Here is a 69,969-nt window from a genome sequence, read left to right as displayed (position 1 = left end):
AAATGGCCCCACAGTTAATAATTAAGCCGTGACATTTGGGAGAGACACCGAAAAATCCATATGGTGAAATTTACTAACCTTTTGAAAAGCTAGGAAGAGGAGGCTGTTCATCTGCAGATTTATTTGGGTTGTTTTAGTCCTCATAATAAAACTGTCAAAAACACACCAAAAGGCTGGGATGGTGGACAAAGGATGATTGTGTGCTGCTTACTGGAGGATGAGGGTTAATCAATGCACTCCAAATCAAAGCTGTATTAGAGGAGCTCTGTCTCTGGAGGGTTTGGATTGGACAGAAAGACACGACTGACAAATGATATTCATATGTAACATTATGGATTATAATTGCTGTGATGAACTGATAATCATGTTGGTTCCTGCTACAATGAAAAAGGTCACAGCAGGGCAGAGTAGCAGCGACCCATGTCTTCTGAAAATGCTGATTATCAAGTTAGAACGGGGCGTGCAGGAGGTCAAATGTGGCCCAGTGGTCGTTAGATGATCTCTGTGCAATAGTGTGTAGTACTCACTAGATACTGATTTACAGTTTTATAAATAGTCCTATAGGAATCACGAATTTGGATCTAATAAACAAACAAAAAGTATATAACTAGTGGTGAATGAAGTATTCAGATCCTTTACTTACATTACTTAATGTTGCAATACAGTAAACGTTTGTTGCATCGATGATTGGGGAAGGTGTCTTCATTGATCACACTTCTGATCATGGGCTAGGAATTATGGAAATAGTTTGTTGTTGAATTTGATGGGGAATGCACATGCAATATGCAATGCAATGTTACATTTGTCCCTACTGTAATGTGAAAATAGTGAAGCAAACAGATCATCTTTAGCACTTCAAAGGGTCATTTTGAAACATGTATCTTACATTGTTTGGTCTTGGACTAAGTGATTGTTACACTAACTTAACTGAAATAATTGCAATAGGATATGTTTATGTGACTTAACATATTGTAGTGTATATCACCCGAAACTTAGAGGTTGAAACATTGGTCTTGTAGTGAAAGATGTTTACAAGCCAAATGTATGATCAGTTGGGAGTTGTTGTACTTAGAGTTTTGAAACACTGCACCATACTATTGATAATAGCGCCATACCAAGTACAACTACTAATACCTTCAAAAAAAGTATGTAAGTATCATCAGGAAAATGTACATAAAGTATTAAAAGTACAAGTACTCAATGCAGACAAAATCCTCACATTTTAGGCTGTAGGCCTATATATTGTTGAGTAGTTTAATTTATAATAAAACATTGCTTTTTATAAACTATGTGTGTTTTGTGTGCAGAAATCTTAATTTGTAAAGTAACTAGTAACTAAAGCTGTCAGATTAATGTAGTGGAGTAGAAAGTACATCATTTCCCTCTGAGATGTAGTGGAGTAGAAGTAGAAAGTGGCATGAACAATGACAAGTACCTCAAATTTGTACTTAAGTACCTAGGTACATTTACTTGAGTAAATGTACCTAGGTACAGTACATCCCACCCCTGTATATAACAAAGTTGCAACATGAAGGGCAGAGGTCAACTTTATTTTCAGAGCAAATGTGTGTCTTATAAGTCGACGATGGCCTCCAGAAAGCCTCTCATTGGAGTCATTAGGGGTATATAATAAATAGGGCATACATGACAGGAAATGTGCCAAACACAGAATTCCTAACAGTTTGGTTAAGCCCTCACTGGCTGTTGACTTTCAGATTTACTTTCCACGCTCGCCTGTGAGTGTACACTGCGAGTGATTTATTAGCCTCACAGGTGAGTTCTGTCGAAACATCCAGGGCTTAAATGTACAGCTCAGGGCTCACCTTGTCCTGCACTGTGTCCCTCATCCACAGCGAATGTTTTTAAGCCATGTGTGAGCCAGAAGAGACCGCCTCCTCTCCTCTTCAAGTACATCCAATCAGAAAATGAAAGGATTTGGAGCGGCCTGTAGCTCACCCAGTAAGAGCGTTCGCCCCATGTAGGCTGAGTCCTGCAGCGGCCCAGGTTCGAATCCGACCTGCGACCCTTTGCTGTGTGTCATCCCCCATCTCTCTCTCCCCCTTTCACATCTATCCACTGTCACTATAATAAAGGGAAAAGCCCAAAAAATAAAAGGAATTACTGTGAATTCAAACTTTAACAAGCTTTCAGATTACACTGATAACATTTCTCTTTTATATGCAAAAAAAAAATGCTTTGGGATGAGAAGCGTAACACACGTAAAAGGGGATCTTTATTGACACAATTAAATTGCTGAGTAACCTGAACTGCATTGTGCACTCTGCTCCAACTCTTGTGGTCGATGTGATTGCTGCCGTTATCTGCCTCAGTGACAGATTTAATTCTCCGCTCCGGTTCGACAAATGCACCTACGAAACAAAAGTTTCCTTGCTGGTGTTGTTCGTTTGCCAGAAGGTAACTTAAGTCAAGGAATAAATATATTCAAGCAGGTATCAATCAGATGTGCATGTCACGTGCAGTGGAAAAACATACGAGTATTAATGACCAAGCACACTTTGCATGAGTAGAATTTTGATTTCTGTATGTTGTCATTGAGTCCTAATTAACCCATTATGAATGATGATGATTTCAAGCTGTAAATTACGTTCACGGGTTGATTTCGAAGTGATTGTGATCAAAGTGTGTGTGTGTGTGTGTGTGTGTGTGTGTGTGTTAACCAAGTGTACAACCAAAATAAATGAGACTTGTGCAAGAAAACTGTCTGGTTCTTCTGTCTGTTGTAGCAAAAAGCAACTTTCTGAAAATTCTGAAATTTTTTTTTCAATAACGTTTAAATTACAATTAGTAAAGTAGTGGTTCAGATGGGAAAAAGCAGTGAATTCAACCTTTTCTCTGTGTCTGACGCTGAGTTTTAACATTTTAGTCTAGGTTTTCCAGTTACAGTGTCATGGTGCTTCTATGTTTTTCTTTTGTGGTCTGGATGGAGAAAAAGCTTTAAAAAAAAAATCAACATTTTCTGTTTCCACAAAAAAATATGTTGAGGTTTAAAAAACTGGAAACTGAGTTTTACATGCCTGGTTACAACCACACCCACACAGATTAGCTGAGATGTTAGTGTTAAACTCCTAATAAATAACAACTAACAATGTGTTTTTTTTCTTTTTTTTTCTTGAACTTTAATTGAACTTTGATTATTGCTTTCACACCTGAGGTGTTTGGTCTGTTTTAACTGAAACCTGGAGCATTCCGTCATATAGTCGGGTTGGTTGGGGTGGTGTGAAATCTCATTTAAACTCTGGTGCAGACCAAACAACCAAACTCAGCTCTGCTTGAAAACGTGGGTCTTGGTGCACTTCCAAGTGCACTAGAGTTAGGTTCACTTCCCACCCAAATATAGGTGCAGTGCAAACGCAAACTTACCCAAATGAAAAATGCAACATTGTTGCATTTTCACCCCCAAAAATCGTACAGAGTATAATGAACTATAGGTGTAAAAACGCCCTTAGTCATGACTTTTGAAGGGTGTAGAGACATTTAGACCAAGTTTTTGGAGCTTCAATCTTCAGTAAAAACAAAATATATCGTGTTATTGGCATCAGAATCGAGGCAAAGAGACAGAAGAGGGGAACAAATTCCAACTTTATGCAATGTTGCTTTAATAGAAATGGCAAACATTATGGAATCAATCTCTACTGATTGATTATGTATGGTAAGTCAATTACCTCAAATTTGAGTCTTAAAATATAAAAAAAAAGAATATGTTTGACCTGTAGTATTGCTTCAATAAGACAATACAACAATTGTACTATAAGACTAGGATATTTCAAACAACAAACATTCAAGTATTATCATTTTTTTCATTTTGGCATGACAAAACACTAAACACAAAGTACTAGGTTAGACTTACTACCTCACGACCTTCCAGCAAAAGCAACAGTGTTGTACGCCATGTGTATGGGAGTATAAATTCTCCTCTGCTAGAGCTAGTTAAATGACTGAATGATGATTCTAGTCTGCAATATTACACCACTGCTCAGCCTGGAGCTCATACACTGATTATAAAAGCAAAATACACTTTGTGGACAATTTGAATGTTTGCTTGAACTTTAATTTCTTTCAAAGCATTAGCACCTAATATCATTTTGTTATTAAAAGTTCTGAACTGAGGACTGATCGAAAAAACATTACCCTTACACCTTTTTTTGTTTTCCATGTTTGTTCAACCTAGCGAAATAGCTCCAGGGATGACATAGTTCATCTGTTGGCCCACCACTTTGGTCCAGACTGAGCTGTATCCAGAATTATTGGATGGATGTCCATGAAATTTTGTACAGACATTCATGGTTCCCAGATAATTTATCCTTATGACTGGTGATCCTCTGACTTTTCCTCCAGTGACACCACGAAGTTCACATTTGTGGTCTTGTCATTAAATGTGGCACCGACATTCTCCACCCCCCTTAGACTGAATTGTAGCAATATGAATGATTCCTTCAGTTTACGTATAACACCATCCTCAGGTCAGAATTCCACTTGCAAAACCTGCAGAAACTACTCACATTCCCATCAGCCTCAGCTGCGCTTTGTGTTTGTGCTAATTTGCACACATTAGCATGCTAACACACTAAACTAAGGGTGTCAACATGGGAGAACATTTCACCTACTTAACACCAGCATGTTAACATGGTCATTGTGCGCATGTTAGCATGCTGATGTTAGCATTTAGCTTAAAGCACCACTGTGCCTACAGTAATTACAGCCTCACAGAGCTGCTAGCATCTCAAATTTATTCTAGAAGAATTACACAAAGTCACATATAAGTGGCAGCACAAACATTTTTCTACACACATTTTTAAATGAAACTAGTAACATAAAAGTAGTTTTAGTTTAAGTAGAAGCAGTTTAAAGCAGACAAATAAAGCTTTTCCCCTTTTTCCTGGAAAGATATTGAAACACCACAAATGGCACGTGTGGTATTTTTTCACCATTGATTTGATTATGAGACTAAAACTATTCAGTACATCATCATATCAAAAAATCCTACGACTATGACATTACTCCATTGCCAGATGAAATGGCAAACTGCAAAGTCCGTGGCAGCTTATAGGTAGAAGGGAGTGCGAGACTTTGGAGATTCCAACATCAAGAGAGAGGCTCCTGGAGGTTAGGAGTGCTGGCTTGTGTTAGACCTTAAGGTCATCATTCCTCCAACTAATGCCCCTGGCATCACCTTCCTCCTTGACTTCAAACACCCTGGCTACATTCCTAGACCATGTACCAATAAGCACTAATAATGCAGAAAAATGAAAACCAAAACAGATGGGCTCCAATAGTAGTGGGGATTACTGAGCCCTATCCAGGGCTCTATCTGCACCCCTGGGCGTTGAGAAGTGAATCCCACAGCATCTTTTTCTCAGCACAGGAACAGAGGTAGGAGGTGAAAAAAAACAACAGTTGCAGCAATATGTTCACACGTCCCAGAAATGTCTAAGCAGAGGTTCAAATAGTCCTTTATTCTTTGACATGAGGAATGAATGTAATAGATTGCACCTGAACTTGGGCTTTCTTTTGAATTGTGGCTTTTTTTTTGGGATTTTTATTAATTACAAGATTGTGTATATTGCCAATGCACTCTCCTCTCGATCTGCATTGCTTATGGTATTTTAGAAAAATACCTTCCTACTGTGGGATCAATAAAGTAACAGTAAACCTCTGTTACAACCTCAATGTTGGACCTGCAGCACGCAAACAATGCCTCATACTGTGGCAGCAGTGTTTTGTGCTGCTGACTGACACAATAAAGCAGCGTGCTGCTGTGAAGACATGCTTGGATGTTTGGCTGTGACCCCTCTCTATGGTCGAAACCGCAGCCTAGTCTGTCATTTGATTATGCACAAGCCCTCAAGGCTCAAAGAATATGTGTCAGACGTTGGTTTAAAGTCTCCCTTAACAATTAACCACACACCATGGAAAATGCCCAACGAAAACACCCAAAAAGCTCCCCCCCCCTGCTCCCACTGGGGACTCGCTGTGAACTCCTGTGAACTGTGAAATCATGAGAAGAAATCTAGACTGTACTGAACCCACAGACGTCTGAGTGTCTTTGGCCCTGCCAAGCAACAATTAATTGGGCTTGGTTTGTTAAAAAAAATTTAACATTGGTCTGTTGTAAATGTGATGTTGAGAAATGACAATTCGGAATGCCAATTACAAGAACAGTAAATTCAAAAACAATGGGCATTTCAAAATAAAAGCGTTTGCGTGGCTTGAATGAGTCACTCCCTGTATGATTTAGTGTGATGAAGTGATGGTGGAATATGCGGCCTTGTTGCTTACTCTTGTGCTACTGTCTTAGGTCATGCTGTGCTTTTTATGGGGCAGCTGGCGAGAATCTTGCTTTAAATTACCACGAATAACAAATCAGGCTCCGTATGTTTTTCATGGGCAGGACAGGAGAAGCTAACAGTTCAGGGAGAAAATGAATCACAAACCTCCAATTGTGTCTCAGGTGGAAAATTTCAGGATTTTGGTTATCTAATGAAAATATTGTCACTAGACTCATTTCCTATGTGGTGCCAGAATGGCAGAAGAGTAAATGTGTGAACAGTTTACTGAAGGCCGACTCTTAACTGTGTATGTGTGTGTGTGTGTGTGTGTGTGTGTGTGTGTGTGTGTGTGTGTTCATCTCGGGTTTCAGCACGACTGTTTTCATATCGAGGCCACACTTACCTCAACCTCTAACGTGTCGTCTTTGGTCGATTCACGTCCAAGCGCCAGAGAACAAGCAGTGACATAGGTTATATTCACTCATTGCCTTTCACTGTTTGGCAAATTGGGGGCTTGAGCTGAAGGGAGTGGGGACAGGAGGTAAGAAAAAGGCAGGAAAGGCACAAGGGTCGAGAGTATGGAGGTATAAAATGCATCCTGGGCAAATTGATTTTTTTTTAATCAATACTGCGAACCTAGAGAGTAGAAACAGAGTTGAAGCCTGGATATTCTTGGAAAAATGCAGATGCACTCTGAATTATGAAATTAACAGAACATATCGATTGATACCATTCTGCCTACCAGAGGTGCTGGTAGAAAAACGACTAAGCATATTTTAAATGTCAACTAGACATTGAACAGAACAGTATGGTTAACTAAGTGTGTTACTCTTATCACAGATGTTTATAATTATCCAACAAGACATAGTTGAACTAATGGTATTCCTTTTAGATTCAGGAGTTCTATGGGCAACGATACATTATTTTACAACGCAGAAGGTCTCTGCAGCAGACTGAGGGAGGGTTCAATTATTGGTAAAGAAATGGTTAATAAATAGTGTGTGTGTGTAAAATGTGTTGCCTGACGTCATGATCGGCCATCTTACCCTTTCCCCTTTCCTATGAGGGCCAGGAAGGCTTTACTTTAACTTTTTATTGTGTTTTTATCGTCGACAATTTCATTGTATGTCGGAACTGGGTGACTGCACTGTTGCATTTACTGTACCTATATTATTGTGTAATAAAGCCATCTGTCTACAATTCTAACAATTACAGGATCATAAAGCTTTGAAACAAAAATATCATGTGGGAGAATTTATGGTTTTTGAGGGTTTATTCTCACATTTCCACTACAATGTCAGCGGCAGGACCTTCTGTTCTCATCTAGACCCTAAACACCTTCCCGTAAGCTCACCTGGCCGGCCCTGAAAAGCGAGAGGTTGAAACCAATTGTACTGTCTATATCCTGTGCAAACACAACGTGTACCGAGCAGCCCCGTCCATGTTTACTGTAAATGGGAGCCTTTGTCGCGTCTGTTTACTCTGTCTTTCACACTTTAATCCACATATATACTGGAAACCTGGCGCAAACCCGTTCATTGTCCACATACGTCTTGCTTTTAGTTACACACAAATGCACATACACGCACACGCAGACAGACAGATAGAGTGTTTCCTGTTCAACTTGACATACTTTTTTTTTTACACCGCAAGCGTCCTCAGGTGAGGTAATGAGGAACAAAAACAAAAACAAACTCAGGGCACTGTTCGCCAAAACCAGCCGATACAGAGACAGCACCCACCGTTACACTGAACAAAGTCAATCAACACTGTTCTGCTCATCTACCTCATGTATATTTTCAACCTACAATTACAATATTGTTATTAATATTTCACCATTGCACTGAACTGCCTTGCACTATATTTATATTTCAACCTTAAATCTCAGACCATACTGATATTGCACTATTCCTTCCCTCTCGTCAGTTGTTATTGTATATTTTTTGTAAATTTCTAAATTCTATTGTATTGTTATACTGTATACTTAACAGTATTTTTTTTATATTTCTCACTGTCCTTTCTGTTTTTATTCTTATACGTTAAGTAAGTGTTGTACTTTGAGAGCAAAGATTAAGTCATATTTCTTGTTTGTTTGCGCAAACCTGGCCAATAAAGCTAATTCTGATTCGGATTCTAATTCTTTCCATGTCTGTTGGGTTTGATCCATTTTTCTGTCGTCTGCATATAAATCTCACCCAATCAGGTTCCCGACTAAGATGATGTCACTGCTCGGCGCTTCCAGGGGTTACTCGCCTACCGGTGTGACAAGCGAAGATAAATGGCAGTGTAACCTTGCCAACAAGTCCAACACCTGGCTGTCAGATTGAAGTCTTGATAGTAGAGAAATGTATATATCACACTGGACTCACATATTTGACGATTTCATGCGCTCCTTCTGCTCAGGCGTAGCAGCCGAGATTATTAAACCCTGTCATGAGTATGACATTAGGAACATATTGAGTCATAGTAACACAGAATTTCATAAACGAAATCTGTATCTGCGTGTTCACGTGACTTCGCAGACAGTGGGTGGAAGCCTGCCTGGCCACATTGAGGAGCTGTCAGGAAGGAGCACCCAGATGCTACATCCAAGAAGCCGCCCGACAAGCCCTGAGGTTATAGGTGGGGTTCTCGCTCCAGTTGTGCAGCTGTATTCGGTATGTCACCTGAACTTCTCTTTTCGACCTCACTCTCTCTACGTGTATGTGTTTCTGCCTCGGTGCACTCATTCTCTCAGAGACACACATTGGAATGGTTTCAAGCTTCGGATTAAGTATTAGGTCAACTGTTGAAGTCAAATAACATCAGAAAAGAAAAAGAAGCGACTTATGCACTTGACAGTAGTCTTAGTCACATTCCCATCAGTCTTAGTAGTCTCTTCTTACTTAGTCTGACAGCACAGATGGCGGAGAGTGGTAGGTGAATGGCATGTAGGGAGAAAAACAGGTCAGAAACTTTGTATTCTTATTCTCTCCTTTAGTGGTATACAGATATGCAGGAGAGTGCACTCACACAAAGATTGTATTGTCATCAGCTGTAGTTTTGCGCACTGCCAACAGTATCTGGAATGACTTTGATTCACGTTTTAGTGTTCAGAGCAGCTGTCTCACATTTTTTATTTACAGTTTTTTAAATATCAATCTGATTTGCTAGTCAATGCGCACACACGTGCACCCATGGCAACCCTGAAACCAGAGCCCGGCAAAATGCTAGTAACGGCAATGCTAACATGCTGTTGTCTAGTAGGTATGTTTACCATGTTCACCATCTTAGTTCCAGTGTTGCCAACTTAATGCGATTAGCGACAAATCTGGCGACTTTCTTCATAGATAGGCTACCTAAGTAACAATTATAAGGTAAAATAAATTCTGTATTGAATTTGTGATTATTTGGCTAAAGATTTTTATTTCTCTATTTTCTACCTTGCTGACACAACCACTAAGCTTTATGCAAATGATTGCGTAATGATGTCACAAATATGCAAATGTAGCTCAGCGTAAATTCTGTCAGGGAGACTTCAATTACGTTGTCTCTCTTCTCTTTAACTGATCAGCTGGTAGGTGGGTGTTACGTTTCTGTATACCAATCAGAATTGGGCACGTCACAGCATGACTACCATGTTTTAAATCTGTTCTCTCTCTCCTGCTTATGTCAGTTGTATTTTCAGACGAGAGTGCGACCCGCCTCCTCCCCTTCTACCTCCAGGCATATTCGGCACGATGTTCTCGGTCTTCTCCCGGCTGACGGCTCGTTTTGCCTATACGGATTTTTTTTTTTTTTTTTTTTTCACCACCACCAGTGTCTAGATTCCATTGGGGGATATGTTTTGGTTTTCCTAAACCTTAGAATTGTATATATACCCCGTATACAATGGAGTCTAATCTCCAAAGTTATGTATGTAATTACTTTGTTATATCTTACTAATAAATGTTTGCATATCTGCAACGAAGTCTCTCCTGATTGAAATGCACGTATGACGTCATCTAGCTACTTTTAGCGACTTTTGGAGCTGGTGCTAGCTACTTTCATTGGAAAAGAGTTGGCAACACTGCTTCGTTCAGCGGGTTAGCATGCTAACTTAGAGTAGCACTAAACACATGGTACCGCCGATGGGAATGTCTTTAAAAGCATCGGTGCAAGAGGAAAAGTCAGGAGATAACCAAAGTCATTAGAATCAAATCCTCTGTGGAAAATGAATGTATGTACCAAATTTGGTAGCAATCCATCCAATAGCCGACATTGTTAGACCCTTAAGCCACACCGCTAACTTGGCTAACAAATCCCCCTGTAATGTAATGAGCTGTTCACTGAAGCAGGTGACATTTTGGGACTCAACATGTTTACCATGTGGAATGATCACTGAATGGCATTTATTTAATGTTATCAGGAGAAAGACATTGTTTATTCATCAAACCAGTCAACTTTGGTCAATTAGCAACTTTAACATTTTGAGAATGCACATATGACAATGACAACAAAAGGTTTATGGTCTGTACGAAATAAATAGCAACATTGCTCATTTACAGCTTGGCTGAAGAAAAATAAAAAATAAAAAACGAAACAAAAGGGTTAATCTTCATATTAAAAAGGCATACAGATGAGCTGTGACACTCATGAACTTGCTAATTGCTCAACAACAAAAAATGCTCTCCTTTTTAAATAAAGCTTTTCAATTTTAATATGCACCTTCAAGAGCCTGTTATAGTTAAATAAATAGAATGCTTTCCATTTTGTAACATGCACATCCAATTTGCCTGGGGAAAGTATTTACACTTTACTGATCCTACTTGTCCAACAAATTCTCCGCCTTTTTTTCTCCTCTAAACAATTCTTTCTCACCACAAACTCTCATACATACACAACTGTACAGTCACTCTTGCAGACATGCTGCACCTATTTACTATTAACACAATATCTAAACCTATTGAAAGTGATCAAAATGCTAACGGTGAACATGGAAATCCATGTAGTGGAAAGAAGAAACAGTCCAAACACCACATCTTAACCAAGGGTGGGGGGAGGGGAGGGCGGGGGGCGGGGGGGACGGGGCTTACAAAAAGTTTTAGTTTACAATTGATCATGCACTGTATAAATTCACTGTGTTATTTGGTTGTGAGGGTGTGTAATCAGTGGCTTCAATATCTACTTGTATTTCTTTAAGTGAACAAAGAACATCCCCTGTGACAGATAAGTAATCCTACCGAATAATCTCTAAACAATATTTAAGTCTTATTTTTTTTTTTTCCAGGAATCTTCACTGTCCTACAACGAGTGTTTTTTTTTTTTTTTTTTTTTTACTATCTTTGAGTAAGCTTTCAGCACATAACCAGGAGCTACTGCGAGGTTTTCTTCTGTCGTGTCCGTGTTGGTGTGGGAACTCCTGGCCATCGCGCTTTAGGTTGAGATGGGCAGTTTATTCTGTGCTGATGTGTTTTCACTCTTCTCTTTCATGATGCAAAGTAGGAGTTCTGCATGGAGTAGAGGCGGTCGATGGGGTTCCCCACGCGGGCCTGCATGGAGTTGACGTCCGACGATGCCATGAAGCAGTCACTGAGGCTGGTTAAAGACGTGTCGCTGTCTATGTCATGGAATGCGGAATCATTACCTGCGGGGAGAATGACACAGAGATCAGACCGTCAGGATTCGGTGGCAGAGGCGTCATTCGAACAAAACAACACCCCACTCTGACTGTGAAATCAATGCAATCTTGTATTTCAGATTGATGGAGGCTTTGGGAAATTATAATTACTAATAGTCACTTTGAGAAATGGCTGTTGTGTGTCATCACAACTGGGAGAGCTGTTTTGTTCGATATCAAAGCTCACTTTTTGCTGCCCTCGCTGGGACAATTGCGGTGTATGAGGGAGCATGTAAACAAGGGGCATCCTCCTAAAAGATCTGGTTATTAGCAACCGCTTCCGCCTTTCATAAAACCTCAACATGTTATTTCTCTGGAGGGAATAGTTAACTTTATTACACTCTGGATCTTAATGATAGTGTTGCACAAAATGGGGACAGTGTTTCGAGACATATCTTTTAATGCCTTGCCAATATTGTTCTTTTCCCCAAACCAAAGGAGTGATGAGACTGGGGATTTGGTCTCTTTCTAGCGAGATGAACTAAATGGAGGCAAATTATAAGGAAGTTATGAACTTCAGGAAATGGTCCCTCTGGGGCTTGTTGAGGACATCACTCAGAAATGTGTTATTCCAGTTACATCCTGTGGACTAACACTTGATTGACTCATCCCCCCCTCCAACTATGCATTTTAATTCTTCCCTGTATCGCACAGAAATCAGGGACTTGTTGTTTTCCCATTCTGATTCATTAGCTCACACAACCCTCAATCATTGTCTGGAGTGCACTTCATCTCAAGCTGTCCTACACTGACCACATGTTTTTCACCACCATTGGAAAACATTATGAGCAACAGGGCATGTCTCAGAAGTGGAGGCGGAGAGTTAAAACCATATTAAACAGATTTAAGAAAATGATCTTCAAAACCCAATGCCTTATGAGTGTGCTTGTGTTATCTCGTGTGGGAGGAGAAGCTGCTCGTACGTCTTTTGTGAGCGGCTTAAATCAGTGGAGCTGTGGCCTGAACATATGTCCCACACTGGGGAGCTATGAGGTTGATCAAGGGACAGGCATGTGTGTGTTTTTTAGAGTAGGAGTGGGTGTGTGTGTTTTTTTTTTTGGTAGAGGGTGGTGAGGGGGGGGGTTGGGAGTTGGTAGATGCTCACCATATGGGTTCATGTGGTCCCCGGGCATCTGTGGGGGGGTGAGCCCCTGTTGGAACGGGTCTGTGCTGTAACCGTTCTGATCCATGGCGAGCAGCTGCTGCTGCGGCGGAGCCAGCGGTGTGAAGGAGTTCATCATTCCCTCCATCCGATTGGACATTACCTCTGCAAGGCAAAGAGAGTAGACGATTACAGAAAATGTAAAACAAAAGGAAAAAAGAAAAGAAAAAAACTTGATGATGAGTCTGCAGAATGTAAATGTATCCACGCACAATGGGCAGACATGTGGGACGGATCAGGGGAAAAACACGATGATGAGAGCATTAACAGTAGGGACATTCCTGGTAGATTCCCATTCATACCTGGTCATTTTAGATCTGCAAACTCCCCTAAATCTCAGCTTCTGTTAGAGCTGCAACTAACGATTAGTTTCATAGTCAATGAATCTGTCAATTTTTTCACGATTAATCGATCAGTTGGTCTGTTTGGTCTGTAAAATGTCAGAAAATGGTGAAAAATGTCAATCAGTGTTTTCCAAAGCCCAAAATGAGATCCTCAGATGTCTTGTTTTGTCCACAACTCAAATCAATGAAGTGTACTGTCATAGAGGAGTGAAGAAACCAGAAAGGATTCACATTTTAGAAGCTGCAATCTTTTCATAAAAAATTACTCAAACCGATTAATCGATTATCAAAATAGTTGCTAATTAATTTAATAGAACGACAACTAATCGATGAATGAATTCATCTTTGCAGCTCTTGTTTCTGTTTGGGTCTTTTCTTAGACTGTCAGAGCAAAAACCGTGATACAAATGAAGGGAGTCTGGTGCTTGTGAGATAGCCATAATAACATTCAAATACCTGGATTGCTTGCTTGCGTCTGTTTGTATTTCCATGGAAACCGACAGTAGTCTTTCCTGTGGTTTCTCCCACAATTCCCTTCACAAACACTGCTCTTGGCTAACTGACTTGTAAGAGGGACCCAAAACTCTTGTGGCTTCATCACTGCAGCCCATCCCCCCCCTTCTAAAATTCCCTTTGCAGTGGCTTTGCAAAATGACGTCTGCCCTTCATTTCGCTTGGCTTCCAGACAGAATTTCTGACTTGCTTTTGATGTGAAGTGTTCTTGTTTACACAGTGACATATTTGTAATCTGTTATGGAGTGTAATTAATGAATTTGGGAACTATTTTCTCACAACACATTTGACTATACTGCAACAGAACGCAAAGAAGAGAACAAGCTTCGATTGTCTGATTCAGAGCTTTCCATTGCTGTTTTTGTTATTGCTGTTTGGCAGTCACCAAAAACAAGTACTCATGTATGGACAGCTTCTAACTAGCATTCAATATTTAAAACAATACATTGTTATGATAAGAAGACCTGCTCCAGACATGTTTTATGGCATACAAATGATTTTCTTTAAAGGGAACAACTATCATTCTCATTTTCAGGTTCATACTTTGGGTTTGACTAGAACATGTTTACAAACACATTATGTTTTATCATACTGTTTGTCTGAATATACCTGTGTTCATTCTTTTGTCTGAAACGCTCCATTTTAGTGTCTCTTTAAGCCACCTGCCGAAAAAAGTCTGCTCTGATTGGTCAGCATTTCCGGGACTTTCACATCTATGCTCTCTGAGTCTCTGCAGCATCACTGCAGCCGGGGAATGACTGTAACAGCATTGTAGCGGCAGTTTCTTCCAATGTATAGCCTAGTTGTGACATCACAACCGTACGGTAGTCCTGATGGTTTGTTTGGGAATACGGGCTGTGTACATTTCTCTGTGGATTGATATTTTCACAATATTTATATAGCACCACAACCTGCTTTGTACAACAACACATGTAAATCTCACTTTTTACAATATGAGAAATATATATTTTTAAATAATAACTTCTGTCTGATATGATTTTTTTCTACAAAGAAGTTCAATTACCTGGATAAAAATTACATTGCCTCTTTCTTTCATATTGAAAAACCAGACCCTATGAATACTGTATGTGTGTTCCACATCACACTTTTGTAAGTTGTATACTGCACCAAGAATGGCTTCCAGTTGTGATGTCATAAACTTTTGCTCGTACGTACACGTAAACCTTAGATTTAAGATGAGCACAGAGAAACTATACTCCTTCTATTGTCAAACTCTGCACATACATCATTCTGCACAGCGAAGCTCACACAACCAAATGAAGGAACAATAAGCAAACTAAGTGAGTGGGGGGGGGAGGGGGGCTTTAAAATGTTGAAAATGTGAAAGACTAAAATGTGCATATATAGCTCCTAGAAAAGTTTCCCAGAGAAAGAGCTTTGAGACAATGAGCTTCCATTGTGCGTGCAGGGTAAGTACAGTTTCGTACCTTGGCCAAGTCTCTGAGAATTCTGTTGTTCTTGTTGTTGCTGCTGTCTTCTTGCCAACTTCTTCATCTGAAACGGAGGAGTCAGAGTTGTGAGGAACCCCCAAAACTAACATGCGCTCTTTAATTTAAAAAGGATGCTCCTCGCTGTTCACCCTCGAATGAACCGCACAGAATCTGTATCTGAGTGCACTTCATTGTCAAGTATCAAAGGTTTTTCACAAGATAATAATCAGAAAAGAGGAGGGCGTAGACATTTAATGCAAGAGTGAGCGAGATTTGCAACTCCTTGGGCTTCTCTTTTTTTTTTTTTTTTTTTTTTACATTTGTGAAAGGAATGCAGCGATAACTTTAACACACATAGTTGTGCTGATTTATTAGCTGGACTCTAAGATGGAACAAGGCTGTTGTATGCGGACGCAACATCTAATTCATCCTGTGCGCTCACCTTAGCTCTCTGGTTCTGAAACCAGACCTGCACCACCCGAACACTGAGTCCCGTCTCTGCAGCCAGCGTCTCCCTCACCTGAAACCAGCAAGACAAAAGATTTCCAGCATCCCACGTGAAAACAAAACACTTCACAGCACACTGAAATACTTAACATATCCTCCACGTTTGCCTCTTTGATTTGCTTTGATTTCAGTGAACGCTGAATGAATGCAGTGGTCTTTTTTGGACCTCTTTGCTTATTGCCTCTTCAAAGCCTCGGCCGGGTGCAGCGCCTGTTTTAGGGCCTGGGCTATGGAGGCAGTTCTCCTATCTCAGTATGACATTTGGTGCAGGCGGTCTGCGTTACACCAGCCTGCCTCAGTTAACACAGAACAGAATGCTGCTTACCACTTCAAAGCGCAGCTCTTAGGTGGGGGAGATTTTTTTAATTTGAGAATTTTATTTGTGAAACTACTGTAGGGCTCGTGGTCAGCATCTAAGCCTTCATTACCACAAATGCAGACCAGGGAATATATATATATATATATATATATATATATATAAAATTACATTTTCCTCCCGGGTTATTTTTTTATGATTAACAATTTTTATATTGTCCTAAAACAAAAAACAAAAAAAATACAGCTCACCCCCCCACCCCCCCGCCCCCCATCACCACTTACTTAGAAAAAATTAAGACAAGATGAGATAATAACTATAATATTTAAGACAATACAATAAAATAATAAACAAAATAGACAACTGTGAACCAAATCAACATATTATGTGTATGTGATAAAACAATAAGCACAAAGTATACGTCTCTCCACAGCACATGGTTTCTTAGGAGCCCTCCAGAAAGCTTAAGTAAGTTTCCCCATTTTCTAGTGTAAACTGCTCGCAGGTTATTTAAGATTTGCCTTACCTTTCTGCAGGGTTTTGAGGAAACCTCAAAGGAGGCCTTGAAGGCCCGTCTCTGTTGAGTGGTCAGGATGGTTCGGGGCCTTTTGGGCCTCCTGGGATCCTTCCCATCATCCCCCTTCCCCTGGCCTCCTATGCCTTTCTCGGGCTTGATGTCCAACTCCTCATCGTCACTTTTCTCTGCAGAAAGAGTCATTTTTCTAAGTCATCAGCAGCACAAGCTTGAACTGACTACACCCTCTTACACAGTGACAGTCCGCTGATAAATATATTTTCGTTCTTCCCCATTCCGGGAGATTCACACACCACAAGTGCGTAATCAAAGGATACACATGTGTTTTTGATACTTATGTTATCAATTTATTACAAAAGGAAAAGGCCACATGTACGATTAGACCTACAGAAGTCTACGGCTCTTGCTCTCGGAGAGCACAATGAAATATGCACATTTGTCATCGAACTGGACACTGCGTCACATGTAATGTATTGCGCTCAGCTTTGTCTGATTTACACTAAATCAATCTCTGATAAGAATACTACATCAAGTGCAACATGAAAAAGGCAACACGAGTACATGTGGGAAATGCATCTCCCGTGACACAGCAAGAAAAAAACTTCACGAGTAAGTCTAGCAGTGATTATGCATTTTTATGTACTGTAGGAGCATGAAAACAATGTGAAACTTTAAAACCTGTTACACACACTGTATCGTCAGAGTTTATCCTCTATTAAGGGCAAAAAAAAATAAAATCATACTTTTGCCTCTGATTTGAACAGTTGGTGGGTGAATGAAAGTGGGATGGCATACTGTATAGTATGAAATACTGTATGTAATTTAATTCAGTTTCACCTGCCACACCACCCACACACACACCACCCACACCACCCACACACAAGCCACAAAGCTATGTAAACATAACATGAAAAATAAATGAATGACAAAAAAAAAACATAAATTCTCCTTCAATGTGGGGCTGAAAACAAGTGTTTCCAAATGTAAACCGGCTGTGTTGTTAATGAATCCCAATGATTTGGGGGTCTCGATGCTGTAAGGAGAAACATGATGACTCAGTGTCTCCTGTTAGCTGCTTCTGATAAGTATCTACATTTCTCCCCTGAAAACCTTCATTTTGTCAGCCACATGCCGAGGTTAACCTCCTTCATGTCAACCTTCATGTCAACATTTTCTCCATCTTGAAATCTGTAGAGATGCACAAAAGACATGCCTGCGCGATGCACCGGGACACAACCGAAAGCGAGGAAGACGCAGAGCAAATATTCCCACAAGTTGACAAAAGTTGACACAGGCACAGATGTATTTGACAAATTCCCTCGCTTTTGTGCATGTCTAAATGTGAGCCAGATGGTAGTGAACAGTGAGGCTTGGCGAGATGCCTCATTGTGTGTGGAGGCTATAGGCAAGGAACACTAGAGCTGATAAGAGCCGGGGCGCAGGCTTTCTGCAAAAAGGCCCCAAATCCCTCTGTCACTCACCATGATACAGTGATTTAATTCTTTCCAGCACTAGATCCTGCCCACGCATGGAGAGCCATTAATGCAGGGTGGCTTGGCTTCGTCCTGTTTCCACTTCCTACTGTATCATAAACCAACGCTCCCTGCTTAAATTACTGTAGAATGCTACAAAATCCGCCATTGAAAAGCTGCAGATGGAGCTGTTTTTTTTTGTGAAGTTTTTACTGCCTGGGCTGCATGCAAGATCTCAGATGTTCAGCAAATGATCTGGCGACTAGTTTAAGGACAAATAAATATTGTTCTTTTCCTTTTAATATTACAAACTAAATCCATTTAGTAGGACTGGGACGATATGCTTTTGTCCCAATTCAATTTGTATTGGGATTTTCATTAATTGCGATTCAAGAAGTATATTGCGATTCGATAGTATTGAGTATTGCGATTTTCTTTTCCTTCTTTAACAAAAACAAAAGTTGAATTATACACTTCGAGACATTTATAAAAAGTAATTGTTTTCTAAGAAGAATGCCCATCACATGTCAGTCAGTTCATTTGTTAAGAAGTACATAACATGGATTTTCTGCATTTTCTGCTTTTTTTTTTGCTGGAAAACAGATATAATGTGGTCGGCGTCGGCGGTACCATATGAACAGAAAATATTAAGGTGAATCGATGGTAAAAAATTTTTTTTTTTTTAAAATTAAAAAAAACATTGATTCTAGGCAAAAGAATCGATTTTAAAAGTAGTCGCAAAAATATCACAAGACGTACGTGAATCCATTTTTTCCCCCAACCCCTACCAGTTAGATTCAGTCACTATCTCTATGTTGGCTACCACTGTGATGGAACCGAGCATACAGAATACAACACCGTGGTGCCATATGATGATGGCACCGCGGTGTTGTTCTCACTCTGGTGTGAGAGGGTGCATAGGGCTCACCTGAGTCTGAGTCATCCGGGCTAACCGAGCTGAGTAAGTCCTTCTCCCTCTCGTAGTCGATCTTGCACAGCAGCTGACCCTCCTTCAGGACAAACTCGTCGCCCTTCCTCAGCTGCCGGTCGCACACGCAGCAGCAGAAGCAGTTCAGGTGGTAGACGCACTCCAGGGCGCGCATCACAAACTCTGTGGGGGCGATCTTCTCCATGCAGCCACTGCACTTGGTCGCAAACAACCTAGAGAACGAGAGAGAGCGATGATTGTAGGTGTGCTGATGACAGACATTTCTGTTGTGTAAAGCAACACTATGTAACATCTAAAAGAAGAGATTGAACATTCATCTTTTGTATATAAAAGGTTCAATCATAGGCGTAGATTTTGGGGGGGATGCAGGGGAGCTGCCCCCCCCCCATATTTAGAAGAGGTAGATTTGTCCGCCTCGAACCCCCTCCCCAAAAGAGGTAAAAAAGACAATTGCAGCATTAATTGATGCAAAAAAAGCAAAAATTGTTGCATAAAAATTCACCAGAATGCAGGACATGGAAGTATTTGACGCTAAACATTTTATGGGGAAGGACCCCCTGGTTATAATGTCTCCCCCCCAATGTTAACACCACCCTTGGGTTCAATTCATTAGAAATTAAATGCACCTTTGCTCAGTTCCGTACACTCAGGGTTTGGCTGCTACAGCCGTCCTTGGTCTGGTATGACCAGTAGCTTAAGGTGGCTAATGTTAGCAAACTTTAGATAGATAATGCTGTGCAGCTACTGTAACATCAAGACTTTTCTTCTACTCTTCTTGTTCTAGTATGACACTACGTTTTAGAATTTTTCACTACCTCACAATCAGTGTAAAAGAGTGCGTTCATAGAACATGCTAATGTTTTCGGTGAAATGTATCCGTTTGCAACTAATGAACGTGACGCTCACGCACTGTGTTTTACAGCACGCGGCATGGCTAGTGCAACTGGCAACTCAGACAATGCAGCTACCAGTACAGCTGAGGCCAGTTCACAGGAATATTTGAAGGAATTTTATGAACAAATCAGTACAGATTCCAACAGAAAAATCTCACATTCCGAATGTCAGCCACATTAGCAACGAATTTGAAACGTATACACATCGAGTGTCCGACCAGTCTTGGGAAATGTCTGCGAGTGAATGATGATCACAAGAAATCATTAACAAAGGGAAAGACCAATCAGACAACAGCCATTTAAACATTTTAAAAAAATGGAAGAGATGAATGTGAACTAGCTCATTTTTTGGGACACTGAACAACTGCCTATGATTGCGACTTGTGGCCACAATGGCGGCTTTTCAGCTAAAGTTACAGAGGATCACTTTAAAGTGAGACTATGTAACTTTTAAGAAAAGAAACAACACACTTTTGAAATGATAAGCCATATAATGCATAATTCCCATGGCTTTATTTTGTCCTGAAGCTCTCTGTTCTTGACTTGCCCATCAGGGGGCTTTTTGACTAAGAGTCAAGTTGGCTTGCTGATCCTGTGGGCAGCCAAGGAGGTGACTCCTTTTGGCAGCAACTCATCTGTTAAAATTTCTAGGGTGGGCCCGCCCCGCGTCATTCCAAGCGAGCTCAGTCATGGGCACCCAAACCCCCTCGCAAATCATCAGATCATGTTCTAGTGCAGTGATCACCAAAAACCTGATGATCCCAATGAAGACTTTGTTCTCAATTTACACATTTCTTTCATATCCACGTCTCTCTATATGCATCAGATAGCGTATCAGAGGCCATGATTCATTGCTGACTACTGGGCTGCCCTCTGGTCTCACCATAGTTCATCCTTCTTTCTAATATCGTGCCTCTATGTCGCAACACTGCCTCTATCACCATTTCCTAGACAACACCTCCATCTTCTTTTATATCCTTTCAGGAAGATGTTTGCATTGTTTTATTGGTGACTGAGAGGCATTTAATTCGTGCTCTGTTGTTCAGAGGAAGCCACATTAAATGGAGCAAGAAGGCAGGGAGTGTGGTTGATCTTGTCCAGCCGTAAAGCTGGATTTATTAGTGGCCTCTTTGTTTGCCCTGGTCTGGAAGACAGCTGGCAACCGCCTATCTATTTGTGGTGAACATCTATTTCATTGTGCAAGGCAGGGAGGCAGCAAGAGGAGCAATAGACATCATCGGCAGGTTTCGGGACAGGGATGAGCGATAGTGATGATGACTATAATGTGTAAATATGAGCGGAGGGAAACCAAAGGATGGTTTTGTTATGGTAATGCTGTTATAGGTGCTGATTGAGTACTGATATGGTGTGTGTGTGTGTGTGTGTGTGTGTGTGTGTGTGTGTGTGTGTGCGCGCGTGTTCACATGTGTAAGTATAAGTGTATGAGCAGCTGTATGCACGCTGGAAACTCAATGGCGCGCTTTGTGTTGTTGTCTATGCTATTTCTAAAATAATTGCTTCTACTCATCAGATCAGCATCTGATTTTATGTTATCTTAATTACAGCCCATCAATTGATATATTTTTGCACTAGCTCCATCCATTATGACCACCACCTGTATCCGGCGCAGGAAAACGGCAGTTATAGCATCTGATTTTTTTTTTTTTTTTTTTTTTTTAACCATCATGCAGCAGCAAAACAACAGAGATATCATAAGCTGGCACTCACAGGGTTCATGAAATCCTTTAATCTTTCATTTATTACAATAAGTTAAGAAGATTATTATTCAACTATGGAAAAACCTCAAGGATAATCCCCTGCAAACGAAAGTTTGGCATGTTTCTCAAACAAGCAGGGTTCTAGTTTAAGTGACCTGCCAACCTGGATCTGTCTTCTAAACAAACCACCAAGTTTGGACGCTAAAAAACAAAAGGCAAGAAAAACACTGCTAATAAAAAAAGAAATCAGAAAATTAAATAAAAAAAAAAAAAGGAAATCGTACATGGACACACTCTCGTAAAGATAAACTCAACGTTCAGGGACTTGATTCTAGTTTTTAGAGGGATTAGTGTGTTACATGCTGGGATCAGGGAAAAGAGGTGATGAATCTGTCAAGACGAGTTCCCAGCTCAGACTCTAATGTTTAGCTAATGATTGCCGGCTTAGGGCTAAGAAAGAGAGCAAAAAGTTGAGGAAATGACTTGTTAGCGCGGTTTTGATACGTCCAGGGCCCCGCATTCACCTACGACCGCTCTCTCAAATCTTCTCATCTAGATGAAAACATTCTCATTCAGCCCTCTTTCCTTTCTTCTTTCTCCTCGCCGCGTCTAATCTTGTAAGCCATTATTTTTCTATTTCCCCTCTCTGTCACTTTGCATTATTTTTGCTGCTGTAATTCCTATTCGTCCCTTCTGGAATCTTCCTGTCCTGCTTTGTGCTCGGGTCTAATCCGGACTTTCTGCCTGTTTTCAGGCCCCGGTCCCCATTCTCAGCGGGGCTCAGATGGAATAGCCATGCGTGACGCCTCTTCTATGGCAACCACACCTCCACAGGAAGGCAACGGCGACTTTTCGGATGGGCAGAGAAGGCCTTTGAGAAGCTGGCAGCAGAAGTAAATCCTTCTCTAAGGAACAAGGAGAATTAGCAGGGAGCAGTGGACTAGGGATTTAACCCTACCCCTCTCCTTTGAAAGGCACAGTCAGTCCCACTCCTGCGGCTAGCCACAATCAAACAGAGGAGGAGTGGGGAGGTGGCAGCGGGGAGAGGAGAACACAACTCTCTGAATGACACAAGCAGTGGATTGTGGAGGAGCCTAATCCCACTTTAATACCTTTCCAAGTTCAGCTGCTAAAGAATGCTCTTTAAAACAACACCACTGTGTGAGCAGTGAAGGTTGACCAGAGGGAGGCACGCCATTCAACCTCCCCAACATTACCTGATTAGTGGTTTGAGGACAAGGCCAATAAAAGATCGAGCCGAAGATGTAAATGATGATTTTATATATATATATATATATATATATATATATATATATATATATACACCTATATTTAAAAAAGCGGAAAAGGAGACTAAACAGCTCTCTGTGAAGCTCTACTGGGATATTAAAGATATTAAAGTGCTGTAGGTGTGAGTGGAATCAGACTTTAAAGTGATTTAGGTGATCATTTACCACGTTCTGCCTCTACTTGATCCCAGTGACCCATCACACTAAGACCTGGATTCACCTCAAATCCACTTTCTGGAAGTTCAGCTGCTCGGGTAACATGACTCCCGGTGTCGCAGAGGCAGGCTCATCAGCTCCTTTTTAAGCTAGTCTGTGTATAAAAGACACCACAAAAAAGACCACCAGCTTGACAAGCTTGACAACCCAAGTCCCCAGCTCTCGCTTTTCCCTCCTCCCACACCTGAGCGCACAGATCAAGTGATGAGACTCCTCCTGTGTGGATCAATGGCTGCATCTCAAGCAGAGAGAAGTGTCAATATTTACCCAAGGCCTCCCCAGAACTGGACTCATAAATGAAAGGGGGAAAAAAAAGAGCCCATCTCAGCACATACCTCTCTCCCCGAGGAATCATTACGTCCCTCTTTTTAATCCTGTGTCCACGTACCTGTAATCCCCTGTCTGTTCTTTCTCACGTTATCTATGGCTCTCTCTTCCTCGCCGTGACAGATTATCACACGGTTGAGGCTTGTAACGCTACAAGCTGTGTTTCTTAGCAAATGCGGAATAAAAACACAGACAAGAACAAAAAAAAAAAAAAAAGAGCATTGTGAAGGAGACAAAAGCCAACAGGGACCGACAGTTATTTTGTCTTCACACACTTCAGCCGAGCCAAGTGCAGCTGAGAGACTTCGGCCTCTCGGCTGCTCTTCTTCTTCTTCTTCTTCTTCTTCTTCCTCCCTTTTTATCCAGGCACTTTGGAGAACTATGCACTCTCCCTTTGAACAGATTATAGGCAACTTAAAGTGTGACAACATCTTAAGCTCTCACCACATGTTGCCAATGATTTCCCTTCTACAGACATTACATTTAATGCTTCTGCCGCAGTGATAAGCATCAGGAGGACTGGGCGGGATAAAAGAAAACCCAGAAGAATAAGAGAGCGAAGAGGTGGGGAGTGGGGGGAGTTGGGGGGAGAGTATGGAGCTGCTTATGGCGCTTGATAATCATGCTACATTTAGCAACACGTGCAACAGTCTCACCTACTTCCCCCCTTTTGCTATTGAACAACACTCGGAGAAACACCATAACAATTAAGGGAAGAATAGCCCGGGCAATTATGTCACCGCATCGCTTCAAAGACAGAGGGGATGAGGATTATCCAGGCAGCAGCTGTAAGCTATTACTTTGAAGATGGGCTCTGGTGTTTGAGCAGGAAACCTGTGGCCATGCCAATCATGGCCGAGGTGAGAGATGAGGCCTGGGAGGCAGGTCAGACAAGGGCCTCCGGGCAGGACAGGGGGCATGTGGAGCAATCGGTCAACCCCTGCAACGCTTGATACTTCCTGATTTAGTGGCTACATTTCTCGGCAGCTGACCGGAATATTCAAAAGTGTCTTTGCTTTCAAAGCAGATGGGAGTCTTAACAGAATAGTTCAACGTTTGGGGAAATACACACATTCACATTGACTGACACGATTGTGACATTTGTTGGCTGAATACATGGCTCCAGCTAGCATGCCGGTTAGCATAGTTTAAAGACTTAAAACAGATGTGTAAAAACTTTAAAGCAATAGTTCAAGATTTTGGGAAATAGGCATATTTGCTTTCTTGCCAGGAGTTATATTAGAAAATGTGTACGACTCTCATATTTGTTTAGCAGTCGGTTAGCTTAGCTTAGCATAGAGAGTGGAAACCTGGAAACGGCTAGCCTGGCTCTGTACGAAGGTAAGAAAATCTGCCTAGCACCAGCACCTCGAAAACTAACTAAATAACCAGAAATAGTCTGGCACATGACCACAACTTGTCATTTTTATACTTTTGGTTTTTGTACGGATTAAACAAACAAGATTTTAAAAAACATGTGAATTAGTGAGCTTTAGAAGTGCTGGTAGGAGGATTGTGTCACCGTGGTACAGAGCCAGTCTTTATGCTAAGCTAAGCTAACTGGAAGCTTGCTGTAGCCTTATACTTACCAAACAGATATTTTCAAGTATATCTGTTTTTGAAGTTCTAAAGTTTTCACATACCTTAAAGAAAACGTTAACCAAATTTAATAAATAGGTCATTTCTTGTTCACAATTTCCACGTGGAATCTTGCTGTCTGGAAAGACAACAAACATATCCGTCTCCGAACTGTTGAGCAGCCACTTCTCAGCTCCTCCGGAGAAACGTCTTAGTATGTGAAAATTACTTCTCAGCAACAGCATCAAGAGCTTCAGCTTAAGTGGAAAACATTTGATGCCCAGATGTTGAAGGCAAAACCTTTTCAACTTTGTCTCAAACATCATGAAAATGACTTTGTCATGTATGGTCCTGTTGTCCTCTATAGAAGCAGCAGACCACACTGGCCTATAAATAGCAACCTGCATTTAGCTAATAGAAGCTTTTGATTGCTTGCAGAGGGACAGATGATAAAAGTAGACTCCAAAAAAGGTTTTTACTTTGGCTGTGCATGTGTAAATTAAAGCAGCTAAAGCATATCCTGATTCATTCTTACTCTAGAAGATGAAAACAAACTTTCAGTCCGCGCGAGGAGCACGGTGCAAAAAAAGTAGGCCGATAACGCCGTCTCCATAAACGATCTCAGTAGCTGACCTTGTTTCGTGGTATCAGCGTTTCTCTTTTGGAGCATAGATTCATACAGAGTAATGAAGCCAAATAAAAAGTGCCATCCTTCTGCTCCCAAGGGCCAGCTCCAGTCAGCTCTAAAAGCTGCTTAATCACCATCCCATGCTTACTACATTAGCATAATAATGGCCTTTAAATTGAGGCTCTTTGTTTTTTAATTAAACTCCCAGCAGGTAAAAGTAAAACACATTAACGGGAGATGTGTACACCACTAATGGCCCAAAGGTGCCTTCTTCATCACACAGCTCTGGCCACAGGGTTCTGCTTGTTCCCCGCACTGGAGCGGGGCAACCGGCTGCCTGCACGCTCACAGGGGAGGAATGAGACGAGCTGATTGCACTTGGCATAGCAAAGATAATCGCGGCGACGTGTTTGATGGGTTAGTGTGTGCGTACGCACCTGCCCTGCATCTCAGAGGGGAACGCACTTAGTAATAGCTGCTGAGCAGAACTATAGTGAGTCTGTAAAAAAGATACTGGCTACAGTTAGTGTGGAGCGAGGTGTTTCCAGGATCGTCTATCCCACACGTCCGCTGTTGTGAAAATAAATATGGCCACTTTATTTCTATGGCAGCATGAGCTCCTATGCGCTGGAATGCGCGGCTCCGTCAGGCGAGTCCCCGGCCCAGACAGACATCCCATATCTGTACATTAACGCCATATACCGCACAGCTGCACAAAGAAATCCTAACCCTTGAGTCGTTATTCAAATGATCTCATTCCAGGATGTGTTTCCCAGATTACTCAACAGTTGAAATACAGCTTGGAGAGGATGAGATGCTCATGTGTATTCTAACTGACTGCAAGAGCCTCAAACACATGCATCAATAGTGGTGATGGGGTGTAACTCATGCTGCTGTCAAACTATATGAAATACGAGAAATATATATGATAAGGCGACACGTAACGCTACATACAGTACAGTACATACTGCGTGTTCATACAAAGCTCCAAGAGCAACAGCGGTATGCCGAGAATTGTCTTGCAGCATCAAGCGACCTGAGCGCTTCTCCTTCATGTGTATCTGCTAATGAGTCACTAGGAAAACAGTGTGGAAATAATCCTTCCCAGCCACACAGGTAGAACAAAGCTCATGGAGTGAAAAGGACAGTGTATTTGGGCAGCAGAGGAGGCTAAGTACACATCTAAATACAAGAGTAAGCAGGCACACACACACATGATGCTGTTTGGACAGCTGGTGTTCCTGAGTATGTAAAATGAGTGCAACATCGCATTTAGGCTCAGTTTTTAGAGCTCACGACAAACAATACTCAGAGCAACAGCATCAGTGAGGGAATTATGACTGTAAAGATGTGTGTGTTTGATGCATTCTGGCTTCTTTTTTTCTTTCTCCTGCTTATTTTTTACCTGTTCAAAAAGTGGAGTTGATCCTTGAACAAATAAATGAAAAGACTGTGAATTACAGGGCTGTTATAAAGTGCTCGGCTCTGCCTTTTGTCACTGCAGTAAGTCAAGCAGTTTGTAAGGGCCATCACCGCTGGGGATGTGACATGTTTACAGCGCGGTGCCTCTAAAAGCAAGACGCCAAGAGCCGAACTAAAAAAAAAAGAAGAAAAAATTTCCCGGACAGCTCCCCGTTAAAAGCACCTGTAAAATCAACTGCACCCAGTTTATGTAATTCTTTACAATTCCATCGCTGGGGTATCTGTTTGTCCGCCCCTTTCCCAGCTAATCTGCGTGAGGTGGAGCAGAGCCCACCATTAAGGGCTCGGCCCGCTCGACGAGTGATCACCGCTTCTGAAAGAGCTGGGAGAGCAGAGAGAGTGATGGCTACAATAAGCGTAATGGCTATCACGTGTTATAGAGCTACGGCTGACTGTAACAGACCACAGACACACAAGGTCTATCTTTAATTTGTATTTTTTTTTTCCCTTCTAATAAGACTCGGGACTCAGTGACTACAAATCACGATGCTTTTGAGGAAATAGAAAAACATTACGGCCTCATGTCCAAATAACAATAATTTCTCAAAGACTGGATTAAATCAAGAAGTGAAAAAGTAAGTAACACTAAGATTCTAAACTTCCTTCATTGTAAGAAAATAAATGGACTCATCTTACTAGATTCAGAGCTGGAATGGTTAAAAAACAACATTTGGATTGGAAGGCTTTATAATTACTATTGACCCAGAGGTTCTGGGTCTAAGAAATAAAACAAACAGTAATATGAGGTGTTCTAAAGCACAAGTCTGCAAATATGCAAAGGCAGGGTCTGGTGGAGAGCATCACGCTCTGGCTTCTTTTCTCCGCTCCTAATCTGTGGGCCTACACAATATTAAGACGGCTTTGGAGCCACTTGTGACCCAGCTGTGCACTAATGAAAAATTCCACAGCTCTGTGCAGAGGCCAATGGAGCTTGACCCCTCTCCACCCTGAACCAAGCAATGTCCATCTTGAGGAGTTTACCAGGGCTGAAAGATACTGGATTAATAGGTAGCAAAGAGAGAAAGAGAGACAATCTGGGAAAGACTGAAAAAAATAAATAAAGCCCTTGTGTGTTTCCCCCTTTTTCCGCTTCCTCCAATCTGTAGTATATTGGTGCGAAGTAAAGTGTTTGCCCAGGTTTTAATGGGCAGAGATGATCTGAAGATCATTGTGATGGAGGCTGCTTGAATGAGGGGGCTCTGTTTACTTAACAGAGATTCAGTCTAAAGCCCAAAATTAGTTTTTTTTGGGGGGGGGGGGGTAAGCATCTGAGGCAACCAGGAATTAGACGTTGTTCACAAGATCCAGATTCACGCGTTTGTGATCCTGCTGCCCTTGATTCTCTGTCTCTGCGTCTTAACCAAGACAAAAAGACAGAAGACCGAACATGGTAAAGTCTGCTGACTGGATGAGGACATACAGTCAGCAAGTATTAGGTAATGTACACCGTGTCAACCACTCAGATAAGTCAATAAGCAGTAGTAGTTTTTATAAGGATGTATATGTTTTGGTCTGGTCTGTCTTTCATTATCTTCTTTTTTGTTTTTGTTCTTGGCATTTATTTATCCGCACTAAAACATAATTTAAAGAACACCCAGATCAGCCACCCACTCATCTCCTTGAGTTGCTAACAGTCAGCCACGCGTATACATAGTGATGTGGATAACATCTAGAGAAATAGCAAAGAAATTGAGAGGAAAATAGACAAGAACGCAAGGATAAATAACGCCTTTTTCATGTCCGATGGACATAACAATTTCAAGGGAAATAGATGAATAATAATGTGAAAGACTGCGGTAGGGTACGTCAATTAAACAGGATCGATACCAAACATTTCACCCAGGGCAACCTTCCCCGACTCCTTAAATTATCATCAAAATGAATGATAATAATCCACGTCCAAACCATTGAAGCTCTCATACTTTAAAAGATGAGTCCACCTTTAATATTCTTGAGGGAATAGACTACAGAGCTAAAATAAGGGGCGGGAGAGGTGGGGAGTGTGAGAGAAAATGAAAAAAGGCAAAGCAAATGAAAAATAAACATTGTTATTGAAAGACAGGATGCTTTAAGACCCGGAGGCCGGGGATTAACATTCAGATTAGCATTCAAATAATATATTTGAATTTCTGATCAGCAGTCCTCTTCAAAGAGCTAAATCCCAAGATTAGCAGGTGTTATGCTAAAAAGCTGTGTTTTTTTGTCAGGAACGTAGCTACACTAGCCAAACAAATATGTCTTTGAGTGCGAGGGGCTGGCATGGATGTATGGCTGTAACCATGGTGACTGACTGGTAGTTAGGAGCCTTGGAGAGGGGTGCAGTGTTGGAATGTGTCAAACAGACAGAGGGGCGCACACACACCGCAGAGCAAACCAAAAACCTGCTGTTTCACTAAAGACCATCAGCTACATTATTGAGACCACCTACAAATTCCTGGGAGCTTCGGGTCGAGAGGGAAAGAAAGGTCATTTTGCATCATCATCATCATTTTTTTTTTATAACACATTCTTTTCCAATTGCTTTGATTTAAGAGGGCCCTGGCTTAGGGAGTCAAACATAAAAGTGATGAATTTATATTAGAAGAATGAAAAGACATGATACAGCTCTACTGAAGAATCACACTGTGTTCAACGAAATGCCAAGTCCTCCTCATTTTATCTGCCATCACTCACTTACTTCTGACCCAATGGAATTAAGTGGAGAGGTTTTAAAATACAGCAACATGTTTAGATCTGCCAGCACATATGCTGTAAACATGTTATAAAAGTTATCCATTTAAATGTATTAAAAATGTACCTGATATTCTTTATTATGTGTGGGAGCTATTAGGAGTATATCTGCAGTAATCATTATTTATGATTAAAATTCGACAGTGATTTCTGCTACTTGGAGTTTACGTTATTCAATTCTTGCACAAATATGATTTCCATTTCTATAATTCACACATACATACACATACACAGATGCAAGATCAATCATTGTTATATTTAAAAAAAAACAAAAACATACAGAGACAGTTGCGCTGTCTTACCCTATTAGCTATAAATAAAATAGCCATTGGTGGAGCATAACTAAATACATTTACTTAAGTACTGTGCTTAAGTACAAATTGAAGGTACTTGTACTAGCTATAGTTACTCTACAGATTAAGACTTCAAATATAAAAAATGAGATTGATCTTATAAAATATGATGCATTGTTTAAACTAACATAAAATTAGCTATGCCCTGACCAAGTAGAGAAAAAAACTACTAATACTCTAATAATATAATATATTAATGGTATAACACTCACAGGGGGATTCTTTTTAAATGATGAGGTTGTTTTTTTTTAAATACTTTTTTGCTACTTGTTAGAACATGTGGCAGGTTTTAATGCAGGACCTTTAGCAGCATGGAGTGTTTTTAGCTTGCAGTTGCTAGTTTTAAAGGATTTAAAGAATGTGAATACTTGGACATGTTGATAAAGTCACATTTACTGCAGATTCATCTGCTGTCCACATGTATATTTCTGTTGCTACTTATTTATTTCTTGCAAAATCTCTTTTTTTTATGGTTGTGCACACTCATATTAAAGCGGCACATCGTTGTTATATCTGAATTTTGTAGAATAAAATCGTTTTGTTTCACTCTTAGTGTTATCCTTAAACGAAAACACCTGCAGCGCTCAACATTTCTGTTGATCACATCATCATTGTTATCTATGATATTCATTCCACACAAGGTACAAAAGAACAATCAATGAATTGTCTGGACCTGCAGCAACCTGCATTGTGTATGTGCGTGTTTGTGTGTTTAATCTTCAAAAGGGAAATTCTCTCTCCATCGTAACAGCTAATGTTACTGTGAAACTATTTTGTTCATGTCTTAAAGTATTCAAGCATGCATTTTGCCCCGGGTGGTCTGGCAGAGGAGTCGTCTGATGCCCTTTCTGCTCTCTCTCTCTCTCTCTCTCTCTCGCTCTCTCTCTCTCTCTCTCTCTCTCTCTCTCTCTCTTTCTCTCTCTCTACTTTTTCTCTGCCTTTACAACACACACTGAGCATTTCTCTGTCATGTGGTTGGCAGAGTGTGAAATCCCATCTCTCCAGCTGGAAGAGAACAGGTTCGGCAAAATTCCCTTTTCTCCACGTGGAGCCTCAAAGGCACATAATGCAATGGTTGAAGCATGGCACGGCACGTCTGGGCTCTCCACAAACCCAACCGACAGCGTATTCTGCATGACCCTGCGGCGTTTACTTCCAGTCAACTCAGCGGTCTTGCCACGGCCCTTTAGTGACTGCGTTATGACCCCTAACAGAGCACTGACAGGGTTTGTTTTCCCTGTGCTTTAGCTCGGGATTCAATAAATTGACATTGCATTGTAGTGAAGCCTGCAGAGATACAGGTGCCTCGACTCAGATGATTCATACATATAAGGCCTGGCTAAACGGCCTGATATGAATTCTCAAGTGGGTGTGATGCGGCAGCAGCTGTAGTTATGCATATTTGGCTGTGAACAAGGCCAATCTCACTGGTGCCCCTGCCACTCATTGTACACATGATCGGGCCGATATGGATGCTTATTTGTCTTCAGACGTGATGACAATGTCTCCCACCGCAGTGACACCCGTGGTCAGCCCTCTCAGCGAGGGAAAAAAGGTTTGTATTCACACACCAATTTTACACTCTCTTTGGGTCCAGGAGTGTCTTTGTGTGCCAGGGAGCAGCCCATTCTCTGTGGCTGTCTGAAAAAAGCAGCTGTTTCTATAATGCTGTGGCAGCACTTTATGTTGCAGAATGATAAATGAAGGGGAAGAGGCAGAGCTGAGGTGCAGCTGAAGCGCACACACGCAGAAACAATGGCAAAGGAGGGTCTGTGCAACTACATGGATATGCTCTCTACGCCTCTCCTTTTTTTTAAGCCTCTGCCTCTGTGTTGCTCTCACACATACACACACACACACACACACACACACACACACACACACACACACACACACACACACACACACACACACACACACACACACGCACACTCTCTCTCTCTCTCTCTCTCTGCAGGTTAGACTCCTGGAGCTCACCCATAGCCAGAGGTTATGAGAGCGTGTTGAAGCAGGGGGGGCTGACAGACTGACACGTCCCACCAGTCCCAGTGCACACCCGGGGGAATGAGAGGTTGCGGCCGCGGCCCCACCGGGACCTGTCGCTCCTCTGTCCTCGGGGCAGTCATCTTCCTTTTCCACCACCGACCTAATGACAGAGCCCCGAGGCCTCATCACTCCACCCTCCCAGCTTCGTGCTCCTCTCTCCCCGTTGTCCTACCCAGGTGCCTGTCAGAGGGGTGTCTGCTCTGCGACTGGTGTAGCCATCCACATAAAGCCCCCCCCCCCACCTCCTCCCACCATGCCTCCTCCTCATGGCCCCAGGCTCAGCCTTTCATTTTGAAGTGGCGCAGGCCAGCTCTGCACCAGCCTGGGCCCTCGGCCTGCAGCCTGCTCCATTGTTCGGCCTCAGAGAAAGACTATTATTTCAACTCAATTTACTGTGAGTAAACACTGAGCGATAAGGCCCCCTGTCCTATCCCTCACACACACACACACACACACACACACACACACACACACACACACACACACGCGCACACACACGCTTCTCTGATCCCTCCCTCCCTGACCGTGGGCTGTAATATACACTGCCAACAAATCACTGCTCTCAGCCCATTGCTATCACTGGCTTTAGAATGGAGCTTACTAATTCACTTTCCAACACAGATCAGAAGACAGGCCTCATGTGTTTCAGAATATGGCTCCACCACCGTTTCGCACTTAAAGGGGCTTGTGGCCCTATGGTGGACTGTTATAAATTTTAAGCAACAGCATTCTCACATCTTTACAAGGCTATTCACATGCTAAACCTGCGCTAATCAGATACAAATATGCAAAGATGGAAACTGTGGAACAGTGCTGCGACAGTTGATTAAAATACAGAATTTTAATCACTTTCGGCATCAGCAATAATATCAAAGACGAGCCATATGATGAATGTCTGCTCAGATAGATCAGCTGCGCTCAGAATAATCATGATGGTAGCTTTTTGTGTTTCGCAGACAATGGACGCAGAGTGACGAGTGATTCACAGCTGCAGGAATGAGACATTGTGGCCAAGTGTAAAGTTAACGGTATTAAGACTCGCATGCAGCCAAAGCAGAGAGTGAAATTCTTCAAGGATAAATGTGACGGTAGAGTGATTTTTCAGTCTGTAGCACCTCTTTTGCTTAAAAAAACAAAACAAAAAATGCCTGTTTGCTCTGTTTTTCATTGTTTCGCCACAGAAAAGCCCTCGATCCCTCTTCTGTGTGAAGACCTGTACTACGTCTTAATTATACAGAATTATCAGCTGGCTTTAAATAGCAGTCGTTTGCACTGTCTCCACCTTATGTGGCTAATATAATTATTCGGAGCCTACTTTATCTTAGGCAGAAAGAGGCTGACACAGTAGCACAAGCTAATGTGATAAAAGCTTAGCATATCATGGCTTGATTCGAGGATTTTAAAGGTAAGTGTTTATGACAAGGTAATAATGCCTCATGCAAAAGGCTGGCCTGTAAATTGGTTAGTTAAGGCATGATGGATGAGGGGGAGCCTAACCTTATTTCCAATAGAGCCTCTTGATTTCTAGAGCTGTGGATAATGAATTTGATTTAATTAGACCATCCCTCATCTAATTAAGAGTGGGAGAAATCTGACCCTGTGTGTAGTCTTAAAACAGGCACTACTTTGAACCATATGGACATATCGGAGCAACTGCAAATTCAGCATTTGGAAAAGAAACAAAGGCTTTGTTAAAGAGTTCTCACATTAGCCACAATTACTATTCATCTAAGGCATCCTTCACGGAATAACAAAAACGTAATCAATTAAAAATATGATTATTGTGTGAAATAAAAACAAAGTACCAGCCAATTAAGAATAGAGTTGAGAAGATGGTACGGGGGATTAGGCAACAGCTATAAAGGTCCAATTAAAGTAGTGATTCATCATCAGATTATTAATGAAGCTTGTGAGGGTCCTCCACTGTATTGGTAATGGGCTGCTTGGCCTATCTCCCCCGGAACCCTCTGGGCAGACCTGCTCCTTACACTGCCAAGGTAATCTCTTTAAAGGCCAAGGAGATCCAGCCCACCAGGCCCCCAAAGGCACCCTTGTGTTGCTCCCAGTTCCTGCTATACTCTGCGCTTCACCTCACCGGCTTGACAACTCTCATTATGGCTCCAACTTTTCACGGCTTCACCTTGGAGAAAAAAACTCTCAACTTGATCATCCTGACAGCCCCGGGTGTTGTATTTGTCATCCTCCGACTAACTGGACGTGCTCGCGAGAGCCGGAGATCTGAGGAGAAATGATGTATAAGTCTGCCTTGTCCAGTGCCACATATCCGAAAGCCAGTTCTGATTTGCTTCCGGCTCTGATGATGGGTGTGGGCGGATGAGATCTCTCTCTAAAATATCTCGCATCGGCCGTTAGTGCTGTGTATGCTCGAAAGCCTTGCAATACTTATCATTGACAGTCCATCTCCTAGTGCCTCTTGTAAGCCGAAGAACAAGCTCTCAACACACGACCCCATAGATGCTTAGGTAGCCAACAACACTGCAGATCCAATTACCTGTAATACACACTTCAGTTTATCTCACTCCCAGTCATTATCTAAATTGCCGACATATTATTAGGGTACCTGCTTGAGAAGTGTGTGTGTGTGTGTTTCTCTTTGTCTCCTAATAGGGCCCAAAGGGAGTGTTTTGTACGGAACCCTCAGTAGGCTCTAAAGGAATGGGCTTTATAACTGTTTTTTCCAAAACAAAGGCAAGCGGAAAGCACAGAGCACTTCGTCATTATGCACCAAACACAAACGTATCTGTCATGACATGGTGAGTGGTGGAATCAGGAGATTAATTATGTGATTGTAAAGAAAGGAGCCCGGCCCTCAGTCGGAGTGGTCCCTCATTACATTACCTCGGGCCTCCAGAGGAACCCAATTGACTTCAGAGGCACACGGCTCCTCCATGGAAGACCTACACTGATTGAAAAGTGTGACAACTATTAACGGTTAATTTTGAATGGCCTCAGTAGTAGCAGTAGTAGTGCCACTCCGGTGTAATTCCAGCAGGTGAAGATCAAACCACCGAGGTTGAACGCCTCTCTTTGTAGTTCACACAGTGCACGCTCATTCAGGATGATGGAATACTTTGGATTTAATTGACACTTGTATCCTAAATGCTCTTCATTACAACCACTCGGCATTTAAGGTCCTCTTTCTTGACTCAGAGGTTTTGTTTTCCAGTGAAATCCAGAGTGAGCTCAGTAAAAAAAGCTAATTCCTTAAAAACCATGAATAATCCTGGTGCATTTTATTTCAAATGAAACTGCTTTTAAAAAAAGCAGCAAAGTGCCTTGTCTTTGACTGCCAACATTCCTCTTAAGATCATAAATATTAAGAAGAAATAATGATCTAAGAGGAGAGATCCTCAAACGTGCTCGTGTGAGCACATTGGACTGTTTGGCCATCTACAGGTTGAGGAAAGACTCTCCTTCTATCTTTGCTTAGCAGTCACTATGCTTTCTTTGTTGGATGTTGGCACTTATTTAATGAGCAGACCAGCACTGAGGCTGTCGCAGGCCCACAAAGGGAGAAACTGAAGGCCAATCGCACCTCGCATCATTCAAATCACGTCCATGCAAGTGAGATGTACTCTTGACACTGGCCGCTCCTCGGAGAGCTATGTATGCAATTGCAGAATAGCTGCGGCTAGAAAATGTCCCATCCATAGGGACGCTCACAAGCAATAACACACCATATGAGAGACAGACAGCTAGATTGAATAGAGAGACAGCTAGACAGGCAGAGATCAAGTCCAATCCGGCTCCAGTCATCTGGCTGTATGTTCACAGGTCAGGCTTAGATAATCTAATTCCTGGGCTTTCCCACAAAAAGCCAAGTGCCACTCAGGAGAAGTGGCAGGGAGAGAGAGAGACAGAGAGAGAGAGAGAGAGAGGGAGAGTGGTTTGGGAAGTGGATGTGGAGAGGGTGGTGGTGTTGGTGGGCTTGAATAATTATGAATCAGGGAGCTTAACCTTCTGGGGAGTTAATATGAAGAGCACTGGGGATAGGGGAGTGGGACTCTTTATTTCCCTGGGGTGCCCCTAATGCCATTGTGAGGGAATGGAGAGATCAGGACACGCAGCAATATCGTGTCTGTTAGCCACCATATGACGAGCTGACCCCAGAGCCGCGCTTCACAATCACACCTGCCGTCATCAGGGCTAATTTGTTAAACATATCAATAGCGCACTGCTGGCCTTTTTCTCTGCCACACCGGACCATTGATTCAGCCGGAGCACTGAGTGACAACACCCGACCCCCTCTCGACTTCACCCCCTCATCCTCTCCGCCGACTGACACATTGAATCACCAGCGATCTATGGGCGGTACATGAGAAGAAAGAAAAGTTGGATGATAATCAAAGCACAAATAAATAAATCAATTGAATATCTGTTGGCACTCTTGCAACAATTCCATACCAATCTGCAAATATATTAAACCTACGAAAAAGCCTATTTACATGCATGGCGTTTCTTCTTTGCCAGCCCACATGCACAGTAAGCAGTAAGAGACACAAACTAAAGGAGCAGGGAAGACAAAGAGAGGATAGCGACACAGACCGAGGGTTAGATAAATCACAGCATGCAAAGAAATGATACTTTGCAGCCCTTGGCTCTGCGAGAGCCGCGAGCTGGAATTCTTTTATTTGGAGCGGGGGCCTCTGTCCCAGGCTCTCACCGGGAGAGTCTCCTGTCATGTTTGCAAGCATGGAGGTTGAGAGATTGGCTGGCTGGCTGAGTGGCTGGCTGGCTGGCTGGCTGGCAGAAAGAGCCTGTTGTGTGGCTGTGGCAGCAGTAGCGGCGGCAGCCTATGGCAGCACAGACCTCGACATCTGGATCCAGTTTGCTGGGAGCCCACTCAGACAGGCCTGACTCTGCCAAGGGGAATCTCAACCCTTTGATTCCTACTCCCATGGCCCGCTCTAATTGTCATCCCTCATTATTTAGTCAAAGGTGGAGGGATGAATCATAAACTATTACAGAGAAATGACATTTCCTGCTCCGAGAGAAATCCTCCTCAACCTCGCTCCCCCTCTCATCTCAGCTGATAAGGACAATGAATTGTATACACGGCTGGAGTGCAAACATCTCTCATCTCTCCTCATGTCATTACGATTTGGCCGAGAGGGTCTGAACCCACAAGTCATGCTAGTGGGGAAGGGGCGAAAGTTGCAGCTGATTTGATGACAGTCCTCAATGAGAGCGGGGATCTTTGCTGTCAGGAAAAATCTTTACAAAATAAAAGCTTGCGTTCACACTGGGCATTAACAGTACAGTAGCAATTGCAGGGATTTCTGCAAATAAAAGCAATGTGTTTTCTGTTGTAAACTACACATGGTAACACTGCAGAGAGCTTCATAAAGACCTTTTCTGAATGACTTATTAGAAATGGTAATAGTCGGCATTACGAGGATGGTAATTTATAGCTAGTAGGGTAAGAATTATAGCAGAGTTTATGAACGGAGCATCTTTAAATGACTTTACAAGTGCTTTCACACACTGTCTGTAAATAAATTCTCTTATCTTATAGAGGTTATCTCAAACTCAACCCATCCAGCAAATTTCAAATATCAGCTCACTCTTCCTGATCAAATCTGCCTCAAAATATAAAACAGCCTGCTTCTCATCATATAAATTCCAAGAACAGATTTGTACATCATTTGGAAAAAATACCAAAGTAATTAGTTTATGGGCTGAAGAGTAATCAAGAAACAATAGTCATACGAGTGTTCTAATTGAATAATCTAAAAGATTTTTAAAATGGATTTTAAAACAAACACACAGTAATGTAATTTGCGGTTGCTTTCATCACAGCAACAGACAAGTCAAGCGATAATCAGGCCAGTAATGACAGGTGTGTGCCTGAGCACAACACTACCTCTGCCTTTGATATTTTCCCTGTTTGTTTTTGGAAACTCGAGGACGTGTGAATATGTCTAGTGCTTGCGGATGTTTGTGTGTGAGATGTGCCCTGTTCCTTAACCCTGAAGTGGAATGTGTGTTCTGCTTTCTATGACATATGACAGTGTGTGTCTGACATTCAATCATTCAGCAGCAGCAGCAGCAGCAGCAGCAGCAGAGAAGCGTAGCGACGACAGATCATTCAATCCTTTTAAAGCTAATTTCATTTGAATGTGAAACGGAGAGGAAGTTGTGGGATAAAGTTCTTAAAATAAAGCTCTCCTTTATCAATGCTTTCTCAACCAAGACCAAGTTTCAGCGTTGTGTAGCCTACTACTTAACTGTACATTTGCTGGAATGAGAAAGATGTGTATCAGCGCCTTCTCTCTCACACTGCTTTAACTCTTCTTCTTTTTCTTTTTCTTTTTTATAGCGGCCATCATTCACTCACCACAGGCTAGATGAGCCATTTTTCCTACTGAATGTTAAGCCTACCATCAGATGAACTAGTCTCTGATTTCAGTACTAATTGTGCACGTCCACTTAAGAAGCTGACAGCTTGGCGAATGAGGAGCCTCGCAGGCCTCTGCGGCACGACACTCATCCATCACAGCCTAACCGATTGCATCCCTCTGAAGGCTCAACACGCTAACACCATTAGCTCTACTGCTGGGCATCTAACTAGCACATCACTCACACGGCTACATGCTAACAGCATTACGGCTAATGCTTGCCCCTCTAACTAACACATCCGTCATATGGCTAGAAATCCTACGGCTCTACAAAAACACGTGGAGCCACACTGTCTCTCTCCGAGACAATCGCCCCGCTTTATTTTGCCTTGGTTACTTTGGTTGCTCTGTTGCTAATGCGCTCATTTGTCTCGGAAGATGCTGAATGCCAGTGAAAGAAAGTTGTTTTCATTCGGGTTTCATCCTGCCCGCAACAGATCTGGGTGTATACGGTTGAATACGCATGCTTCTGTGAAGGGAGACATTCAAATCGGATTATGATTTCATATTTCACAAAGCCAGTACACCACTAGGATGATTTTTAATTAGAACCAGAATCAGTAAAAAGAATGGGGCATGGAGACAATAAAATGAGGAATGCATTCATCCATGTGATGATTCTCTAGCTTTATTTAAGATCTGTGCCAATGTGCTAACAGCATTAATGAAGTTATAAAGAATTATGAGGGGAAATCAAATTTGCCTCGCCACTTGAGCGCCACTAAAATGCCAAACAATAAACTACCAGATTGCAAATTAGATCAGTAAAAATATCAAACACATTGCGGTGCAGGAAAATCCATAATTGCATTTAGTGCCTGGCCTCTCCTGGGGGAAGAGACACTAAAGATCATCAGCAGGCTACACGGGAGCCGCTATTGACAGAGCGGTAAAAATCGACAGGCTAACTAAATAAACACTCCAGGCTCCATTAAATATTCAACGGCTGAGATTTGACAGTCTAGCGTGCCTGCCTCTCCCCATCGCCTCCATTGGCTTCTCTCTGCAGCACATCTTCTCCCTGTCTCCCCTCCTCTTGCCCCCCCCCCCCCCCCTCCCCTCTTCTCTTCTCTTCCCCCTCCCTCTCCCCTGTGATTCCTGACAGCAATAAATGATGCGGTGCCTGAGGGCGCCGCTCCAGTGGGAGACCTGGAAGGATAGAGCAGCAGAGCAAAAGAAATAAAGGGGAGACAGCCTATGACCAATGGCCATTAACCAAGGACTGAGACAGGGCCCTATGACATCCGCTGACACCCCACCCCCTCAACACACTCTCATTCTCTCAGGCAGACTCGCACATGCACACGCAAACCTTACAGACGTTACAAACCTGATACACCACAGCCTCCTCTCTCCATTTTGTTGTTTATGTCTTAATACCACAAAGACAGCTGAGCCACAAAGCTCTGTATATACCGAACAGTAGAGAGGTGGTTTCCTCTTTCATTGTGCCAACTTAAATCACAATCAAACTTTTTATCCCGCATGTTTGAAACAAAAGTGGCACCACGAAGGAGGTGAAAAACCCCTCCGCTCACGTGCCATCTAAGACTCCCGCAGCCTCCTGACAAGATCATACGCATTCATCTGCTGTGGTGAACCGAGCCGAGGTTATGCAAATGAGAGATGACAGTGTTATTGTGTGAGGAATATCAATGGAGTAATTACTGTTCCATGTCGGGCTATTGGCCCTGCGCTGCCGCGCCCCAGCCAGTTCGCTTCATTTCTCAGCCGCCCTCTCAGGGGAGAGATGAGCGGCGTGCTCTGGAGAGCAGAGCTAATAATGGCAGCCACGGATACAGGCAGAAGCTTAGACGAGCCCCGGGGTCCTGAGCCGCAGACTGCTAAACGTTGCAGAGGTCTCAGGAGAGCCCCCCAGCAAAGATGAAATGATTAAAAAAGAAAGAAAAAAAACACCCAACCTGACTGACAAGCTGACCGGCCACCTATAACTCTTTGTGCGATGGGTCAAACCACCAGTGCTCGCTTCAATCATAACGGCGGCTGACCTTTTTGGACATTAGCTGGCTGCCTGACAATGATTCTTCTTAGTAGAGTTATAGAGAATAAAAAGAAGAAGAAAAAAACAATATTGGCAGATGGGTGGAAATGTTCCAGGTAGCTAACCAGCAGAAATGTGCTTCACACACTGACACACCAATGAATCAAATGGATTGAAAGGATTTGTAAATCAAAAAAGGAACAGAGATAGATAAATACAAAATGATCCTGTACGTGTTTCACTGACACTGTTTGTAAGATCCTAATGATCTGGTCTGGCTTGTTTTTGTACGGTCTTGGCAGCCATCCAATGAGCAAACTCCTCTGGCATGAAAGTGTCATCAAATGTAATGCTCAAATTTGTTGGGGTGTTAACAAAGCGCTCCCTTCAACATGCGAAAGCCTTGACTGCCTGTAACATGTCAATTTTATCATCTTTTACATGTGAGGGATTGTCTAATAAATAAAAATGCCAAAAGGCCACAAGTTCACCTGATGGGGAGAAGGCAACGGGGAAAGAGAAACTTCAAAGAATGACGGCTGGTACAGGCCCCGGAGCTGGGAATTAACATACCAAGCAGGAGGAATGTTTCTCCCACACACCTTAGTGAAGCAGCAACCTAATCACTTTTCTTTTCTGAAAAAAAAGAAAAGAAAAGAAAATCTCCAATTCCTTAATTGTGTACTGTATTTCTTCATAACTTACTTGAAGAAAATAAAGTTTTTACACATGAGCACTGAATTTTTTTTTTATTTGCATTCAGTGCAACTGGAGATACTAAATGTTCCCTTTTTATAAAGTTAACTAATTAGCATTTAGGGACTGTAAAAAAAAAAATGATTAGGCAGGGGAGGGCAATCTATTTTTTCTTTTCGCTGCAGGGATTGCGGTCGGATTTTTTTTGGGAGACCACAATCTTATTAATCTTTTCCCACCCAAGATTGATATTTCTTATTACTTTTCATTAACATATTAGAGTTAAATGATAAGGATATCGTACATTTTTTATGTTTTGCTTTTAGTTATTGTCGAGTCGTACCAATACTTTTATATTATTTCGAGATATTACCGTGCTTATTTAAAAAGTGAAACACAAGGTTCAACCCCCCCTCCTCACACCAATTATTTTCATACAGTCCCTTAAAGCTTCAGCGCTACAGTACACAAAGTATTCATGTTTTAACCTAAACACCAAATCAAATCTCATAATCCTTCAAAAATACAACTGTCTGCACCGTCTTCTATCTGTGTCATGATCTGGGGCGTTGCCCTTACAAGACAGGACCCACATGAAAAAGGAGGTCCATGTGCTCCATTTGTACCTTCACACCATTCATTTCCAGGTCAGGTGCACCTCTCGCAGTGTCCACACACCTCATACATCTTTGCAGGCAAGGACCGGCTTATCTCCATACTTATCTCCAAAGCAATAATTCCCACTTAAAGCTGTAGCCTCAAGCAAATGACTGGACAGGACGGGCCCGGGTGGTACACCACTCCCACTCCTGCAGGACTCCTACAGGCTACACTGAAAGAAAGAAAAGCATGTCTGCCCACTTTGGCCAGAAGTAGCCAAACTCAAAATGTCAGTGGGGGTTCATAGGGCATTTGTGAACGTACCCAGCTTAAACAGTCAACTCAATCAACCATTCCCGGTCGACGAGCACCAGAGAGAGGCCTTCCCGAGCCACTACACAAGGCTCTTGTCTGACGCTAAAATACTTTTCTTCGCAAGACAGAGGGGGGTTTGCTGAGCATTTCGCCCACAAAACCCAGAAATTCACTGAGAATGAAAAAGTCAAACATGATTTTCATCCAATCCGCGAGAAAATAACACAAGAGCAATATAAGTTGCCCAAAAGAAAGATCCACTGTATGTTTGTGGTGTGAAATCTTGAACGCTTCCGTTCTTTCCTCGCTGCTATCTTTTGACTTAACTCGCCTGTTAGGGAATCTTTTTTTGTTGGAGGCTGTTTTTCACAGCAATAAAGAACAGCCTGACAGAAACCTGCTTCTCCCTGACATGGTTTCTAGATGCCATAAATCTAATTGTAATGACTAACTGGCTGTTTTGTTTATTATTCCTGTTTTTTTTGCTTAATGTCCTTTCAACAGAGCTTTGATCCTGCTAACCTTATGGATCCTCACCATAAACACTTACCTTCTGAAGACGTTTTTATCACCCCGAGGCTCGATGCCAGGCATCTGCGCGGAAGTGCAGCAACAGATAAACTTGCCATGTTGCCAGCGAGGGCAAAGAGGACAACAGACTCTCTGAGTGAAAAGTTTTAAAACTACCTCCATCAGTCTCTGGTTATGGCTTTGAACTGTTGTGGGCTGTAGATTTGCCGTGAAGAGATATCATGCATGTTTTGTTTTTGTTTTTTTAATCTATGTTGCTATTTTAACATGTACACTATCTTACCATAGTCAGTAAAATCACCACAAACCCTCATGTTTTGGATTGCAAATTACAACTCTGATGTCATCCTAGACCATAAGAACATTACGCATTATCTCATTTCAAGCTTGTACAAATATGACTGACGTCCCCGTCCAACCAGAAAAAAATCAAGATCCGAGCTATTTTTTGGTAAGATACCAATTATTTAGATCTAATTTTTGGACATATTTAACCACAAACGCACACACTCAAACCCTGCATGTCTGAGTGTGTGCATACACACACATAAACCACCCGTGAACACTCAATCGTTGCCAGCGATGTTTCTTTGAGCAGGAGACCACAGGAATTGTTTATCACTGCGGATCAGAGTGACTAATCAGAAGCAGGCTGTTTCTTCTTGAACCTGTGCGAGGTCGAGATGTTTCCTTATCCCACACTGAGAGACGTACGTGCCATGGCATGACCTACCCCTCTCTTCCTCCTCCTCCTCCTCCTCCTGACTACTTCGCCAATCCTGGTCCCATCTCCACATCCAAAGGGACACTCTGTGATGTTCTGCTATCCCAGAGAGACTACAAAGATCCATGCTGTGGGGTAGTAGAACGCGGGGAACCGTGCCTTACTCAAGACAAATGTTCCCTTTCGTTCTGGTTTATTTATCCCACCCTTAATCTTAATAATTAGCAGATAATGCATATTCTTTCCACTCTTCTCTCTCAGCCGTGAGTTCATACTTAAGTATATCAAGACCCAAGCAAATAATTATAGTAAATAAAAAAATTTAAAAAAAAAACAGAGAGAAGGGAATAAAATGTGATGTGCTAGGCAAAGTAAGAGTTTCCATTAGCATTTGCCAAAGTACCATTAAATGTTATGGGCACATCAAGACCCACAGAGCATGTTGGTCAGCACAGTGGGAGTATGACATCTTACACTGTGCAGGGCCTCATTCTGGACCATGCAGACAGCTTCAAAAGAACTTAACCGTCAGGAAAAACAGTCTGTATGCTTTAACCACACGCCAAAAGCACCGCTCACGACGAGATAAATGTTGAACTGACTCACCCTTGGGAAGAAACGTAACGCTTGATGTATTAGAGTTAGTTATGCAACATTTCTTTGATATAAACAACAACAAGATGATCATAATATCCATGCCGGGCCAAATGCTGTTAACAAAGAGAAACAGGCTGACTTCTACAGAAATAACGATGCACTGCCGAGGCACTGTGATACAAGTGATGGACCCTCTGTTGCCCATGAGGGATGTTTCAAAGCCACTCGAACGCTTGTCAGTGCAGTTTATTACTTCCTTGAAATATCTGTAAAGGAGGAACCATTGAGCAAAAGAAAACTGTTTAAGAGCTGGGGGTGTAAATCTCTTTTAATACTGCTGATCCCTGTGTTAGTGCTGCTTCCAGAAACCGCTCACTGTTTCTCCTTCCCTACGGTTCCCTCATTACACATAGTCTTGGAGAAATGGCTACCTTTTCACTTCGCCTTCTCGAATATTGCAAAATAGAAGCGGTTTTCTAAGTTATAACTGCAGAGGCTGTGTCTGCCAAGAGTCTGTCGCTTATACTTAGCCCTCCCCCCCTCTTTATTTCTGTGGCTGTTGGTTAGGAGAAGCCATGTCACAAAGCCAAAGTTGTGACATACAGAGGCATGCTGTTGTAGTGTAAACTCAATATGGATATTTGTGATACCGCAAGAACATCTTACAGTGTACTCTGATGGCTACTGGATGACTGACGTTGCTAGTCAACATTGATCAAGGAATCCTCATTTTAATGAAGAAACAGTGGGTTTTTTTCTGTGTATTTTCTTCCAGTGAGGATAGATTTTGACAAGGATCCTGAAGCTCTCCATTTCTCCCCCAGGTTAGGTTAGTTCCTGGTGGGATGTTTTTGTGTGGAGAGGCCACTTTTCTTTCTTATCTTCCTGTCATCTCAGTGGGACGGCAGGGCACGACTCCTTCTCTGGCTCCAGAACCACAGGCTTCCTCTGGACACTGAACCGCCGCTCCACACTAGATGTACTCTTTGAGAGGGTGGTTGTTTAGGGTGTGTCAGAGCTTATTAGGGCCAGAATGTGTGAAAAAACCAGAGCTGGGCGAAACACGATTTGCAAAATAAGTTTTTATGGGTTGTTTCGCCTGTCTTAAGCGCCAGCAGCACTGGGTTTACCACATGAGGCAGAGCAGGCAGACAGAACATTTGGACAATCGCAAGGAACTATGTAAAGTTTACACTATCTGAATTTTTCTTATTTGGCAAACCTCAACCCACAACCATTATTTTTGGGAGGAAGTTGGTGCTTGTGTGCATAAATATCATATTTCTACCCCCTAAATCAGTGATTCCCAAACTCGCACAGCCCTGTCAAGATAAACTCAATTAACCCCTCATTGACATCAGCCATCCTGCTCTAAAAGTGTTCATTTGAATTCATTTTAAACATGATGTTATTCAACTATTAATGATACACAAGTGGATATAATAGCGGTTGTTACAATATTTTATTCAGACAGTTTAACTGGCAATGATTACGTTGGTTTGGTTAAGTTTGCATCAGTACTACTATGTGGAATAGCAGAAGCTGGACTTTTAAGCCATTTATTCATTACTATTGGCTGTTTTGGCCAAGTATCCATTGGCTATTCCAAATGTTTATCTAACTATTTTAACTAACTATTAATACCACCATATAATTTAGAGAATATTATAGATCCAAGACGAAACTGACAGAAGAACAAGTCGCAATTACAAATCTGCTACTTCAGCACCATGGACAACGCCATGGATTTATCAATACCCAGTCAGGCTACTAATATTCTAGAGCCATGGTCGGGGCCATAGATTCACAGATAACATGCACAACCATCAGGCAGATGAAGGAGCAATATGTCAGGCTAACATATTCAACTAAACAACCCCTCTGCCCCGTACTCTCTCTGCTACTCGCAGACTGCTAAACGGTGTGTGGAGAGGGGAAATGGCAGGTTAACCCCTAATCCCCCCCTTAAATAGCTAACAATTTCAACTCAAGTCATTTCTTGGCCCACTATTTCACATGTTTATCCATTACTATTAGCTAATTATTTCTTATTAATAATTTCTATTTTCTCAAAATACCATTCCACAATCTTTCCACCCCTTTCTATCCCATGGCAACAGCTGAAGTACCCCCTGGGTACTAGCAGCCTACCCCTTGGGTGGAAATCATTGATCTGAAGCACCATGGCATGATGGCATGGCCCTTGACACTGTTTACTGCCAGTAACGATAACACTTTTGTTGCACTCACCACATAATAATTATGTAAATACATACATGCAACTAGAAGTATACATTTAACAGTCAATTACACAATGTGAAAAGGAGAAAGAAAGGCAGAAAGCTTTATTCGTTCCTATGTATGAGTTGTGGTGAGGCTAAAACCTATAATAAAATCATGAATGGCAGCATGTGTGTAGATAGTCCCTCACATAGACATACTTGTGGGAAATAGGAAAAACATACAGTGCGTACTGAGATGCTGAACCTGCATGCAGCTCGGAGAATGTTAAGGATTATGGTTAATGTACTTATAATATTCGTCGCAAAGGCCAGGCATGTTTTGCCACTGTCTTTGAAGTGGCCGAGGCTTCTGCCAAGCAACACCAACTTTCATGTTTATGTTGTGAAAAAAAAATGTTTCTCTGTGTCACATTTAACTAAAAAAAAAGTGCAGCTTAAATAAGTTGGAACCCTCAAGAGGAACAGATAAAAATTCCTTTTCTGTCAGACAAAACAAGGCTGTAAGTGCTGTAATAATTTTTTGAACATGTAAGCCATAAAGAGATGCTGATGTCAGAGAGCTCGCTGTGACCCTGCCGACCTAGCGCCTGCTGCCTGGCCTCTGGTTAGTGTAAGCAGCATCCAGCTGAAAGCTACTACAGTCCATCGTGTGTGTATATGTGATGTTTCCAAGGAGAGATGGACCAATTAATCTGATTATAGTCACAAATCCTCCGACATGTGTAGGCCTGTCTGCGACCATGTGCAGTACAGATGTATGTCCATGTGTGTGTAAGTATGTACCTGTGTGTGTATCAGATAATGTGATCCACAGGCTCCATGTACTGTATATTATGCACAAAATCAGTATCTTGGCAGAAAATATCTAACCCACAAGATTTATGAAATATCTTGAGTGACATTTTGCAAACATTTACTAATCTGATAAATGGGAATTGGTCTTTCCAGTAAAAAAAAAAAATAAATGGTTGCAAAGGAGCTGTGACGGTATGCAAAATTACAGGCTGTGGGTGAGTGCTCGTTCCTCGGAAGTCAGAAAGCGACAGTTAAACGTACACGAAATATAAATACTGGGTGAAATAGTAAACCATCTGGCAAAGCTTTCGCGGTCTGTTTAAAAACACAACACCCGAGCACTTAAGGGTTTTAAACAGCCCCCTTTCATTGGCATGGTTATGAATATGCCTATTCTGAAGGGCGATCCTTTCATTTTCAAGCCAGAGATGGGAGTCAGTCACAGCTCGCCGTATGTTTGTGCCACTGACTGCAGCCTGCGCTAAGGAGCGGGAGGAAGTGGAAAGAGGAGCTGACAGACAGGGCCTGATACTGCACTTCCACCACAGGCCAATCCCCAGCTAACCCCTGTGCTGACAGCCAGGATGTAGCACTCATCCACAGGCCACAGCCCAGGCTCTGGGGCCCAGGAAAAGGAGAGCATGGAGAGCAGGGAGAAGGCCGGTCTGCTGATGATAGAAAGGAGAAAGGGGGGTGGGGGTCTGGTGGTTTGGGTGGCACGCACCGCTTTTTGCCTCCAAAGCAGCATGACCAACGGGAGAATCCACAGACTGTGTCGCCTGCCAACAGCATGTCCAATGCTTGGCCGAGTGACAGACCCACTACACACGGGCACGCTACACACACATATGGCTGCACACATGCAAGCACATTCACACAGGAATGCAAAAAACACGATCAAATGCAAAGTGAAGCTGGAACCCATAAGATACCATTTGATAAACATGCTGTATTGAGAAACTGCAAAAACACCGACTTGAAGACACATTCACACCACAAACACTCAAAGTGGCATTTTTCCTAAAACCAGATTTTCTGGTTACTTCACAGATTAAAGTTTAAAAGTGAGACGATCCAACATAGACATAACAGACGACATTGCATTTCACTGACAGAGCGCTATTACTGACAGCATTCATCTAGAGAATTGCACAGGCAGAACTAACATTTTGTGTTTACTTTAACCTACCGAGTTAGATGTAATTGATAACATGACCTCATCAAAACTTTAGTTCCCTGATATTTGTTGCGAGACAGAGTCTTAGAAGAACCGAAGACTGCGGGTCAATAAATAATGTAGTCCTGTTTGGTGCTGTGCAGAAGCACAGTGGAGTGATGAAGGTTGAGAGGCCACCGGTGACCCCGGCTGCACACTGCGAGAGGGCTCCGCTCAGAGCCAGAGCTGTCTCTCCAGCTGGGATCACAACACAATGTTGGAGCTCTGGTTTCAGAGCACAACTCCGGCCTGGGGCTGGCACTCCCCTGTGAGGCTGAGCCTGCAGGGCCAACGTCGAGGCAGACAGACACCCTAGGGGTCAGCCAACCCACCCGCTCTCAGGAGGAGGCAGCGACAAGCATAGAAGCCAAAGACTGATTGGAGCTGCCTCAGACCAAAGCTTTGCATTTTTCGACTGCTGAGTTTGGGTTTGCATCAAGCCTCAGTCTACAGCAGCTATTCCTGTTCAATGGGGTTACTAGTGAACTGACCCCAGAGGCAAATTCTGTGCATAAATAATGTGCTATGAGGCCATGAGGTTGAATCAAACAATACTATCGGCTAGAGGAGAACATGTAGATGAATGGAGCAAACAACTCAGCCTTCACCTGCAGCTACACATTTTTCTAATCAAGGCAACCGAACAAAAATCTCCATCTTGAGAGCTCTATGAAATCACATATGCACAAAAACCACACTGAACAATCTTTATGTTTTCTCCTACTTATCCATCCCTTTTATAGACACCAGATCATTCTGCAGCGTTCACGAGTCATGGAATTTCCCAAGAAGACGTATCGTAGCAGCTTTCTGGGAAACATTAATATCCAACCGGCAGAGGAAAGGTAAAGGGAGAGGAGAAGAGATCGGGGGTGTACAGCAGGGGGGTGAGGTGCAGACGATCAGTATCAGAGCATGGTACCTGATGATAAAATGCCTCTTCTATTGCAACGTTTCCTCTACTGTTTGCCACCGTTTTATGCAGAACATGACGTCTGTGTTACAACTGTCCTATGGGACACTGGTGGTGGGAGTCTGGATAAGAGTCCAAGATGGGCAGTCATCTTCTCTGCACACACACACACACACACACACACACACACACACTCCCCTGTCATCACGGCTGCACTGCAGATTCTCCACATCTGCCTTGCCTTACACCGCTTATAGCCCTGCACTTACCAAGCCCCCATCATCTCTGCCTCCCTCCCACGTCTCCACTCCCCCATCAGGATCATCCAAATATTTCCCCTCGCTGCTTTTTGAAGCTTCCATGGGTCATGGGACCTCATGCACAAATCATGCTGGTTTGCCATGGGGGGGCCGGTCAGAGAGGAGGAGAGTGAGTCAGATGCATAGTAACCCAATCTGCAATGTTTTCAGACGGGGATATTTTTCTTGCCAAGACAGCCATCACCAATCAGCGGCTGGTTCTAAACAGCGAGTTTAGGGAGCACTCGCTGTAGATGCTGGTCCTGGCAGCTGATTTCAACCATATTCCCCAGCCACGCCAGGGGGAAGAGACGGAGAGTAAATTCAGAGAGCCTGACAGCCTGCAACGGTTTAACACGGGGGTTACCCCCAAATACATAGCTCTGGGTTTATGTTGATGGATGGATAACCAAATCCATCTCATTGTTTGCAATAAAACATAGATGTTAGTTTTCACAATGTGACACCATACTTTGCCATGGTGCTGAATTATGATGAAGAGACAAAATTCAGTCAGCCACCAGTTTTTGGAACTCAGATACAAGGGGAGGGAAATAACAAACTCAAATACACAAGGATAATGAAAGACTCAAGTCAGCTCTACAGTGTGTGGGCACAGGAGGTTCAATAACTAATGCAGAATTTTCATAAGCCCTAAAACCAGGCCCGTAAACAGGACACACAGAGCAGGATGAGCCAGTGTGGACCCCCCCCCTCCCACCTGCAGAGCATACCAGCCCAGGGTGAGAGGAGGTGCTGGGCAGGAATCTGCAAGTGCTGGTTAAAGTAATCACATTGGTTTCACTGCATCTGATCTGCAGTCTAACAGACTTCCAAACAGTTGAATGAGTAAATAAAGTGCCCCAGGGGACTCCCGCTGGAGATGGATTACCACAAGGGTGCACACACAAAAGGAGATGAAGCCCCACAACCCGATGTGAGCCTCAGACAAAAGCCTAGCGTTGGACCTCGACCAGGGAACCGGCAAACTTTATTAATCTCATCCTAGACTGAACCCTCCTGCTATTGCAATCCATGCACTTCCAGACAGACGCATGCTCTGTTGTGAGCAGGTACACACTCTAAAATGACTCTGCATGTGTATGTGTGTGTGTGCATCTGTGATCGGTCGCACAAGTGGGTGACCATATGTATTTGTACACGAGACGGTGATTGTGTGCATTTGCTTGAGCAAACATTTTAGCATACTGTAAATGCACAAATGTGTGCCTGTGTGCGCATGAGTGTGTATGCGTCCGCTCGAGTGCTTAGACCTCATAGGATGAGTCTCATGCTCACTTGGCTGTGGAGGCCGGGTCTGGAGGGGACTAAGGGCCGTGGCATTCTGCAGCCCCATCCCACCCCGGCCCCATTCTTCCCTCTTTCTGGGCCTGACACAAATAAAAGGATTAGGAGCCCCCGTTTCCGTCAGACCCTCCATTCAAGACAAAGCTCCGACCAGCTTAGTGTCACACTTAATGATAAAAGTGCAAATCTCTGTCAGTCACTTTGGGCAGGAATACCGGTATTTGGGGGGCTAATCTCATTTGATGAAGATTAAAAGGGGAAGGGGGGTGGGGGGGGACAAAGAAATGTGTTTTGCTGTATCTGTACAAAAATCTAGACTGCTGAAATTCAGACATGCAGCAACTAAGATGAGGTGCTGAAATGTATCTTTTAAATACTGAGAGTGACTGTGAGGACGTGCAAAGAGCTTAGATTGGAGACAAAGAAAGAAAGAAGCAAAGAGAGGAAGCAAGTGTACACACACACACACACACACACACACACACACGTATGCGCCCACACCCTCACAAAAACCTGGGGTGTATGTAGACAAACACACTGCTCTGCCCATTCCCATGTAGAGCTAGAATGTGTGAAGTGAGTGTGAGAGTAAGCCCTGGGCACACAACAGTCTGAATGCAGCACTTGCCACTATGATGCCAGTCCTCTCTAGTGTATCTGTGAAAAGCCTACGTGTTGGAAAAACATTCCAGAGTGGGATCACATATACACAGTTGGGGCCAGCAGTGATACTGCGAGCCAGCAGCAGAGGCCATGTCTCAATTTCTCATGCACGTTCGACCAGGCTGCCTGGAGAAACAAGTGTGGGCTTTTTCCAAACTATAGAAGCAGAATGAGACAAATAGATATGACACGTAATTGAAGAATAATGGGAATAATTCTGTAAATGTTACACTTTCATCCGACACACCGTAAATGATATATGAAATGAATAATTTCAGCAAAAATTCCAGCCAGTAAAAAAAAAAAAAAAAAAAAAAGTTTAAACATGTAATCTGGCAAATTGAAATTGAAAACATTTGCTGAGTGTGTGTATTTCTCGCCTGGCTACTTTAAGAAACCTATTACAGTGTTTCACAGATTTAACCAAAATCTAATTTGCAAATTGCATTTAATGGTTTTGTGGTTGCCTTCCTTTTTTTTTGTTATGAAGAGTTGTCATGCTGTGAAAATAAACCTGAAGGCCCATGGACTTGGAGCCACTAATAAAAATCACTACATTGCCGAGCCGAGGGCTTTCGCTCCACCGTCACTGATTAGCATTCCCGATTGACTGACATGTCCCACTGGCTGCCTAACAGCCGGCTTTAGGAGATGAGGTTAAATTGTGGCTACCAACAAATTGCATGCTTGAGTTCCTCTGCACCCCTCTGCTATCATCCAGTGTAATGTGAGCACACCAGGCAGATCCCTCTGCAGAGCCTTCTCCTCCCCTGCACTACAGCTCCCCCACATAAAGCCACAGAGACCTCTTTCCTCATCCCTCGCCACCAGTCTGGCCTCTAAAGTGGTGATGGGCATTACTGTGGCTGAGCCTCTGTGGCTTCCCAGAGCATCCTGCAAAGTGCTTTGTGTTCTAACTGCTGCTACATACACATACACACTAGTATACCCCCCCCCCACACACACACACAGACACATATACACACTTTGCTCCCACTCATTTCTACTAAAATACACGGCAGCCTTTATAATATAAACCTTCGCAAAGTCACCTAATTTCACAACATAATACTTAAGATTTACTGACAGCATCACTAAAAACATCAAGTGAATATAAACAGAAGGCTATTGAAGCTTTTATAGACGTACGCTGGTGTAAAATATATAACAGCGCTATTCATATATACATGGGTTGGTGTAAAACGATACGTTTAAATCAAATATTTATCACTCAAAGAGCTATTTGTAGGAACCCTAAAGGACAAAAAAAACAAAACTAGTTGCAGCTAGTGATGCAAATAGATACCACTCCAACAGGTCCTTTAATGGGTCTATATATGCTGGGGAGGGGGGACAGTTAGCAAACCGTGAGATGACAGATGATGCATCCTAGTATGCTGCTGGGACAGGCCAAGCCATGTTGACATAAAACCCAATACTTCCTTACAGAGGAACGGGGCCAGCTTCATACTAGCTCCTCGCCGAGCACTAAAAAATCCCAGCAAGCTGAAGCAATATTATCCGGCTTAGTGTTTCTAACATTAGATTTGTCTCTCTGTAGAGGTCCTCTTTTATTTACCCAAGAGCAGTGGCTAAAGACATGTTTTTTATCCTTTTTAGGGAGAATTAAAAACAAAAGGAAGGAAAGTATAGCGGAAAGTTAGAAAGGCTTGCACAAAGGAACGCACACCCACAGATCTGAGCTGCTTCTTGAATACTGAGGTGCAAAACTACCCGTCTGGGTTGGCAACTCAAAGTACATCCTAGTTTTTTTTTGTTTTTTCTTTGGTGTGCGTATGAGCATTCACAAAGTGCCAGGCCACGCGGGAGTGTCCTAGAGTGAGTAAAACACACACTCGGTGAGCTAACACAGAAAGCCAGCCGTCAGCATCTATCCGGCACACATTGCTGCAGAGTCCCAAGCACAGCTAATTAAAAAACAACAATTTCACAGGAGGGCACTCCAAACAGTTCTAAAAAGCACCTCTCAGCACACCGGGGGATCGTCCAGCATGAACGGGAGGTGAGACAGTTTCTGGGAGCTCGGCTTTTTATGGCTTCATCACTGCTGTGTTTTTCTACTACTCATACTACCGTGACCTGAATTTAATTTTGCTTACGGCGCGAGAATTTGAAAATTGGGAGAGAAAAAAATCTGCATGCTGCATGTATTTGAATAAGTTGCAAATTAAACATTCCTAAAATAACATTTAGCTAAACAGTCAAATAGAGCATGGAGAAAGAAAGAAAAAAGAAAATCCACTGTGGAATGTGAGGTTTTTATGCATCAGCAGGACACAAAAGTAGGCAGCATGGTGTATAATATAGTTTAGTTAATGTTGAGTTTTTGTAGATGAAGCCCATGGCAGTTTCTAACAAGGTAGTCCATTACAGGGGTGTTGTCCAACACTTCGGTCAAGTGATAGGCCTCATTACATGGCTCCTTTTCAAAGCATCTGCTTGGTTAGAGGAAAGGTCTCCCTGGGGGAAAAAAAAAAGATCTCTCTCTTCCTAATGATGTATAATTGACCTCCAAACACCAGGGCACAACAAACTCTCTCGGGGTGGTGTAATTCCACTCTACCTTTTACATACCGCCCGTCTCGTTCAAGCTTGTTCCTCCTCTACGGCTGTGGCTCCCTCCCAACTGACAGCTCTGCCTATTTGCCTTCGATTCTAACTTGTTCTCAAATCACAGCTATATCGCTGCATTTCTCCTCTTCTTAACCATAGTACATTTCCAACCATCTCTGGAAAATATGCCTGACATCGGTACATTTAAGATTTTACTTTTAGACCCTGAATTCTTTTTTTCTTTTTACACATTTCCCTCATTTACACATTTCGTATCCAGACAGGGACGATAAACATGGGTCAGCTGCATGGCACAAAAAGAGGCCAATATAATCCAATCTTGTTACTATATAATTGCACTATATGGAGCAAGATGTGTTGAACTGTGTTGGTGGGAGTTTTAATAACACGGTACACAATTGTTTTCCCCCGTCTACACTTAAACCTGTTCCAAAGGTGGGAAAAAAGACTGCTTGCCAATTCCTTGATTTATTATAGCTAGTGAGAGCTGATTACGGGGCATGAATCAGTTGCTGTAGGAATGTAATTAGGCACGAAGACCTCTGTAAGGCTAGGAGCTCTCTTCACGGCCCAAAGCAGTTTGTGGGCTGACAAATGCATCTTAAATGGGTGTCATAAAAGTCAAAAAGGTGCCAATTACATCTTTAAGTATCCCATCAATATGAGTGGAATAAACAGGAAAAAAAGGGATACTTCTTTCTGTGTGATGGAAGGACCCTCCAGCTAGCCTTTAACATGAAAAAAAATAAGTGGGGGGAGGAGGGTGAAGAATTAAAAAGATGTAATGAATAACAGTGTGTGAGAGTGGTACGTCGTCCAGCAGGTTGTTGTGTTTGGCTGGGGTGATCGGACTTGCCACACAAGCTCACAGCATTCAACGTGTAGCAGAGAAAACGGGGGGAAATGGTCAGTTTTATACCAAATATGGCACTTCAAAAGCATGTCAGAAACTAAATGCCACAGGAAAGAGGAATATTTGGATGCAAAATAAATCTGTTTATGTCTGTCTTCTTCTCCTCACACTCACACACACACACACACACACACACACACACACACACACACACAGACACACACTCACACACACACACACACACACACACACACACACACACACACACACACACACAGACACACACACACACACATCCCAAACAAATAAAAAAGCACAAAAGGCCGGCGCTATAACAGGCATGAGAAAGAGATCCTTCTCTCTGCCGGACTGCCTCAGCTTCCAGCCACCTCTGAGCCGTGACGCCGTGGCTCTGGTATCCCATAGTTACTGCTATGAATTTTCCATTGTTGTCCGCCGACTACACTCCTGTCACAGAGCTGGATGAATGGCACGCATGGCAATAGATGTAACTCTTTGTTGCTTGCAAGGTATCTAGCAGAGAGCCATAATGTCCCGGTAATCGAAGTAGAATTGTTAAAAAGGACAGACACAAAAAGCTGAAAATGTAGTGACAAGCATGAAAAGCACTCATGCTATGAGAAACACAAGGCACCCCAGGGTCCTCCAGGCCAAAACAGCAACTTTCAGCATTGTTGTTACTTTTGTTACCACAGCCTCAATATTTACCTCACTAATACCTGCCATCTCTACTGCTTTCATGCCATCGTTTACTAATTCAATTTACTAATTTGCCTTGCTCCATGGCTAATGGCTGCCATGCCACTTCCTGTCATAGGCCTTATAAAACTTTATAGTAATTCACTTTGAAACAAAAAGCACAATTTCCACATAATTCTCATGTATCTATAATTTGTGGAATTGTTCATTTTAGTGGCTGAAAAAAATGAATAATGCCGTTCTTTTCTTTTATTTATTGTGTTAAATTTGTGAGAAGAAATGATCAAAATGAACAATATGCATGTAATCACATTAGTCTGCTGTTATAATAAACACTCCAGCATTTTAACCCAAAATAAGTTCGATTTTTTTCAAACTGTGAAACGTGCAATTTAAAACTAAATTAGGAATGCCTTTAAAATGGTGTGTGAATGTGTGTGTGTGTGTGTGTGTGTGTGTGTGTGTGTGGGTGTGTGTGTGTGTGTGTGTGTCTGTGTGTGTCTGTGTGTGTCTGTGTGTGTGTGTGTGTGTCACTGTATACGCGGGTCACGCGTGCGCATATGCCTAAACGTGTTAGGCCTAATTCTTTTTTTTTTTTTTTTTCCACTAAATCCACGTTGTTAGCGTGTTTAGCTTGCAAGTACCTTAAACTCAGTATGGAGTAAAAAGCCCATATTGTTTTTCATTAAAGCGTTAAATTGTTGCCATGTCTCATATGCCGCACGAAAAAAAAAAAAAAAAAAACACCTCATATCCAATAAAAAATAAAATAGCCCCGAAATAAACTCAAATTTTAAAATAGCATAAAATAAAAATAAAAATAAAAAACTGTAATGGTAAAATAGATAAAGCACTATTTTGAAATCTAATAAATAAAGCAAATCGAGGCATCAGATTTTCAGAGTAAATGAATTTGGGCTGATCGGAAAATAAATCTGAACATGTCGTATCAGGCTCAATAAAGAAAGCAAACAGAAATGATGTTTTTTTTCCATATTATTTGGAATGAATGATGAATTGATGGTGATGGGGAAAGGCCACATGATGCAACCAGGAAATACCTGACAGAAAGCGGAGTCAAACAATTCGAGATTGTACGCCTGCACATTCTCGGGGCCTGAGTGGGGATCACATCTTATTTTTTTTTGTCGTTGTCAGAAATGCGCTCGTTCCGCAGACAAGAATGTGGAAATACCGTGGGCCACCGCGACAATAAGGAAGCCAAGCTATATGACAGTAATACATGAGCGCCAATGCCAGTGTGAGCACTCTGCGGCGGGCATTGCCACATCTATCTCACGCTCATTATTCAAACTGTTAGAAAAAACAAAAACAAAACAACAACTCACATTTAATTCCACTTGTTCCTGTTGATTTTATAATTTGGCAGGAAACACGTCACGTTTTAACTCCGGCGGAACAAGCATTGACAACAGGTTGGGAAATGTATAGGCTATATCATACCTCCAATATAGATATTATTATTTTTTTTCCATTCTTTAATTTCGTCAGAATTCACACACACACACACACACACACACACACGCACACACACGCACACACACGCACACACACACACACACACACACACACACACACACACACACACACACACACTCACAGGGCCTCCAGGCCAGCCAAAGCCATCACAATGCCTTTTTTTTTAGTTTTTTTTTTTTTTAAATCATTGCACACCAACGAAAGCAATCTGAAGAAATGCAGACAGGGAGAGAGAGGGAGAGAGGGAGAGAGAGAGCAGAGATTCTCCCCTTTGCGAGTACTAATTGTGTGCTTACTGTTGGTAGTCGTGTTTGCAGTAAAGTTTCCTTTCTCTGAAGTAACAGCTGGTGGTGAGGGGCTGTTGACACACGGTGCACTGCAAACACTCCTCGTGCCATGACGAGTCGTTGACTCTCATCAGGAAGCGGTCGGAGATGGGACGCTGGCATCCTTCACACACGGAGGGATGGTGACAGTCAGTCCCTGCAGAAAAGAGAGAGAGAGAGATGAGGCCTGAGTAAAGGACTGTAATGTCGGATTAGAATCCCTTAAAGCGCTTGAAAAGGCCCGCACACTGGAGAAATCAAGTGAGGTGAAATGGTGTTTAATCAAATAAATAAATACAGAAATAAAAAATGCAGGTTTTAATGAATGGATTTGATATTTTCTCTCCCCAATAAGGCCTGCAGATTAGATCACTCCTGCAGCCTTTAGATGTGTGGGTCGCTTATGATGCCTTTCCTTTTCCTTCACAATAACATGACAATAAAACTACATTTTCTCTCCCCCCCCCCCTTCTTTTTATCTGTAGTTTTATCTCCTTTGCATGCGTGGATATCAACCGTTCATGGTCGTTAGGTGTCAGGAAACAAAAGCAGTGGGCATGCACGCACAGTAATGATATCCAGACAGGAATAACAGTCCCGTGTTTGACCTCGCGCTCGCAGTTCATAGTGATTTGCTGAGGTTATTTCAGGAAAAAAAAAAAAAAAAAAAATAAGATCACGAAGAAGATTTGGGACTCACCGAGCATGACTCCGAGCGTGGCTTGTCCCGATCGCAGGGGATGATCTTCCATTTTTATGCCGTCCAGCATGATGCACGTCTCGGACTGTTCTCCCGCGGAGAGGCGCTCCAGTGACACCAGACCTGTTGCAATATCCATAAGAATACGGTCAGACTGGATAAGAGAATCCCGGGCGGGCGGGCAGGGCAGGCGGGCACACACACACACACACACACACACACACACACACACACACACACACACACACACACACAGCTGTCTGGAGGCAAAGCGAGGAAGCGAAGGCTGGAAACCTGTTGAAAGCGCCCGAGTTCCGTGTGACAACAGCCTGCAGCTCGGAGGAGCAAAAGTAGAAAATGAGCCTATAACTTTGAAATGCAAAAAAAAAAAAAAAAAAAAAATGGTAACGGCAGTGTAAGCCGGCTACACAAATCCCAAATGTGTCAGGAGAAGCGTGGAGAGACAGAGAAGGACACAATAAACGAGGGGAAAAGTCTCTTCAACAGTCACCTGTTATATGATTAGAGGACTGGGAGGGGGGGAAGCTGTATCCTCTCGTCCTCGAGCCGACGGGAGAAAGCTGCCTGCCAGGGATCTCTTCACGGGACAACACGTTTTTGTTAAAGGTGAGAAAAAAAGGAACACAACTTGACAACAAATCCAAAAAAATAACAAGCGTGTCTGTGTGTAGCTGTCCCAGTGGCAGTAACTCTTTGGAAAGCAGCAGAGACGGTTGGTTGGTTGGTTGTGTGCCTGTCGCTGCAAAAGTCTGAGATCGAGATTGAAGCGAGTGGATCCTCCCACTCCTGCATGCATGGCTACACTTTTTTTTTTCATTCCAATTCACTGCCATTGGGATGCTATTGGAGAAGAGTACAGTGCGGCTGCACACAGTCCAATAACGACACACACACACACACACACACGCGCGCACACGGATCCAAGCGTAAAGAAGAGCAGAGAGAGAAAAGTGATATTTCAGTGGCCTGGCTGCACACGGAAGCAACAATGCAATGCTATATCACAATAATAACAACACTACTAGTAGCCTACTACTACTGACTAATAACAATATTATTATTGCACTCAAATGTAGCCCTAATTATATGCGTATTCTGTGACACGCTTTCTGATTTAATTTAAAAAAAAAAAAAACTGCATTCCGTGGAAGTGATTTAGCCAAAATGAACTTTAAAAATATTGAAGCGAGATAATGCAGGCTGTGCCGTCTACTTGCATCATGAATTAATACGTTATATTCCCGTCAGTAGTGACGAATACAGACGAGCATCGCATGCCTCCCTTGCCCTTTTGTGTATTGTTTCCAGAGGGAGCTGCTGTCCCCTTTCAGCTGATGCACCTGGCGATCCGCGCGGTGATAACAGCGGCCTACATGTCCAGCACCGAGAAAAGCACCAATAATAATAATAATAATAATAATAATAATAATAATAATAATAATAAAACGGACGAGAGTTAGGGCCACATGTGAAAAATGTATTTGAGTTCTGACTTTAAACTCAGAACCCAAATACATGTTTCACACTGGCCCTAACCCTCTTCCGTAGGCTATAATAATAATAATTTGTATAGGGCCTTTGCTGTATTTATTTTGCAAGAACACAGAGTCTATATATTTTATTCCATGAGGTATGAGCCCTCACCAGAATAAAATCAAGCCAATGTGAATACTTGAAAATCCCACCAAACACGCATAATAATAATAATAATTAATCATTACAAAAAAAGAAAAGAAAAAAAAGATAGGCTCTATGTAGCCTGTATATGTGTGTGTCGAGATGTGATCAAGACGTTTGCGGAGGTGCCGAGGACTGTTGCACTGAGGCCTGTCTGATATTACATGGCTGCTAATGGGATTGGGCGCTGTTTCCCATGTCACGCTGCACGAGAGCCTCATTGTTATCAAGTTCTTTAAAAAAAAAAAAAATAGCTACAGGAGCCAGGTAGGAAAACACCAGACTGGACGCATGGTACACACGATTTAAGGAGACAAAGCAGCGTTACTATATGATCAGATCAGCTCATGCGTGGCAGCCTTTATTTTATTTTTTTTTATAATTTAAAATAAAGGCTAATCTAATGCTCAATTAATAACGGAGACACGAAGAGAGTTGACTGACTGACTGACTGACAACGGTAGGCCTAATAATAGGCCTAACTTTATAGTAATAATTAGGCTATATTTTAACAATAGCCTAAGTTGCAGAACATTATATTATGGAGAGAAAAAAAAGCTAGGCCTATTTCACATATTTTCACAGTCTGCTGCAAGGAAAAAAAGAAAGAAAGAAAAAAACAGATGCACATTTTTCTGCAGAATCATTATAAAGTGTCTACCTTAGACTGCATACAATATAGGGCTGTATACGCAGCGTTTACCTTCAGCCCAAAGGCCTATAGCTGCTGTTCCTCAACGTCCTTTGTGGAGCATCCAGGCGATGACCTGTAGCCCACTTTGGGAAACAGAGAGCGGACTGTTGGCGTTGCCCTCTGCCGGTCACTCAGAGAACTGCTGCAGGATGTATGGGAGAAAGATACAGAGGAGCCAAATACACACAGGAAATGAATATGTTCACCTATACTGTTTTTTTTTTTTAGAATGACATTAGACCTATCACAGGAATGTTGAAAGCACAGATAAATAGGCCTATAATATGAATACTGAATCTTCATATTTTTCTTTCTTTCATTACAGCACACATATCTACACTTGCTGTGTTAAAATCAGTCCATAGCTGCCAGTCATGAAGTCATCCAGCCCCGGCTTTAGCTGTTGTTTCTCCACACCCCACACACACCCCTTCTATTTCCAGCATTTCTATCAGCATGGGGTCAATTACCTCCGCCTCGCACTATATTGGATTATCTTACCTCTAAGCAGCATTATGAGCTGAGCTATATCAATACAATATAGGCCAATCAATACTTTAATTTTTTTTTAAACATATAATATCGCCCGTGTTACCCGTCCACCCCCCCACCCTTTCTCGGTTCATTCAGCAGTTCTCGGCCAGGTCACTTGTGTGAATGAGGACATCAAACATTCATTCAATAAATCAATCCGCCAACTTTTAGCCGGCGGTGTTTTAATGAGCCTCTACATGACAAGCCCTCCCACGCCTGCTGCTATAAGGCAGGAAGAAGAAGAAGAAGAAGAAGAAGAAGAAGAAGAAGAAGAAGAAGAAGAAGAAGAAGAAGAAAAAAAGCGTTGCAGCAGGTGTGCAGTAGCCTACAGAAAGCAATGGTCTCCTAAAGTTAAGCAATTGACTTTAAAGTAAGCAGAACTGTTGCATCCATCGGAAAGGTAAGAGAGCATTATAATGCGCCATTATAGCACTGCACACTCCCGCACGCTGCTGCCGCTGCTGGGATTTCGATACGTTTTCACATTGAGTGTAAAGACTCTGGACATTAATTAAAACAGAAAAAAATATGAAGTTTTTCAATGCAGAAGAAGGGCAAATTATATCGCAAAAAAAAAAAAAAAAAAAATTATGATCCTGCATTTAAATAGTTGAGCGAGAGCTAAGTTCTAAAATTGCGAAAACTTGCGCACACTTTTGCATGCAAATTGTCGGATTTGACATTCACGACGGAAGTTCGTGTGAGAGTGCATTAAGAAAACGAAGACATCTACTACCAGCAATTATCAACGATCATTGTGTTATTACGCCTATTTAAAATAATGTGTCATAACTGTTCTGGAAAGATAAAAAATTAGCACAGCAGGGAACAAAACTCGCACTAAACATATATATATATATATATATATATATATATATATATATATATATATATATATATATATATATATATATATATATATATATATATGTGCTACATTAACACAATTAAATATGCTACATGGACTTATTTCATGACTTCGTTGCATTTAAATCTCGTCCAAACAAACGCATCAATCAAATTAGAATATAAACATATAGACCAGTTTTCTACTTTAATTACATTAACAGCACGCTGTTTATAAGCCACGCAGGATCCTTTCATTTCCCAATAACTCACACAGCTTCTGGGCAGGCCTCAAACACGGAGGCTATAATCAATGTATGGCAAAATCACAGAAAATAATAACAATCATCATCAACGTGAAGCCATATAAGTAGGCTATATTAAATTAAATATGTGCACTAGCCTATAATAAACGGTTGGGTCTATGTCATTATCTTTTATTTTTAAATTTTTTAAATTTTTTTTAGCTTGAGCTGAAATTGTGAGCGTTTTCGATTACGATTAAAACAAAGCGCAAAGCATTTTAAAAACTAAAGTACCTGAGTGAGAATGGGAAGAACCCTTAACATCCTCAAAGGAGGAACTCAGCAAACCGAAGACATAATGGCTCCCTAAATTGCATGGCTAGAGCACTTTGATAGTTAACTCACTTTGATCTTTTAATGAGTGTTTCTAAGCTCTCCATGATGCTTGTAGTTTTTTGGGGGTTTTTTTTCCACAGAAAAAGTTCGAATGAAAAAACCAAACGGGCTCCTTTAATGTGTTTGCTGCCGAGTATCTGAAAGACAGACAGCAGCGCAGTTTCTCTTGCAATACATTGAACGAATTGGGGGTGGGGAGGGTGTGTGTGTGTGTGTGTGTGTGTGCGGAGGGTGTCGCTTGTTATTCAGCCTTGTGTAAAGTCATTACTGTGGCTCGTAAGAAGGGCTTTGGGTTTGCACGGCGGCAATTTGCGACGAATCAGCTGTAATGTAATCTTTTTTTTTTTTTTTTTTTTTTTGCTGAGTCCTAATGTTTTCTGCATATTTTTTTTGTTGTTGCTTTCATACCTCAAATAAATAAATAAATAAAAATGAATATGTGTGATTTCACACAGGAAGCAAACAAGCAGTGCACTCCTGTAATAACAAATAGGGGATGGGATGCAGGGCCCCACAGGCCTATAAGGGCCCCTGAATACTAAAGTAGCATGTAACAACTGCTTTTGATTTTTTTAATTGAAGTCACAAATTGATTCCATATGATTTTGTACAATTTGTATATTTCCCATAGGTGTTGTTGATTTATTTGAGTTCGCTTCAATGCAACACAAGAGAAAACAGTGTTTCTCTTTTAAGTCACATCTCCTTCTTCCCACTCACTCACATATTTCTGCTTTTTATCCGCCTTGAAGCACACGGGCCGTTTTACTGAGACAGCCAAAAAAAATGATACTGCAGGATAATCCCAACTCCCCCAGGATTAAGCCAAAGTATAATACAGCACTGTCAACCCATGGCTAGATTTGTTTACGTTATGATTTATTGGATTCAGCTTCTTCTTCTTTTTTCGTCTCCACTGACAAATTTATTGAGTTCTTGACAGATGGCCTGACAGAGCCCTGTGTGACAGCGAGCTGACATACAAGTTGGAAATGTGAGCCTGAGAAGTGTTTACCTGCATCAGACACAGAGCCAAACGGAGCTGTAATTTCATTAACATAAGATCTAATAATATAGCCCTGTTCCCGATCAGTATTTTAATAACAATACATGTGGAATTATACCAATGCTTATACCTGCTGATATAACCAATACTAATGCTATTTCAAAAAGTATGACCAAACAATAATTTATAGTTTAAAACCATAATGCATGTAATTGTTTAAACTTTCTAAAAGAGATAGATATAGATAAATAGAAAGATAGAATGATAGAAAGATAGAGATATATAATAGAAAATAGATAGATATAAAGGTATATATATAGATATACATAGATATATAGATAGATAGATAGATACTGTAGATAGATAATATATATATATATATATATATATATATATATATATATATATATTATATATCTGTCTATCAATATAGATAGATATATAATATATATATATATATATATATATATTATATATCTGTCTATCTATATAGATAGATAGATATATAATATATTATATATCTGTCTATCTATATAGATAGATAAATAGATAGATAGGTAGATAGATATATAGATAGATAGATAGATAGATAGATAGATAGATAGATAGATAGATAGATGGATAGATAGAGGGATAGATAGATAGATGGAAATATCTTAGTATAACAGATGGAAGCATTACTGTTTAAAGTCCTCCAGCTCCTGTTTGTTAACTCTATTTACATTTATTTCAGGGTAATGTTTATGACTCTCAAAAAATCCCTCCGAGTAATAGGCTCTTCTATCATAGTAAAAAAAAAAGAGAATGGAAAATGAATAACAACCATGAAATCAAAATCTGGTATAAAGCATTTTTTGTTAAGTGTATTGAAACTTTTAGGAGATCACTAGATCATCAGCTACAAAGCTCAGAAACAGCGTGATGTCATCTGGTGACAGTGATCCAGGATGTAGTCAGATTCATGCAGCCGGTCCCCTGACTCCGTCTAAACACTCATGACTTCACAGTGGTATGCTCATATTACCCCAAAGCCCTGAAAGCCACTATCTGAATTACAATATCACCCCCTGCTGGATGGAACCAGGCAGCACAACTTCCTCTGGTAACTCCTTTCATGTCTTAAAAAATACCACTACTGAGGACATGCTAATATAAAATACTGTAAAACAGTTAGAGAAAGGAGTACTACATGCTGTTAATGTATTCATTAAAACAAATTAAACATTATTCTTACAAGTCACATAAATATCACGTTCTTGTTGTCTGCTCATCTTTCAGTGAAGTACACAATACTGGAGTTGTCTTTAATATTTTAGTTCATGTTAGTGTAACAGACTCTTTCACAATTCATCACACTAAACAGAATTATATTTTCATCCTTGTTATTAAATGATGTCATGTCATTTGTGTTATTCTTCTCTGTCTCAGATACTTTGTAAAACATTTACAAGCAGGCTTTTAGATCATTTGTATTTCATAGATTAGCCTTCCTGTTTAATTCCTCTGTCAGTGTATGGGTGATTAGAATAATAGAGGAAAAAACACCATGTCAGGTATTTCTACGACTGACTTGTATACGCTGTTAATTTGAAAAAGGCAAAAGTCCTGCAGCGTTGTCTTACTAAAACAAACGTGTGTCGTACATTTTTAATCATTAGGAACGCAAAGTTTTTTTTTCCCCTCAAACTGAGGGACACTGAAATGCAAAAAAACCCTCATTTACCACAAAGTGTAATATTATGTATATTACTTGAATATGTTTTGAATTATATGTTCTTTATCAGAGTATTTGTATTTGGACTTGTATTTTGTTAGTTTGATCTTTTTATTCATATTGTAAATATAATACACTGGTGCTTATTTGTCAACCATTCTGTCCTGCTATTCTGTCCATGAGTTGCACTGCACTAAAAAAAAAAGTATTACAGTGTACACTACCGGTCAAAAGTTTGGGGTCGCTTAGACATTCCCATTCCACTCCATTCCAGACAGAATACCAGCTGAGAGCAGTTGCATTGTTTTTTTAATCAGGGCAGCAGTTTTCAGATTACATTATGTGCTTACATAATTGCCTACCTACATTGCCCATTATCAGCAACCATTCATCCAATGTTCCAAAGGCACATTCTGTTTACTAATCTGATATAATTTTAAAAGGCTACCTGAGAAAACATTGGAGAACCCTTTTGCAATTATGTAAGCACATAATCTAATCTGAAAACTGCTGCCCTGATTAAAAAAACAATGCAACTGATCTCAGCTGGTATTCTGTCTGGAATGGAGTGGAATCGAAATTTGTGACCCAAACTTTTGACCGGTAGTGTATATATTGCAAACATAGCATAAAATATACATATATATATATATATTTGTTCATAGACATTTGTAGGTGGAAATATGTTTTTATGCACATTCAGTGTAATTTTGCAGCAATAACTTACAGTGACTTTCACTGTTGGTTCAGTGTTCTGCATCAACCATCTTTAGAGAATGATGTAAAGTTACAGGAAAACGCACACATTATTATAGGAAAAACAAACATCTCTTTTTTGAAATCATTTTTCATACTGTGTGTGTTTTCGTTCAACTTGCCAAAAAAAAAAAAAAAAAACACTCAGCACAAATTCTATTTTTCAAAATATCATTCCAATTTCTGTCATATTATTGTTTTAACGGTTCATGTTGTTTTTAACATTTCCATTTCAATAGACAAAAATGTCAAAATAATTTTAGTCTTTTTTATGAATTTGCTATGATTTTCTGTGTGTATATTAATTCAAGTTTTTTTTCTTCTTTTCCCCCCCCCACAGTTTTTTGTGTTAAAGTCATAAAAAAAAGTCAAATTGGGTTAGGTCTTTTCTGAATTGTGTCATGCATGAATAATAGTATATATAAAAAAAAAAAAAAAAATCAAATGTTTTCCTAAAACACAATGGATCATTTTCTTCAAAACATTTGAAAAAATCGCTGGAAGTTGGATCGCAGATGGTAACAGATGATATATTATGAAACACAGCAATAACAAAATCTACAATGTGGGGATCTCCCCTTCCTTTCTGTCTCACTTCACACACAGGCGATGGCCAAACAAGTCTGCATGTGAGCCTAAGCTGTTCAGACACATGAGGAACAACTTACTGCATGGGCATTTTAAACTAAATTAAAGCATGCTCTCCAAAAGTCTCCATGAGAATGTGACTTGTGACTCTCTCTCTAACTCTTGATGAGTGCCTAAAGAACATTAAATCTTCCCCCCGACAAGGACCATTCAATATCCCTCGCAGAGGTGCTGAGTGCATGGAGGAGCGACACGGAAGCAAAACAACGCTTTGCGCTGTGAGAAAAGCCTTTCGAAAACTTGGAAAACTTTTGGCTCGTGTGCATAACAAGCAACTGATCTTATACCGTCATGCCACGGCGGGTTACATGGCATTTGTTGTTACGTGACTGTTTTCATCATTAGCAAAAGTGCCTCCGCTCATGCAAGATTTGCAACGCCTTTCATCAGACGATCATGTTATTCAGTGGATTTGTCTCCACAAAAATAATGTTTCCTCTGACACAAAAAAGTGAAAGCCGCAGGAGGCCAGGAGCATGATTTTAGGATGTGTGCCATTAACAACAAGCGTATACATAGGCCTTCGCTACCCGCTCCTCATGTGGAATGCATAAATTCTGGGCCTGCTGAATAAACTGCATGTGCTTGCAGACTTTGCGGCTAAAGTATTGAAAGATATTCTAATACATATTTACATATATGCTGGCTGTGATGCGGAGTTGGAACTGAATGGCTGTTTTCATGGCAAATAAAATAATATGTGGAGAATCAGTAGAACCTGGTACCAGCATCAATCCAAGTGTTATAAATGTGCTGAATTAACGATGATAGGGGGAAAAAAAGAAGAAGAAAAAAAGACGACAAATAAGAAATTAATGAAAATATGCATCAATAAAAAAAAAGAAAAATCCTTACAATCAAACATCTGCTTACGTGTGATTTTTTTCTCTCTCAATGGAACACACTGGATGTGTTTTGTGTGTACTGAGTGCGAGTGTATGCGCGTGTAGGGAATGATTGTGGCTGTGTCATTAATAGGCTGCACTTCAGAGAAAAAGGTAGAAATCCAGCCAGATGTTTTGCAGCTGGGTGGATCTGGTAGTGAAGATCTAGACAGCATCTGTCACAGGCGAACATTTCTAATCTGTCCTGAACATTAGGCAGAGAGCACTAAAAACCCATCACTGGCTGCATGTGCTGCTCAGTACACAATGTGCTAACCAGCGGCTCTGCCGTTTGGCCCCCAGAAAGTTCAAAATTAAACAAAAAAGCAGTAATATTAATAAAGCTGAGTAGCAAAGAAGCAATTTGAACCATTCCTCTTATGTTTCCTCCAAACTTTTCTCTTCCTTTAAGCAGAGTGTGGCTGCTGAAAGCAACGGGCTAACTGAAGTTATTAGGGCGGAGTGCCTGAGGCTGAAGACCGGCGCTTTGAACTACTGGGCCAGCAGAGCTTAGTGCGGTCAAGATCTGTCACACAGCAAGTAGAACTAACATCATAATGTTCTGGATGGACATTTTCTTCAAATAACTTCAGTTGTGCATTATAAAGAAAGAAACAACTGTGTATTAAAGCTATATCACGCACCCCCATTTACATTTAATCACTTTAAAAGTGTAAAGACTCTAAAGTTCAGAAGACCTTTTTTGAGAAAAAAAACAAAACAAACCTGCTCACAGATAGATGCAACCCATGAAACCCACTTTCTATATTGTTATATTTGTTGGTGTTTCCACAAGACATTTCCTGGAATTTACATTGCTAAATGCTATACAGAACTTCATTTTGGAGCTAACTAGAATGTGTTTAGCTAACACACTCAGTTTGGGGAACTGTGGGAATAGCTCCAAGCTGACCTTGATGGTCTCTAGATATCCCCCTTCCTGGGTTCATGTGCCTAGTTACCAGTTGGTCAACCTCGTGCCCTGTGAACTGACCCTGTCCCCCCCCTCCGGGGTTTGAAAGGAAAAGAAACACAATTCTCCAGGGAGCGCGCCTACTAACAAGAAAAACTGCTGGCCCGAATCTCTCAGAAGTGCTGTGTTTTCCCACTGGACCACTTTCAGCTTAATAAACATCTTAACTAGCCAGAGGTCCCGCGGGAGCTGCTGGGAAATCCTCTGGGCAGCCAGAGCTCAGGAGCTGGCCCTTTATTGCATCCAGGTGGCTGTTAAAAAATGCTGGCCGGCCCTAAATGTCCAATAAAATGCAAGTGGCACCTTCAGGGGTGGACAGGGTCAGTGCACCTGTCTGTGGACGAAAGCTCCTCTCGCTCCCCCATGTCCAATCAGTTTGATGTCACACTCCTATGTTGTGCCACAACCATGCCCATGGAGGCATTACTGAACGGGCCTAATGGACGCAGGGCCACGGGCCCAAGGGGTCTGGGGCAGACTGGGCCAGAGCCAAAACGAGCACACAAAGATGCAAACAACCACTAAGAGACGAACAAAAATAGACGCAAAATGACGACAAAGTAATGCAAATGACTTCTAAGAGACACAAAACTGCAAAGGAAAAGAAAATGACTCAAAAGGATACAGAGTGACTGCGAAGGGATGCAAAAAACCCCACAAAAAGACACAAACCGACAACAAAGACATGCAATATCAACACAACAAGATGCAAAATGGCCGCAAAGAGGGATAAAACTACTCGAAAGACACACAAATCGACTGCAAAGAGACAAAAAAGATCACACAAAGATACAAAACAACTGCCGAGAAACAAAAAAATTACCACAAAGATACACAGAATGACTGCAAGAAACAAATAAGACCACAATGAGATGCAAAATGACCACGAACAACTTGTAAGACACCTAAAAAGACTGCAAAGAGACAAAAAAAGGCCGCAATGATATACAAAACGACTGCAAAGAAACAAAATATTACCACAAATATACACAGAATGACTGCAAAGAAACATAAAAAGACTGCAAAGAGACACAAAACAACAACTTTAAAGAGACACAAACTATGCAACATGGCATCATGACTGCGTAAACATACACGCCACTTTCCTAAAGCCAAATGACGTGTG

General features: G+C 41.7%; 1 protein-coding gene across 2 annotated transcripts; it reads right to left on the bottom strand.

The window, feature by feature from the left end:
- Positions 1-11,337: 11,337 nt before the first annotated feature.
- lmx1bb (LIM homeobox transcription factor 1, beta b) lies at positions 11,338-59,224 on the bottom strand. 2 transcript variants are annotated; one of them, XM_031300687.2, is made up of 9 exons: positions 58,961-59,224; positions 58,450-58,572; positions 57,720-57,906; positions 19,154-19,386; positions 16,745-16,920; positions 15,838-15,915; positions 15,393-15,459; positions 13,031-13,192; positions 11,338-11,892 (listed from the first exon to the last, which is right to left on the bottom strand). In XM_031300687.2, the coding sequence occupies exons 2-9, from the start codon at positions 58,517-58,519 to the stop codon at positions 11,735-11,737; spliced, it is 1,131 nt and encodes a 376-aa protein (XP_031156547.1). In that variant the 5' UTR covers positions 58,520-58,572; positions 58,961-59,224; the 3' UTR covers positions 11,338-11,734. The 2 variants fall into 2 exon arrangements, with proteins under 2 accessions (XP_031156547.1, XP_035853650.1); XM_035997757.1 differs by having other exon boundaries at positions 58,450-58,628; positions 58,696-59,199.
- Positions 59,225-69,969: the final 10,745 nt, after the last annotated feature.

This window comes from Sander lucioperca, chromosome 2 (assembly GCF_008315115.2).
Source record: "Sander lucioperca isolate FBNREF2018 chromosome 2, SLUC_FBN_1.2, whole genome shotgun sequence".
Lineage (NCBI taxonomy): Eukaryota > Metazoa > Chordata > Actinopteri > Perciformes > Percidae > Sander > Sander lucioperca.
Note: the sequence above shows the minus strand (reverse complement) of the source record. Positions and strands in the feature narration are given on the sequence as shown.

Bases quoted from the DNA above. Each gene is read 5' to 3' on its own strand.
- lmx1bb (XM_035997757.1), bottom strand. From the start codon at position 58,588: ATGGATATTGCAACAGGTCTGGTGTCACTGGAGCGCCTCTCCGCGGGA. The intron at 15,916-16,744 runs GTAAGGCAAATC...TGCTGGTTTCAG, and splicing joins CCTCAAAACCCTGCAGAAAG to GTGAGGGAGACGCTGGCTGC. The intron at 15,460-15,837 runs GTGAGCGCACAG...CCTCCGTTTCAG, and splicing joins TTCAGAACCAGAGAGCTAAG to ATGAAGAAGTTGGCAAGAAG.